At 44.6% G+C, this 71,492-nt stretch overlaps 2 protein-coding genes and 1 long non-coding RNA gene across 4 annotated transcripts; 1 reads left to right on the top strand and 2 right to left on the bottom strand.

Moving 5' to 3' along the window:
- Positions 1 to 13,662: 13,662 nt before the first annotated feature.
- Positions 13,663 to 30,817, bottom strand: LOC307210656 (keratin, type II cytoskeletal cochleal-like). Its single transcript, XM_079966721.1, has 9 exons — positions 30,118 to 30,817; positions 28,432 to 28,646; positions 25,386 to 25,446; positions 24,731 to 24,826; positions 21,604 to 21,768; positions 19,709 to 19,834; positions 17,614 to 17,834; positions 16,567 to 16,598; positions 13,663 to 14,932 (listed from the first exon to the last, which is right to left on the bottom strand). Exons 1-9 carry the CDS (start codon positions 30,700 to 30,702, stop codon positions 14,595 to 14,597), a joined length of 1,839 nt encoding a protein of 612 aa, XP_079822847.1. The 5' UTR covers positions 30,703 to 30,817; the 3' UTR covers positions 13,663 to 14,594.
- Positions 30,818 to 35,285: 4,468 nt separating this feature from the next.
- LOC307210818 lies at positions 35,286 to 47,889 on the top strand. Of its 2 annotated transcripts, XR_013836149.1 has the most exons (4): positions 35,286 to 35,638; positions 35,722 to 35,788; positions 41,943 to 42,069; positions 47,777 to 47,889. It is a non-coding gene; the product is annotated as an uncharacterized lncRNA (long non-coding RNA). The 2 variants fall into 2 exon arrangements; XR_013836150.1 differs by having other exon boundaries at positions 35,286 to 35,788.
- Positions 37,628 to 54,123, bottom strand: LOC307210663 (keratin, type II cytoskeletal 5-like). Its single transcript, XM_079966735.1, has 8 exons — positions 53,075 to 54,123; positions 50,312 to 50,532; positions 43,255 to 43,315; positions 41,963 to 42,058; positions 41,348 to 41,512; positions 40,437 to 40,562; positions 39,504 to 39,724; positions 37,628 to 37,817 (listed from the first exon to the last, which is right to left on the bottom strand). The coding sequence occupies exons 1-8, from the start codon at positions 53,714 to 53,716 to the stop codon at positions 37,730 to 37,732; spliced, it is 1,620 nt and encodes a 539-aa protein (XP_079822861.1). The 5' UTR covers positions 53,717 to 54,123; the 3' UTR covers positions 37,628 to 37,729.
- Between the last annotated feature and the right edge of the window lie 17,369 nt (positions 54,124 to 71,492).

Below are 71,492 nucleotides of genomic sequence, written 5' to 3'. Positions count from 1 at the left end.
TTTGCGTGGACGCGGGCAGCCCCTAGATCTGGAGCGGCTCCAACAGCATAGGCTTGGCTTTGCCTTCCCTCAGGTGGGATACCTGGAGGTCTCCGCCTACCTCAGTCAGTTGTCCAATCCCACCTGGGGGAAGCATTGCCAAGGAGACCAGGCCAGGTAGGGGAGGGATTACCTGCCCACACAATAGAGGGAGGATCTTACCTGGGAATCCTCACTACAGGCTCCTTCTCCCTCAGCCCTCCGAAGAGTAATTAAAGTTGCACTGAGTTTGGCCTTGAAATGATACCTCTTATCTAATGTTTTTGCGTACTTTTTGTAACTGTTCCCTGATTAACAGTAAGGGAGCATTCTTTTTTCTTAATTGGCATATTCTCAATCCATTGAAATTTACAGCCAAGTAAGCTTAGCTCTAGTCCTTAGTCTCTTTGTCTCTAGACACAGGGCAAACTGTACATATAACCTTGGTTGCTTGACTTCTTTTTATCCTTAATCCTTAAAAGGTTTCTACTTTTACATCTGGATTCTAGGCAATCTGGAAACTGAAATACCTAAAGAACAGATAATTCAGGATATATTTAGAGGGTGGGTCTTCTTTTAGCTTGCATCTACCGCTCTACATCTTCCCACCCTATTCGGGAAAGAGGTGATTCATGCCAAAATCTGTTTATACAAGCTGTCTCTCAGACGCATACCACAGTGCAATCCCCATTGTTCAAATATCTGAGTGTCTGCAGGTTGCAAGAATGGGATGGCGTAATGTTGAGGGTGATTTCTTATGTTCCTTTGTCTGCTGTTGCCTGAAGACTTTGGCCTAACCCTTTAGCCTTCCTCATCCCCAGCTGAAACAAAGCCTAGGTACCTGTGATTCTTCTCATATCCATCTGCTTGTTAGCCTTCCCTCTGCTGCTGTCTCTTAATTGTGAGCTCACCAGGAACCCCTTTTTTCCTGTACGCAGTGTGTGGAATGAACTTTTTTTGGTTTAATCAAGTTTACTGCACTAGTTCAAAAGTCTGAACCACACTGAAAACAAGTCCCATAATTGCTGGGTGAACTGAACATGAATTAAGTTTGTTATGCAGTAGGGACTTTGAACAATTTCTAGTTCATCATCAAATCCATTCTCTTAAATGTATGTGTGTTGGGGATTCCCCCCCCCCATTTTTCTGACAACAGTGCTGAGCTCAAAGAAGCTCAGAATAAGAGCAATTATGTTCAGTGCCATTTTTCTAGAAAAAGAGATGCTGGAACAGAGTTCTGGTGAGTTCTGGCTGAAAAAAAGCTCTGATTATGTTAAAAATTAGCAAACGTTAGCAAAATTAGCAAGCATCACGATAACTGTAATCATACCAAAAGCACAATTGCATAGGAGGAAATTCAACAACCAGTTAATGCAATTCAAGACAAACTCATAGTGACTCAAAATAACCAAGATGGCTGCACCACCCCTGTATCAGTGGGCATGATCTCTCTGCTAAGGGGCTTCCTCACTTAGCACAGCACCAGAAGACTCATAGGCAAAAAGATTACCCCAAGTTGCTTGTCTTGAGAGTTCTTCTGCATCTCAAAGAGAGAGAGAAAGGTGATCATTTCTATGTTGCATTTGGAGGGATGGGGCACAGGTTTTATAGAAGATCCATATGACATCTTTTCTCCATGTGGATAAGATAATTCCTTTTCACGGTCCCTTTGCGGGAGTGCAATGGCCTCTTTCTCTCTCAGCGTGCGCAGAGACATGAACCCCAGAACAAGGAGCTTTTGCCCTTTGGCTCATGCCTCTGGCAAGGCATGAGCTTTTGAAGCTACCTGGAAGGAAAGAGAACATACAGCCCCCCAGGTACTTAAAAGCCCCCCAGGTGGAAACACACCTCTGCAAGCCCCCAACAATCTCCTTTGTAATTGTTGAAGAAAAGAATCTACATTCCACTCTGTGTGTGCTTCAATACTTTCTTAAGTGTATTTCATAAGTGTTTTTCATACTTCAGCACAGCAGCTTATAACATTCTGAATTCGGCTAGGGGTATTGTTGAGGATCGTTCGGATGAACTTGAATTGTGAAGTAGGGTTGGCTCAAGACATTTTGCTGCCTGAGGCGAAGGGCAAGATGGTGCCCTCGCCCAAGGAACACACAGAAGCCAACTGGATTGGTAGCTGAATCTTACTCCACTTCTGGTGAAAGGACAATGTCTTTCACTGCACTTGAGGGCAGCAGGTTGCGTGTTGAGTCCCACAGTGCCACCCACCAAATAATTCACACTTCACACTTCAATTTTTGTTTAAGGTTTTTGGCATAATTTTTGGCCACAACTTTATTCAAATACAAATTTTGTGAGTGGTTGCTTAGGCATTGGTTATGACTATCTGTCCTTGCCCCCCAAGGACAGAGCTGGTCCCTTCCGGACACCACCGGAAGCCAGCGTGGGAAACAAGTATTGGGTAAGAAAATGAAGCTGGGACACAGACCCTCACCTCTCACCCTCATGTTCCGGTGGGGCTTGCACGGCCCGAGTCCAGCTCCACGGACAAGGACAAAAGAATGGCAAGCCCCTGGATTCCTTTAACGGAATTCCCTTTCCACATCATTTGGAGGGGTAGGCACTTACCCCTCCAAGCACCAATTAACCAATGCCTAACCGCCAACCTTACAAGTTGTGACGATTTGCTACGCAGTAGGCAAAAACCAAATGGCACCAGCCAATCAGCCAAATGGCAAAATTCCTACCAGGCCCCCGCTCCAAGGCGAACGACCCCATGACAGGCATAGCAAGGTCAACTAAGCAAGACCACCCTAATTAAAGGGAGGGAGGGCGGGTGATCCGGTCCAAAACAGCCAAGAGGCCGTCCCTTCGTCTGTCCCCTATATTTAAAGCCTCTGACCCCTCCTCCAAATTAGCAACATCAAAAAATCCCCAGCAACCCGGTTAACCTCTTAAAGGCTGGGTTCTACCAAATTTGCCTAATTATGCCAGGGTGGCCTGTTCCCCCAACCGCAACACGTGCTCTCTGTTAGGGAGAACACGCTTTAACGTAAGGGGCACAGAGAAGTCCACATGGTACTCATAGCTCTGCCGCTTGAGGCAGCTGCCTCATTCTGCCTCATTGCAGGGCTGGGCCTGCTGTGAACTGAGCTCATTCATTTTGTAAAGGGGTAGATGCAATGCAAAATAAGTTACTTTAGGGACATGTTGAACATAAACTAGTTTCCCTTTAAAATGTACTTTCCAAGCTCTGGGATGTAGTGGAATACCCTGGCAGAGACTGACTGACTGGCACTGGATTGGAACATCTGACAGTGTACACTTTTGCCACAGGGGCCATTTGTCAATGCACTATTGCAAAAATCTCCTGTTCACACCAAAATTGTCTGGCCTTATTACTCAAAAGTATCACTTGGCTCAATAATAAGGGAGTAAAATTTGAGAAACTACAGAAACTGATTCTAAAAAATATTATAGGATTAAAAAACCACAACCCAGGAACTCTTAAAAATGGACTTTTTAATATTATGTGCAGGTCAGAAATTCTTATTATAAGCATGAAATATTGAATATGTGTGTATATATATATATATATATATATATATATATATATCTGCAAGCTATAAATGTGATAATGAAGAAACTATAGTGAAGAATTTGTTTTTGAAGAAAGAAAGCAGACTCTTCATTCCGCACTTCACGGAGGGCGGGCAGGCGGGCATGTAGCAGGTCTTATTCATCAGAAAGGAAAATGTCATGACACAAGGCAAAACTATGTATAAGGAGATGTACTTACAGGTTTGGGAGTGACTGATGATGAGAGCAGAGCTCCCACCCTCAATTTCCTTTTAGAGACAATTGAGTTCTTAACACTATGCCCTTTTGCTGTATAAACACAGCTGTGTGTGTGTGTGTGTTTGGGTGGTCAGATTCACTAGGCACCATAAGCAGTGATCAACACCTGCTGGTACCCTCACAGCTCCTCAGCAGTTTTGCATTAAATCCTAAAAAGAGAACATAATTCAACTCCCTTACGTTCTGCCATTGTGCATGGTATTTGTGACTAATGTTTCGCCTAGTGGTTTAGGCTAGTATTTGCAGTTGATGGACTCAGAATTTTACACTCGCATACTCATGGAAGTCTCTCTCATCCCAACCTGCCCTGCCACAATTCCCTCATGAACTTCCTAGGATTTGGAAGTTTCTGATGGCTGCTGGGACTTCTGAAGAGCCTACCTGAGTAACTTTTGAATCATAATGAAACCATGCAGGTAAGGCTGCACTTAGCAGTTCTGCAGAGATCAGACTGCTGGAGAAACTTGGGTTCAAATCCCCCAATCAGCCACGAGACTTATGGGGACAGGAGCTGCCACCTCTCAGCCTAACCTACCCCTGTCAGAGGTGCCAGGTTGCCCCCCAAGATTGATGGGCCCCAGTGTGACATGATACATGGGTGTCATCATAAGCATCATGTGTGCAATGCCGTGTTGTCTGGAGGAGGCCAAGAGCTTTGGAGGAGCCAGCCAGTGAAACTGCACCACTTGCTTCACCACAACACTGAGAGGGCCTGGCCCCCTTCCAATGAAGGTTGGAGTTGGCACACCTGCTGCCTGTCATTGGCTCTTGTGCCACCTACTGTTGGCCTCCTTGCTTGCTTCGCTATCAGTTCCAATGGGCACCAACCACCATGATTCTCTTAGTCCTGAAAACTTGTCTCTGAGAGAGAGGCTATTGGGCTGCTAACCCTCTCAGCATGCTTGCTAACTCCAGGTACCACCTGGTACTTGGAATTTGAATCCCTGCAAAGGTCCGTATAGTTAAAGATATGATTTTCCCAGTAGTAATGTATGGAAGTGAGAGGTGGACCATAAAGAAGGCTGATCGCCGAAGAATTGATGCTTTTGAATTATGGTGCTGGAGGAGACTCTTGAGAGTCCCATGGACTGCAAGAAGAACAAACCTCTCCATTCTGAAGGAAATCAGCCCTGAATGCTCACTGGAAGGACAGATCCTGAAGCTGAGGCTCCAATACTTTGGCCACCTCATGAGAAGAGAAGACTCCCTGGAAAAGGCCCTGATGTTGGGAAAGATTGAGGGCACAAGGAGAAGGGGACGACAGAGGATGAGATGGTTGGACGGTGTTCTCGAAGCTACCAGCCTGAGTTTGACCAAACTGCGGGAGGCAGTGGAAGACAAGAGTGCCTGGCGTGCTCTGGTCCATGGGGTCACAAAGAGTCGGACACGACTAAACGACTAAAGAACAACAACAAGGGCCATATAACTTTCATCTCATGAAATAGCCCATCACTGATAACCAAGCTCAGTATGTCACAATAAACCAAGCTAATGTCTTTTATGTTCCCACACCGTTTCTCATGTTCTGCTGCGCTTCTGCAAATATGCCCCTCTCTGACACATTTCCTATTGCTTTCCCAGGACCTGGGCGGTGAAGAAGATCTTGTTAGCCTGGGGGCCTGTCAGTCACAGTCACAGTCACAGTCACAGTCACACACACACACACACACACACACACACACACACGTGCTTTGAACTGAAGGTGAGACTAGCTGGGCTGCTCAGAAAACAACCACAGGCAGCTCTCTGTTGTCAGTCTGAACTGTCTGCACTGACAGCTGCCCTTTGTGGCACTTGTAATTTTTAAATCTTGTTTCATTATCACATTACTTCCACCACCACCAAGTCAACTCTTCCTTTGAACTCGTGAAGGAGTGGCCCTAATGCTCTCATTAACCTTTCCATGTCAGATTAAACTGTCTGGTTCCCTTAAGGCTGTGAAATGCAAATGGGATGCCATTCTGTGTCTCAAGAGATTTCAATAACATTTCAGTGCCTGCAACTGAAGCTCCAGGTCCCTCTGCAAAAAGATACGTCACTCCTTTCAGGCAGCTACAAGTTATCAAGGTTATTATGGGGTTTCCTGGACCCAAAACCTCTTTCAGAGTGAGTTCTTTGACTTGTTCCAAGAAAGACAGCTGTAAGGTTATCTTGTTTTTAAGTTGTATTTATTCAACTTGTTTTTATTATTGGTTGTTAGCCACCATGAGCCCGGCCTTGGCTGGGGAGGGCGGGGTATAAATAAAAAAATATTATTATTATTATTATTATTATTATTATTATTATTATTATTATTATTTATTATTATTATTATTATTATTATTATTATTATTATTATTATTATTATTCTGACTAGTTCCTTTATTTCAGGTGGACAGCCATAACATGCTGCGACAGAAGCATTCAAGGAAGGGGAGATGATATAAACTGAGAACTCAGGAAGGCCCCCATAAACATTAAACCATTATTGCCTTTTTCTCCTCAATAGTGGTTATTGATAAAGACTACTGCTGCATATTCCAACAGGGGAGGGTTGTTGCACTGAGGTTCTGCTTGTTGGTTTCTCACAGGCATCTGGTTGGCCACTGATATTATCTTACAATATCACAAATTATTAGGGCTCTATGCAATGAGTTACCGTATTTTTCGCTCTATAAAACGCACCTAGTTTTTGGAGGAGGCACCTAGTTTTTGGAGGAGGAAAACAAGAAAAAAAATATTCTGAATCTCAGAAGCCAGAAGAGCAAGAGGGATCACTGCACAGTGAAAGCAGCAATCCCTCTTGCTGTTCTGGCTTCTGGGATAGCTGCGCAGCCTGCATTCGCTCCATAAGACGCACACACATTTCCCCTTACTTTTTAGGAGGAAAAAAGTGAGTCTTATAGAGCAAAAAATACGGTATATGTGGTTATACTAGGTGTGAGGAACCTTTGGCCATCCAGTTGTTGCTGAACTACAACTCCCATCACCCCCAGCAAGCTGGTCCTGTCAGGCTTTGGGGAAGCGGCTTCTTCCATCCCTTTGGCCATGGATAAGCAGAACAAAGTGAAAAGAGTCTCTTACCATTTAAAGAGATTTTAATCATCACTGCAGCAGAACAAGGAGTCCATCCTCAGAGTAAAGGTGCTACGAATTAAGGTTTCCACCCATTTCCCCATGAATCACTCTTGTCACTTCCTTGTCTTGCAACCTGATCTCACAACCACTGGGCCTTCTGTACAGCCACCTTATCTAATCTCTTTGACCTTGGACTGAGCAGCTGGACACTTTCCAGAGAAAAGGAGTTTGTTAACTCTCTCTCTCTTGGTTCTTCTCCTCCTAGCTGTTCCCCACTCAACTCTACCCAGCTTTTGTCTTCCGAACTATGTCCTTCTGCAAACCACTGCTCCAAATCTACACTGCTCCACTGCTCCTGGGAAGCGTCAGGATCCTGGTCTGGGGCAGGAGGAGAGGGAGAGGGAGAGGGAGAGGGAGGCTCCCACCATTCGTCATCAGAGCAGCACTCCTCAGCTCTGACAGGTCCAGATTTTCCTTATTCAAATTCTCCCCTCATGTTCTAAGCATCATATGGACAATAGAGAAGTAACAGAAATACAGGAAGCTTAAACAATGGAACCTTCAGCATTCTGTGTGCACTATTCCATGTTCCCAAAAGTGCTGGGGTATGAGTAGCAAGCTTTGTGATTGGGTACATTTTGTGATTTAGGTACATTTTGTTTAAAAAAAGATACCCTCTCCCAAAACTGTGCCACTAACCGGCACCCGTGCCACTCTCCTTTTTAACTATCGAACACTGAGTAAATTTCTGTTTATAGAAGACAACATTACAGGGGTATAATGCTATCTAAATACTGTTTTTGAAATAGATAAAGTTCAACTTTTCCACTGTCTCGGGACTATTTTGGGAATGTGTGCCACTTGCCCTGCAAATGCTATCACCTATATACAATGGAACCAATGTGCAGCAACTGTGGTAGTCCTGTGTTGCTCAGCCATGGCAGAGTTGAGTGACGGGCAAGGCCAGCCAAGTCTCAGGGGGGTACTTGCCTGAGTAAACCTAAACATTAGGAAGAACTTCCTGACAGTAAGAGCTGTTCGACAGTGGAATTTGCTGCCAAGGAGTGTGGTGGAGTCTCCTTCTTTGGAGGTCTTTAAGCAGAGGCTTGACAACCATATGTCAGGAGTGCTCTGATGGTGTTTCCTGCTTGGCAGGGGGTTGGACTTGATGGCCCTTGTGGTCTCTTCCAACTCTGTGATTCTATGATTCTATGAGGGCAGAGTCCAAATGCAAGGTTCAGTCCAGTCAGACGGTCCAGGGGTCAAGAAAGCCGAGTCCAAGGTCATGGAAAGCAAGAAGCAGCAAGGTCTGGCGAGGAATGACAAATGTTGTTCCAGCAACTGACTGAGGCTGGAACCCCTGCATAAAAAAGCTGGAGCCAGCTGGTTCTCGTCAGGAGAAAGAAGGCTGATCAGCAGCAGAATGGAGTCACTTCTCCTTCTGCTCCTCCAGGCTGCTGCTCAGCAGGTGAAGCTGACTCCTGACTCCACCCCCATTGTTCTGCCCGGAAACTGAGGTCCAGCGCCAAGGGCCTTCTGGCGGTTCCCTCACTGCGAGAAGCCAAGTTACAGGGAACCAGGCAGAGGGCCTTCTTGGTAGTGCCACCCGCCCTGTGGAACACCCTCCCACCAGATGTCAAAGAGAACAACTACTATCAGACGTTTAGAAGACATCTGAAGGCAGCCCTGTTTAGGGAAGCTTTTAATGTTTAACAGAGAACTGTATTTTAATACTTTGTTGGAAGCCGCCCAGAGTGGCTAGAGAAACCCAGCCAGATGGGCGGGGTATAAATAAAAAAATATGTTTTATGATGATGATGATGATGATGATGATGATGATGATGATGACAGTGGCAGACCTTGGGGTCTCAGGTTTCAGCTGTACTCTGTGTGATGCCAAAATCCGGCACGCTCCCGCCTCTTTCCTTGCATTCTGCATCATAGTTGTGGCGCCCCCTGCAGTGCCCCCAAGGCTCAACAATTTAATTTAACAATTTAACAGAGTTGCACTCCCCTTAATCCACCTCTGTAATGTGCTTGAACAGGTGTGTGCTTCCGCACCTGTATGGTTTTGCAAAGCAGGTTAATTTCTCAAATGCTCAAGCTGTCTTTTCAGTCACATTGCTATGAAAATAGTTTTCTTTCTTCCTCATAAAAACCAACACTTTTGCCTCCAAAGGTTTCTTGGTTTGTTTTCCTTGTTAGTGAACAGTCAGATTGGCTTTCATATTTTCCCCCTCACCTTTTCTCGAAGCTTATCCGAATAATCTGGGCCCTCAAAGTGTCAAGCAGGATGTACATGTGGGAGTGAGAGAGATGATGGGAGAGGTCTATAAACTCTCTTTAGCCATGCTTTTGTGGTTCAGCTCCATTTGTTCTGTAAAGTCTGTCATCGTTTGGTAAAATAGGGCAGTTTTTATGCCTGTATCACTGGTGTGGACCTGAGACAGGGAGAGAACAGTAGCCATCTAGTGGAGTTCATGGGATGTAACTTAATCATTAAAATCCTCTTCATGATTCTCTCGTTTCACCCCAAGGGACAAAGTGTATGATTATATATGCAGAGGCTTGACAACCATATGTCAGGAGTGCTCTGATGGTGTTTCCTGCTTGGCAGGGGGTTGGACTCGATGGCCCTTGTGGTCTCTTCCAACTCTATGATTCTATGATTCTATGCCACTGTATTCTGCTCTGGTCAGACCTCACCTGGAGTACTGTGTCCAGTTCTGGGCACCACAGTTCAAGAAGGACACTGACAAACTGGAACGTGTCCAGAGGAGGGCAACCAAAATGGTCAAAGGCCTGGAAACAATGCCTTATGAGGAACGACTAAGGGAGCTGGGCATGTTTAGCCTGGAGAAGAGGAGGTTAAGGGGTGATATGATAGCCATGTTCAAATATATAAAAGGATGTCACACAGAGGAGGGAGAAAGGTTGTTTTCTGCTGCTCCAGAGAAGCGGACACGGAGCAATGGCTCCAAACTACAAGAAAGAAGATTCCACCTAAACGTTAGGAAGAACTTCCTGACAGTAAGAGCTGTTTGACAGTGGAATTTGCTGCCAAGGAGTGTGGTGGAGTCTCCTTCTTTGGAGGTCTTTAAGCAGAGGCTTGACAACCATATGTCAGGAGTGCTCTGATGGTGTTTCCTGCTTGGCAGGGGGTTGAACTCGATGGCCCTTGTGGTCTCTTCCAACTCTATGATTCTATTCTATGATTCTATGATTCTATGATATGATGTAGCCACTGTGATCCATGCAACGGTCACCTCCAGACTGGATTATTGTAACTCACTCTATGTGGGGCTGCCCTTGAGACTGACCCAGAAACTCCAGCGGGTGCAGAATGCTGCAGCGAGACTCCTTACAGGGTCCTCCCTGCGAGATCACATTCACCCAGTGCTATACCAGCTGCACTGGCTTCCCGGTGGAGTACAGGATCAGGTTTAAGGTACTGGTTTTAACCTTTAAAGCCTTATAGGGCTGAGGACCCTTGTACCTACGGGACTGCCTCTCCTGGTATGTCCCACGGAGGACCTTATGGTCTTTAAATAAAAACATCTTGGACGTCCCAGGCCACAGGGAGGTTAGGCTGGCCTCAACCAGAGCCAGGGCTTTTTCGGCCGTGGCTCCAATCTGGTGGAACGCCCTGTCACAAGAGACCAGGGACCTGCGGGACTTGACATCTTTCTGCAGGGCCTGCAAGACAGAGCTGTTCCACCTGGCCTTTGGCCAAGGCACAGCCTGACCCCCTCCTTTGGTAATCCTTACAGAACTCTAGCCCAATGGTTGCCATTAATTTGATTTTGAATTGATTTTAGAATGAATTGATTTTAGAATGCTGTATTTTACTGGTATTAGCTGCTCTGAGCCCGGCTTCGGCTGGGGAGGGCGGGATCTAAATAAAATTTTATTATTATTATTAAAAACAACTGTTTTGCCTGAAGTTGTGGAATGGCTTCAAGTAGAGCAGAGTCTTGGCTCTTTATGAAGCCATGGTTTGACTAGTCTGCATGGTCATACTAAGGTATTAAAATGTGGTGACAGTGTTAAAAGGTAAAGGTACCCCTGCCCGTATGGGTCAGTCGTGTCCGACTCTGGGGTTGTGCGCCCATCTCGCTTAAGAGGCCAGGGGCCAGCGCTGTCCGGAGACACTTCCGGGTCACGTGGCCAGCATGACAAGCTGCATCTGGCGAGCCAGCGCAGCACACGGAAACGCCGTTTACCTTCCCGCTAGTAAGCGGTCCCTATTTATCTACTTGCACTTTGACGTGCTTTCGAACTGCTAGGTTGGCAGGCGCTGGGACCGAGCAACGGGAGCGCACCCCACCACGGGGATTCGAACCGCCGACCTTCTGATCGGCAAGTCCTAGGCACTGAGGTTTTACCCACAGCGCCACCTGAGTCCCGGTGACAGTGTTACCTTGGTGTAAAAACACACATTGAATGGATAGTATTCAAGAAAGTTTTACTCAGAGTGCAGCCTTTGGGATCACTTTTAGTCCCATCCATTAGTTTCTGTGGGTCTATTCTGAGTATTGGATATGACCGAAGCTCTCTGAAATCCTACATTACAAACAAGGTGGAAATGAAGGGTCTTCTCAGTAGTGGTGCCCTCCCTGTGGAAGCCCTCCCATCAGATGTCAAGGAAATAAACAACGATCTGACTTTTAGAAGACATCTGAAGGCAGCCCTGTTTAGGGAAGTTTGTAATGGCTGAAGTTTTATTTTGTTTTTAGTGTTCTGTTGGGAGCCGCTCAGAGTGGCTGGAGAAACCTAGCCAGTGGGTGGGGTATAAATAATAAAATTATTATTATTATTATTATTATTATTATTATTATTATTATTATTATTTTATCAGATCCCTCTCTGTGGAAGGTGGTAACCAAATGGGAGAAGGAAACAAAGATTTCCAGGAGAGGTGATGTGGCTACAATTTTATACCTCATAATAACTAAAGCAAGGTCATCAACATGGTGCAGTTACTCTTCTAAAAACCAAATCAAAGAGTGTTTGCATTTTGCTATGAACACCTCATATGTAAGTTCCATTATACTCTACAGTGATGCACATGGCAATGTGTATTGGTGCTTTCAAAAAATAATTACAGTGGTACCTCGGGTTAAGAACTTAATTTGTTCTGGAGGTCTGTTCTTAACCTGAAGCACCACTTTAGCTAATGGGGCCTCCTGCTGCCACTGTGCTGCCGGCGTGCAATTTCTGTTCTCATCCTGAAGCAAAGTTCTTAACCTGAGGTACTATTTCTGGGTTAGTGGAGTCTGTAACCTGATGCATATGTAACCCGAAGTACCACTGTACATGTGGTCTGAAGTCACTTTTTTAAAAGAGCATGGCTTTCCCCAAGTAATCTTGGAGAGTGTAGTTTAGCCTCCACACAGTTACAATTCCAAGCACCCTTAATAAACTACGGTTCCCATGTTTTTTTTGGGGAAAGCTGTGTGCCTTAAATATGTATTGAATGCACTTTAAATGTATGGTGTGGTCCTGAGACATGAAGACGAGAGGTGAGATGCTCCCTTTGCTACCCTTAAATTATACCGGTGGCTCCATGACTGAGCATCTTAGATTAAACCCACAGTTATGTAGGGAGGACGAAGCACATGCTTTTCATGCAGAAGGCCTTAGGTTCACTCACTGGCATTTCCAACTAGAAGCCACCTGCTTCTCAAGACTCCAGAGAGCTGCTGCCAGCCAGAGCTGACAAAGCGTGTTCTCCATTAAATGAGAGCGCAGGTTGCGGTGGGGGCCGCCGGGCCAGCCCTGTGTTGCCAGGCAGGTTAATGGCTATTTGCCTGGTGCTATTTGCCTGGCTGACCGGGTTGCTGGGGCAAATTGCATGTAGCAAATTGGTGGGGGGGACCATAGTCTTTAAATATTGGGGCACTCTGGCTTTTGGTTTCTCTTTAGCAGAGTGCATCGGATCACCCACCCGCCCACCCTGAGTTCCGGTTGACCTTGCTTTGCCTGTCATGGGGTCGTCTGCCTTGGTGCAGGGGCCTAGTAGGAATTTTGCCATTTGGCTGATTGGCTGGTGCCATTTGGTTTTTGCCTACTACTTAGCAATTCGTCACAACTTGTAAGGTTGCAGTTAGGCATTGGTTATAAAAAGCTGGTGGTGGAGGGGTCAGAATAGGCTGTGCCTGCCCCTCCAATGGTGCTGAAAGGAATTCTGTTAAAGGAATCCTGGGGCTTGGCATGATTTCGTCCAATCCCTGAAATGGGACCAGGGCTGGCAAGCCTTGGGGAGCTGGTTGGGTGAGCTGTGAGGGACTGACGCTCAGCTCAACTGATCCCCAGCATTGACTTTCTCTTCAACTGGCTTCCGATTGGAGCTCGGAATGTCAGTTCTGTCCCAGGCGGCGGCGGGGGGGGGGGGCAGATAGTCATAACCAATGTCTAAACAACCACTCACAGATTTTGTATTTTAACAAAGTTATGGCCAAAATAGTGCCCAAAAACCTAAAACTAAAATTACGTGTGATGTGTGAGTTATTTTGAGGGGTGGCTTGGGGACCTACACATGCAATACTATGCTGGATGCTCCAATGGTCTAATTAAGAACAAGGCAACTTCATATGCTCCAGCCCTCATCCAGCCTGGGGACTAGTGACATGTCTCAAAAAGACTGAACAACGATGTCTGAATTCCAGGGAAAGACCAGTGTGAATTGTGGAAGCAGTTTTAGCAGATTGGCAATGCACATATAACCTGTGGGGGGTTTTTTTGGAGGAAAAGAAGACAAGGAGAACCGCAGGCTTAAAAATGACAGTTGCTCTTTATTTGTCATGCAGCCTTGCATGGGTCCATAGCCGTTAGAATCAAGCATTAGAATTCAGTGTTACAGTTCATAAAACAGCAGCAGTAGAATAAGCAATCACCTTTTCCAATTTTGCTTTCACTTCAAAGAAGGAATCAAATACGATTTTGCTGTTAAAAAATAAGCTCCGTGCATGTTACAACAGAAGGGTGAGAGCAAGATCTTATCACTGGTGTCTCAAAACTATTTCCTTTTGGCAAGATCTGATGACTTTACGGGTCTACAGCTTTACACTGTCTCCATTCGAAATTACAAAGAACATGCTTGAACAGGAGAGAGATTTCAGAAAGTTTGTGTGCAGGTGGATTCGTGCTGCCTGTCTACCTGGAAGTTCCCATAAGCTTTGATGTTAGCTGTCTATTAAGCATAGCACTGAAAGCTGTTAATTCAACCAAGAACTTAACTGTAAGTGCAAGCTTAAATCCGATTGCCATCCAAAGGACCTAAGGGTGTATTTAAGGTTAACCATCTACTACATGAACTTTTCTAAAATGGGACTCTCTTTTTTACACACACCTAGGAGCAATCATGCAATCACTGAACAGTGAGACCCTGTAGCTTAGTAGATAATTTTGAGACCTTTGTTTATAGAGCTCTATGGATGGCTCACAATTTGTCAGCACAGGAGCTCACTGCGCACTGGCTGCAGCTGATCCCGGTGCAAAAACCTGCGATCCGAGTCAGCAGTGCTGGATCAGGGTGCAAAGGTCTGATCCATATGGCAGGCAAACTCAAATGGAAAAGGTGACAGTATCAGAGGGGAAGAGCTTTGCTGAGCTATTTACACAGTGGGCTGAAGAGTTTCGATTTGCAGGTGGCAACGCTCATTGCTATTTCAGAAGTGGTGGTGGTAGTGGCGAGTTAACCCTTTTTAATAGACACTTTTCTTGCTCGAAGTGGTTTTTGATACAATTTTCACACTGGAGCTTCCTCCTCCTCCACTTGAGGAGACACGGCCCCCGCCAGAACTGTAACTGCTACCACCTCCCATACTGACTCCGCCGCCGTAGCCACTGCCGCCGCCGAAACCACTGCCGCCGCCGAAGCCGCCGCCGCTGCCGCCGCCGAAGCCGCTTCCACCACCTCCAACTGCATAGCCACCACCTCCTCCGAGTCCGAAACCTCCTCCCATGCCGCCACCGTGTCCTCCTCCTAACGCAAGGCCACTTCCGCCAGCATAGCCAGAGGTGGTGGTGCTGCTGACCACAGCTGGAAAATATTAACAACGGAAAGTTAAGTTCCTTGTGTCTCTTGGAAAGAGCCATGATTTCAACAGAATCTCTTTGAACCAATGTTTCTCAAACTTGGGTCCCCATCATCCCTAGCTAGTAGGACCAGTGGCCAGGGATGATGGGAGTTGTGGTCCAACAACAGCTTGGGGACCCCAGCTTGAGAAACACTGCCTTAAGCAAACAAAAACCAGCAGCTCACTTTCATTTTCAGAAAGGTAACCAATTTATACTAGCTGCTATTCAAATTTTTCAAGCTAAAGTGTCGTCCCAGCTACCATTTGGGATCCCAATATGGATACAAGCATATAATAGTGATTTAGATAAGATACACTCAAGTTTCTTGAGACGCATCCTGTTTAGGAAAGTTTTTAATGACTGAAGTTTTAATGTATTTTTAATATTTTGTTGGAAGCCGCCAAGAGTGGCTGGGGAAACCCAGCCAGATAGGTGGGGTATAAATAATAAATTAATTATCATCATTATCATCATCCTGGGGCTCCCAAATTCAATCAAGTATGAGAAGATGGGTGTAGGACTAAGGATATACATGATGGAATATTGGTTGTGGGCTAGCACTATAAAATACTGGCTGCGTTGCTGTTGCCAACCTTTGAGTCTGCTTTCTGACTTATTTAAGAACTCTTAGAAATCCAGATGGTTCCAACTCTTACACAGCAAAATCAGATCTATTGGTATTGACTTGGAACTCTTGTGTAATTCAAGTGAGCAATGTATTTATCACAATATTCAAATCAGATTAAGGGACATTGAAAAACAAAACATCAAGTCAGCTGTAAATAAAATTTGCTCCCCCATGTTCTATGGTTTAAATACAACAGATAACAGGGTCACTTATATTTCAAAATTAAGAATTCCAGTCCAATGCAGGGCCTTTATGTTAGCCCGACTGAACTGTTTTCCCCTCAGCTTTTGTCAAGGGCAGATATTTAAACATCCCCAGAAACGACAGACATTGCAGATGTTCTTTGAACGTGCCAGACACAATAGAACACAGTTTTTTCTACTGTCCATTGTACAACCAGCTACGCAAACATGTGCTATTTTGGGTGTCTAACATCACGGCACAAGGAAAATATCAGATTCTATCTGTCTGATATTAACTCGGAAGAAACTGCAAGGGTGGCTGAGTTTTTATCAATAGTATCTCATAGAGTGGTGAATAGCACTATTTTGCGGGAAGAAACTCCAGTGAAAATCCTCGTTATTACATATTTTTAAAGTGCAAGTAGATAAATAGGTTCCGCTCTGGAGGGAAGGTAAATGGTGTTTCCGTGCGCTGCTCTGGTTTCGCCAGAAGCGGCTTAGTCATGCTGGCCACATGACCCGGAAAAACTGTCTGCGGACAAACGCCGGCTCCCTCAGCCAGTAAAGCCAGATGAGTGCCGCAACCCCAGAGTCGTCCATGACTGGACTTAACTGTCAGGGGTCCTTTACCTTTTTCTTACATGGCTGTTTAGTTGTATATATTTTAAAATTTTTATATATGGATGTTTTATGATGGCCTATATTTTTAATGCCTAATAAAGGTTTGGCGAAGTAAGCGAGTAAACAAAAACAAAAAGCAAATCCAGAAACAGAGATGGTACTTACAGTAGCTCACATTTCCAGGGCCTTCTGACAACCTAGGAAGATGAAAGGAGGACATAATTGGTATAATTAATTCAGTGGATGCCTCAGCTTGTAGTAAACTAGGTCCCACATTTTAATCTAATCAAGGAGCTATTGTGAAGGTAGAACTCTTGAGTTGTCATCTGTTCCTTAGCCAAGTAAAAGCTGCATATTCACACAGCTCTTTAAAAAAAAACCTGCAAAGAAAAGTCAACTTATTCTCCTTTTTTGGTCATAATATTGCTAATTGCTTTAGGAATGCATATGTGCATGATTCTGTATGTTTAATTGATTGATTGATTATGCATTTATTTGCTTTCCCTCTATTCTAAGCAGCTAAAGACAGGTAATTTAAAGCAAGCAATTATCAGGTGTGTGTTTTTTTTTAATAAAGGTAACAATAAAATAGGCAACAGGAGTGTAATCCCCACAATAATCACAGTAAGAGAAAGTCACCTACCAACATTCTCAAAAGACCTTCCCAAAGAGCTACAGTTAAACCAAACAGTGGTTATTGCATATGTAATGATAGGACCAGATGGTCCCTCTGGAAAAGGCAAAGGGAATCTGTGGCTCTTCAGATGTTACTGAACTCCAATTCCCACCCTCCCCAGTTAGCATGATGAATGATCAGGGGCGATGAGAACTACAGTCCAAAAACTTTCAAAGGACCATAGGCTGTTATACTTCCTTGCTATACTGTAGAAGTATTCTTTTCGCATCACATTTCAACAAATGCTGAGGGTAGCCCCATACCTTGGCATCTAAGTGCCTACACAACTGCACAAGAACATGATATTGTGGTTGGATTGCCAGGAACCTTACTGGCACCTCAGGCACATCCATCAATACCGTCTTTTAGCTTCAAGGTGTGATTTTTGCCTGGATTTGAGGTGAGTTTGGAATGTTCTCTTTGGGGGAAATTTAAAACGAATTTTGACGGAATCTATTCAAAGGGGAGATGACCGATTGGTTTAGTAAATCATCAAGGGCATTTTTGCTAGAGTATGGTTGCTGCTGCCGGTCTACCTGATTTCCTCTCCTTCTAGCAGCTTCCTGTAGGTGGCGATTTCAATGTCCAGGGCCAGCTTGACGTTCATCAGCTCCTGGTACTCCTTGAGCTGGCGAGCCAGGTCCTGCTTTGTTCTTTGCAAGGCTTCCTCCAACTCATTCAGTTTATGCCTGGCATCCTTGAGGGCGAGCTCTCCACGGTCCTCAGCCTCAGCAATGGCAGCTTGTAGATTGGCACACTGCACACAAGGAGATTTATTTATTAATGATACTAATAAGAAGTAACTGCAATATCTGGACAGTTTTGGGGACCATCACCAATAAATAATAATTGTGACTTCTGGACATTTTTTTTTTTTTGGGGGGGGGGGGGGTTTATCACTATGGTCCAATCTTCCCCTTTCCCTACACCAGAATAAAAAAAGGTTTCACCCAGTTAGCATCTAAAGTTTTTGTTTCTCCTGCATCAATCGGGACAAAGCAGAAACAGTGGCTCCAGATATTCCAGCCAATAACCAACATTGTCCAAGGATTAAAGCAAAGGATTTGTGCTCTCAAAGAGCTGGATGTTTTCTTTCACCAAATCTGCCAATGGCATTAATGGAATCCATGGAGTGCTTTTCAAATAAAGTTTGACTGCAACTCCTGGAGAGCACTTTTGGAATGGTTGCTGTGGGGAGATGGGACTTCTGCGTGAAAACTGTTACAATGGACATTTTAGGGGAAATGCTCTTTCCATCCCTTAATGATTCATGAGTAATTCCAGGAAAGTCCAATGGACAATGAATTCTGATGCAAGCCCTGAAATGGCCATGCTCACATGCAACAAGATGCTCTGTACAGCTTGTGCTATCTGCAGAGGTAACCCAAGAGGTATGGACACTGCATGCACAATTGTAAGAAGGTGTAGATATAAAACCATAATAAGAACTAGATTGACTCATTGTAGATACATGCTAGGGGTGCATTATCATGCACCCGAGCATGTGTGTGGGTTGTTCATTTTGCCCATTTTCTGCAGTGCTGGAAATAACCTACATTTGATGAGGGCAGATCTGTCCCCAAGCAGTGAGGCTGAGTGCAACTTTTTGCATGTAAAAAATATTATGCTTCAGCAGGGCCTCCACTGTACACTGTATTGATTCCCTGCTCCCCACAGGTATGCCTCCATGTGCATACCTGCAGTAATTCCAAAAGCAATGCTCAGATTGTAAGCATTTTCCAGTGTCTATACCCCATGTCTTCTGCGCATATACCGGTATATAAATTTATATATGGGTTTTTTTGTTTTTGCTTTTTGCTTTGCGGTGCCCATTCCCTAAGAGTGGATTAAAAGGCAAATGATCAATATAAATAATAATTGGATTTGCTTTGCTTGGCTTGGCAATAGGGGAAAGATATCAACACACTCCTATTGTGAACTTTGTAGGGTGTGGACTCTTTCAGTACACTGCCTACCTGTGTGGTACCTAGGGAAATGTGGAGGAGTAGATTCCTCCTCGCCTTTGCAATGCCTGGGAGATACTGTAAAACAACTAATTTATGGTTTGTTCAGCTCTCTTGCATAGACACCCTGTAGCACTTGTGCAAGGAGAGCTGTATTATTATCCATGATATTTATCAGCACCGGGAAATGATCTGATAGTGATGATTAAACCTTTGTTACAAACAGCATCAACAATAGCAACCAAACCATTTCTAAAGCCAGTTTCACAGGAGGAGGAGAAAGAGCCGGGCAAATTAGTGCTCCCAGACCCTATTTCCATGCATCTCCTGCTGCTTCTGTACCCACTTTGCTTGCCTTTCTTGTTTTGCCACTGCTAGTGCAGCAGAAGCATACCTCCCCATCCTTTCCTTCTCAACTGCACTCTGAGGAAGGGAAGGAGCTTCTTTCTCAGAGCAAGGCATTCTGGGAAGAGGTGGCCTGGGACAGTGCCTGCACTGCCACATTGGGCTCACCTTGGCTAGTGACCTGTCTTGTGCTAGCCCTGGTATGACCTTGTTGAGGGAGACTTGGTTTGCCCAAAGTGAGTTAGCAGCTACACAACTACTATTCTATGAAACAGAAGCAGCCACTGGTCTGCCCTGCATGTCAAACATAAAAAGATTGTACCTGCTTCTTTACGGCATCAATTTCACTTCGCAGCCTCTGGATTACCCGGTTAAGCTCAGAAATTTCTGTCTTGGTGTTGCGAAGGTCATCGCCGTGGCGTCCGGCAGAGACCTGTAGCTCTTCATACTAATATTCAGAGGAAAAGGAGGAAGGATTAGAATCTCATCCATTATATATGGTTGTCGCCCCCACAACACAGCTGGGAAATCAGGTGGGAGTGAGAACTAAATGTAGCCCCAAAGGAGCACCAGATTGAGGGAGGCTGGGACACTGAATTTCAGATGATACATAAATAAGAGTTGTAAGGTTTCAGCGTGATCAATTGTCATTGCATATGTCTTTTGCTGGGATGCGTGTGGCCCTGTGGTCTAAACCACAGAGCCTAGGGCTTGCCGATCAGAAGGTCAGCGGTTCGAATCCCTGCGACAGAATGAGCTCCTGTTGTTCGGTCCCTGCTCCTGCCAACCTAGCAGTTCGAAAGCACACAGTGCAAGTGGATAAATAGGTACCACTCCGGCGTGAAGGTAAACGACGTTTCCGTGCACTGCTCTGGTTCGCCAGAAGTGGCTTAGTCATGCTGGCCACATGACCCAGAAGCTGTCTGCAGACAAACGCTGGCTCCCTTGGCCAGTAAAGCGAGATGAGCGCCGCAACCCCAGAGTCGTCCACGACTGGACCTAATGGTCAGGGGTCCCTTTCCCTTTCCCTATGTCTTTTGCTAACCCTTTGAGGCAGCCACAACTGAGACAGGGAATTAGCTAGCAATCTCAGGGTGTTCCATACATCTCTGTCTTGCATCAAATGACTCAGTTTTGAAAAGCAAATCTGAGAAGTGAGGGCTCAGCTTTTGCTGGAGGCCTGCAGGATCACCAGGCCAGGTGTATCTGTCAAGCATTATTTCTGGATGAAGCTGCATCTATGGTAGGGCTGGTAGGTGAACCTCAGCCTGCTCTCTCCAAACAGGAGATCTGCTTGCCATCCAGGAGCAGGGCTGGCCAGAGATATTTTGGATCCTGAAGTGGAAAATCTAAATGGTTCTTCTACTCTTCCAGTTTTTTTTTTTAAAAAAAAATTATAATAAAAGAAGTAACTTGCTCCACTTCAATGACACCCAGAATCTGCTGCCTGAGGCAGCTGCCTATTTAATAGTAGGGCCAGCTCAACCACAGAGGAAGGAAGCTGCCAAGATGTTACGGGCGAGGATTTGCTAAGTTTTATTTGCTAAGCCACTCTTCATTCAGGTCCTCTTTCCATTAATACTTTAGGAATGGAATCTCATTGCCACACCTTTTACTTTGCTCTGCCTAGACAGTCAAGATCAATTCAAGTTCCTATTTGCTTTCCATATCTGTGTTGCCGCAGTTTATAATTCCAGCTATTTACGGTATTTCTAGCATGGCTTGTTGAGCAGCAGGACAGCAAAGGGGGCACATTTCCACCCCAATCTCAGCCGTTTCACTCTCTTAGCTTTTCACACTTCTTTTAAGTGTTGTGAATACAATCCTTATACACTACATATGTTGCAAATCTTAGAGCATCTGACTGATGTATCTTCTGAGGAAGACCCTTCATATTTGCTTCAAATTTGACTTTAAGTTGAACCCAAGAGTATCTCTGAGTATTTCAAGCCTGCCTGGTCTACACATGTCAATGAGTTAGGAGGTAAAATCTGGCTGAGGTCACCAGTGTGGTGTCCTCCAGATGTTCTGGTCTCCAACTCCCACCATCCCTGATCATTGACCATGCCACTGAGGCTGGTGAGAGTCCAGCAACAGCAACATTGACTATCCCTCTACTGCTTTAGGTTGCAGGTGGATGATGCCATTTTGGAATGTTCCCTTACGAAAAACTTTCTTAGCTTAGAGGTAACTCCTAGGCCTTGAGCTGCCACTCACCTTGCTTTGATACCAGCTTTCAGCCTCGGTTCTGCTCCTGTTGGCAATGTCTTCGTACTGCGCCTTGACTTCAGCAATGATGCTGTTCAGGTCCAGGCTTCTGTTGTTGTCCATTGACAGCACAACAGAGGTATCTGATACCTGCTGCTGCATATTAGCTAGTTCCTGCAAAGAATTTAAATAAATGTGTCTGATTGTATGAAGCAATGGCACATGGCAGTTTTGAATGTAGAAAATAAAAAACCTTCTGTAAATTCTCCAAGCCTGACTTTTTTTTTTTTGCAAACATGTTCATTTATATTCTGATTTGAATAGCTTCTACTTTTCACCCTCCAATGTTCCCTATGATGGATTTTGTTGCATTCTGGAATGCATTGAAAGAAGGCAATATAAATGTATTTAGGGAGTTGCTTACTTAACATGGTTGTTATCTAGGTAGTTGTACTGACTGAGCAAGGAGATCCCCACGTGGAACTCATTTTTTATGTGGATAGCCAGTGCAGATATATATATATATGCATCTTCAACCCCTTTCACATTGTGATGCTCATCAAAGCCCAATGAACTAACTGCTTTTTGACCAGGATCCCTAGCTGGTACCATCAATGCTTAAACATAACTTATTGTCTGTGATTCAAACTGTATCAGGGCCAAAACATTATCACATTATTTCAGACACGGGTGCAAACCGAACAGGACAATGTGCCAGTTCTACTAACACAGTATTATGAAAACACCCAGGATTCTTTGGTTTTGGCCTCCAAAAAGGAAGCTGTTGATTTGATGATGACCAAAGTGCACATGAAAAACTGGAAACTCTGGAGGATTATTTTTCCCAATGGCATAGTCAGCGCAGGGACAGATATCTGGGGTCCCACTCATCAGAATGTGCAAGAGGACCCCAAACACAGCAAGACAATCTTACACATCACTATCTAGAAGACTCGCTCCCAAGAACACCATTCAGTCCAGAAAGTCTAAAATTACCAAACTGCATCACTTTGCTTGAATTTTGACACTTTGAACTGCAGCATGAATTAAATAACTGCGCAGTTAACAAATCTTCCCCTTTTGAGACATAAACCTCACATATATGTTTTGAAAATTGTAGTCTGATCCTCAGCTCAGCTATACATTGACACACACAGAATAGGCAAGATAAGCCAAAGTCCTATTTTTGTTTGCTCTTTCTAAAGGCTAAGAACATAAGAAGAGCCCTGCTGGATCAGGCCCAATTTAAAGGCCCACCTAGTCCAGCATCCTGTTCTTACAGTGGCCAACCAGATGCCTGTAGGAAGCCTGCAAAAAGCCCCCGAGTACAACATCACACTTACCACCCATAATTCCCAGAAATTAGTAATAAATAATAATACTGGGGGCAGGGGCATTGCTTTTGTTTGTTACCGTGCTGTGTATTTTTGTGTTTGGCGCTGTGGGTTAAGCCACAGAGCCTAGGACTTGCCGATCAGAAGGTCAGCGGTTCGAATCCCGCAACGGGGTGAGCTCCTATTGCTCAGTCCCTGCTCCTGCCAACCTAGCAGTTCGAAAGCATGTCAAAGTGCAAGTAGATAAATAGGTACCGCTCTAGCGGGAAGGTAAATGGTGTTTCTGTGCGCTGCTCTGGTTCGCCAGAAGCGGCTTAGTCCTGCTGGCCACATGACCCAGAAGCTGTACACTGGCTCCCTCGGCCAATAAAGCGAGATGAGCGCCGCAACCCCAGAGTTGGACACGACTGGACCTAATGGTCAGGGGTCCCTTTACCTTTACCTTTATATTGTAAACTGTGATTCTGAGATGAAGGGCAGTATGGAAACTTAATAAAGAAGAATAAAAAGAATGCTGTCCAGAGGCATGCAACTTCTGACAGTGGAGGTTAAACGGGGGTAGAAAAAACTTGTGGTTTTGTATCACCACTGCTGAATTCTAATGTGTGGCTTCACTTATTAGCTTATTATAACCGCCATTATCATTGTCATCTTTCTTCCCAACTGCTGGGAGCTAAACTCAAATTGCATTGAATAAGCTTCAGTTACAAAAAAAAAAAAAAAAAAATGTTTCCTAATCAAAGTGATTAATATGACTTGGATCCTGAGCCAAGAGCGGAGGTGGATTTTCCAAGGCTTGTAAGCATCAAGCCCAGACTAGACACTTTCCCCAAGGGAGAAGCGTTATTCAAATACAGCTCCCTGTCTTCTTCCAGTAATAGCTGGAGGAAAGTATTCATACATTGCACAAGATGTGATAATTGATGCCAGTAAGTCTCTGCTCACTTTAAAATCTATTCAAATGCATCAGCAAAGGTAGGTGGGGACAGAAATAATAATCCCCAAAACCTCCTTGAGAAATGTAACGTTCCCAGCGGAAAATGCAACATGAAATTTTCCACAGTGGAGTATCTAAATGAGTGATGCATTTATACATGCTTCAACAAACCCATGTGATTTGCATGTCTCAGGAGTTCCTCCCATACCCTCCTTTTGCTTTTCCATTAGCTTTTTGCTTTTTAGATGGCCCTCTTTATGTTCTGTAAAGAGGTAATGTTAACTTAGAATGGTTTTTTGCTGTTGTTGAAAGGGAAATGTATTATCAAGATGAAGGTCCAAATCGGAATTCATTTTCCCTCTAAAATGTTCTGCTGCCACTAGTGGAACAGCTTCCTAGCCCTATGATCTTATATATATATATACCTTCGTTTGCCTGAACTACAATAAAACATGCCTCTACACACACACACACACACACACACACACACACACACACACACTTTGAAAATGTGTATGTTTCCAGAGAACTTTCCTGTAATTCCAGCTTTCCAATATAGTTCCTGCCTACTTGAGGATGCATACAAATTAGAGAAGCCAGAATTCTGCTGTAAGTTCCCAGCACCTACTGGGCTCAGTGCTTCTATGTTTTCTGGAGGGAGGATAGCACATGTCTTGCATGCAGAAGGTCCCCAGTTCAGTTCCTGGTATCTCCAACTGGCAGGGCTTGGAAAGGCACCTGGCAGAGATAATGCCAGTTGCAGTAGCAAGTATGCTGCAAAGATGCTGCAATGGCTTGGACTGGCTAGGAAGTTCATTTCAATTCTAGAAGTGAAATTTTCAGGTGCCTAAGGGAGGACGCTTACCATCTCAAACAGGTTTTTCAGGAACAGAATTTCATCATTCAGAGAATCTGCTTTGCTACCGAGCTCAATCTTGTTCATATAGGCACCATCAACATCCTGCAAAAAACATGAGAAACGTCAGTAAATTTTGAGGGGTGGGGAGAATTAGAGGTATTTAGAAGGACCATCTTTTGAAACAATGCAGCAAATCAGGCAGGTTTTGTTTAATCTCATGAAGAATCCAATATTGCAGACATTGAATGTCGCCCTTCCATTTTTTTAAAAAAAATAAGTTTGGCAGGACAACATGGGCATTGAGCAGTTGTTAAAGGCCACAGCAGAATAGCATTATTAAATGTAGAAACTGTCCAAGATCTGTCACCATCAACCTCTGCAGCTGAAGACTCTTTGGTACTATGCTATATCAAAGATCTGTCAACCAAGCCTGGTAGTTGTGTGCTAGAAGAGAACCAATGCTTTGACTCAGCACAGAGCAGCTGGTCATTATTCAGGACCAGGGATGGTGAACTTGTGGCCCTCCAGATGTTGTTGGAATCCAACTCCCTCCAGTTCCAGCCAATGGCCAAGGATGTTGACTACAACATTTGGAGAACCATAGGTTTCCTGTCCTTCCACCATGTTACTTAAGATATTGTAATGATAAAATAAAATGTACCTTCTTCAGCACCACAAATTCATTCTCTGCACCGGTACGCTTGTTGATTTCATCTTCATATCTGTTGGGACAACAGAGAGCAAAGGTAGCACCAGTACTTTTCAGGATGAGAACCTAGCATAGTTAGCAGAAATAAAGCATGAGGAGGTCAAGAGCAACCCATTCTATTCAGAGTACACACTTAGCCAAGGCATTTGGGTCAAAGTGACTGGCTGCCAAATTATCTCCTTGAAGCTCAACACAGCCAGGTTATTAACTCTTGCAGAAGCACCATCTGCACAGTGCATGGACTTCTCCTTGGAGGGCTTTCAGAGCATGTTGATAGATTACCAGGATCATGCTTTTAATGGCCAGCTGTGATTGTCTCCTGATGGCCTCTCTCATGCTTTTCTTATTGTGCTCTTATCTACTGCAGAGAGCTAGTAGAAGAAATGTGTGTCTGCAATGGATGTGTTAATTCAGGCTTTCAGAATCCACCCTCCTTCTTTAACTGCTAGATACACATTGACCTTTCTTGCTGGATGGATTAGCAACAGTGTTTAAATGTCAATCCAAATATGAAAACAGAAAATTCTGCATGCATTTTAAGGGAAAGCATGTGCTATAGATTTAAGTTGGTTTAGCAATCCTCCCACAGGGAAACCTGGGAACTGTAGTTCAAAGTGCAGGAGTAGACAAGAATGACAGTACGCAACTCTCTGAGCAATTTCAACCCGCAATATTATACAGGAGAAGCCATTATTGGTAGACTAGCATGAAATAGATGTTTTTGCAGCATAGGTAAGCCGTCTTGCTACTTGTCCCGCACAGAGGGGTGGATGAATTAGTCAAATTCTGTTCTAAAGGTTCCTCATGTTTCCAATCTTAAATACAGTATTCCATATCTTCCACAGCAATTTGCATTAAAAAGAATCGTCATGAAAATTTGTATGCACTTTAAAGCACATTTTAACGAACACATTTTTGTATTCAGTTTTAATGTACACCTTTTTGCAAGCAAGTTTCCAGAATATAATGCATCTTTGTATGCTATTTTCATGAATACCTCTGTCATTATGCACATTTCTCCCTAATACATGCATAGTTTGGTAGAAAACTGCATTGTGAAATTCAGAGAAGTGCAAAATTTGACAGACGGCTGTGTTTCAGTTTGCATGTTGGTTCTAGAAGTGTGAATTAAGTAGGTTTCCCATGCAAATACAAGAATGTCTCAACCCTCCCGAGTTTTGGCTTGGCTAGGCTACTTAGGAGATACAAAGCGATTTGTTCTACAAATGCTTTTCTGAGGAGGCACATATTCCCTCCTTAAGCAATACTGAAAGGCTGTTTCATGCACCTTACATGTTTTTGGCATACATCTAATTTTCCCCTTTAAAATGCTTTTAAAAATTGCAATATGTGAATAAAACAGCCACATGTCTAGAAACACGTGTCTCAGATCACTGAGAGCCAGGGATTGGCTGGTGACCCCAGCTGAGCGTATATACTGACTAAAGTAAAGGTAAAGGTACCCCTGCCCGTACGGGCCAGTCTTGACAGACTCTGGGGTTGTGCGCCCATCTCACTTAAGAGGCCAGGGGCCAGCGCTGTCCGGAGACACTTCCGGGTCACGTGGCCAGCGTGACATCGCTGCTCTGGCCAGAGCCAGAGCCAGAGCCAGAGCCGCACACGGAAACGCCGTTTACCTTCCCGCTGGTAAGCGGTCCCTATTTATCTACTTGCACCCGGAGGTGCTTTTGAACTGCTAGGTTGGCAGGTGCTGGGACCGAGCAGCGGGAGCGCACCCCGCCGCAGGGATTCGAACCGCCGACCTTTCGATCAGCAAGCCCTAGGCGCTGAGGCTTTAACCCACAGCGCCACCTGCGTCCCTATACTGACTAGCTCCCATTAAATTTGTAAAATGGCTCTGAAAGGCAGTAGATGCCCCTGCTGTTAAGAAAAGACCTTTGTGACATGGCATCAATGATGTAATGCTAATTCACTGTACAGTTTAATGGAATCTCTGATTGCTTAACTAGGTGTGGCCAGAGAAACTGTGGTTATGTGTTAGAGGCATCCCTTTTATGAAACTTCATGACTTAGGGCCAAGTGAACCCTTTTGCTGGGCAGGGTGGAGCTGACTTCAACAAAAGAAAGGCAGGAAGGATTTGCATCTCGCAGGTTCATCCTTAGAAAGCTCTGCTGACAGATCTTTGGTAATTTAGTTTGCCTTCCAGCAAAAGGATTTCAAAGAGGGGAAATTCTTTTTTTTTTTTTTTTTTTTTTTTTTTTTTTTTTTGGATAGATAGAGAAATTATTCTTACCACCATTTCATCTATCTCCTTTTTGCCTTGTCAGTCATTTTGAGCAATTTGATGGAGCAGCACTGCCAACAGAGTATTAGGCAGCAATCCTAGCCATGTTTACTCAGAAGTAATTCCTACTGAATTCAGTGGACTTATGGCTAGGTAAATGGGAGTTGAGAATGCAGCCTTAGCTTCACCCATGAATTCTGCCAAGCCTTAGCCAACAAAAGTTTATACAGATTCAAGAACAGTTGTTTCGTTAAACAAAAGGAAGCATGCGAAAATAGCTTACAGAGCCATATAATACTCAATCAACCTGAATAAACATGTTCATGATGTACAGTAAGCACGCCCTGGCACTTCTATTTGGATCAGTTCAAGGAAGGTAAAGTTTAGTTCTCCGAGACTCCCAGAAAGAAAAGAAGTGACATTGTTTGCCACAAAACAGGTTACTCCAGATCAAAGGACGCAGTGGACGTGCACAGGGATTTTCATCAGTGTATTTTGATTGTTAGATATTTTGGGACCAATAGAAGGTGCTAGCCTATACGAGCATTCAGATTCTTACCATATCTAAGGCTGCAGCCCTATCCACACTTACTTGGGAGTTAGACCCATTGAACTTAATGGGATCAACTTCAGGGTTAACAAATGCCTATGCCTGGGCCAAACCCCTAGCAGTAAATGTTACCCTTATCTTTCTGTATGGAGGTTAGACGGAGTATTCCTATTTATGTGAATTGGAACAGACAGGTTCTTACTTGTTCTTGTAGTCTTCCACCATGTCTTGCATGTTCCTCAGTTCTGAGTCCAGTCTTCCCCGTTCATTCAAAATAGAATCAAGCTGCCTCCTGAGGTTGTTGATATAAGTCTCAAACATGGGTTCAATTCTGTTTTGTCGAACAGTTGTCCCCTGCTGTTGTAAGAGGTCCCATTTGGTTTCAAGGACTTTATTTTGCTGTTCCAGGAATCGGACCTGCAAGATGGAATGGCAAAGGCATTGGTGGTGCTGTATATAGGCAATCCACAAATCTGCTGGACAGAAAGGGATGAGTTGTCCAGTGAGACAGATGGAGATAATAAGTGAAGACCCACCCTTGTTCAATGAAGATGTTGCCTTAACCCCTTAGTCCTTGTCCCCCAGCTGAAATGGAACCTAAATGCATCTTCTCACATCTGTCCCTTCTTGTCCTCTCCTCTCCCCATTTGTCTCTTTCATCTCAGTGTTTAAGTTTAGACGGTAAGCTCCTTTGGCCAGGGAGCTATCTTTTGCTTATGTTGCTCCCTAATGTGCCAGAATGGTACAACAGAGAACAGAAGGAATTATGAGGGATAAAAAAGAGAAAGAGCAAGGAAAGGAAAAGGGGTCAAGAAAATCAGGTAAGAATGGTGAAAACTTCAGGAATGACTGGCAACCTCTGCTTAGACACTTTGCTGCTACTACTACCAGATCCTCAGCAAGCACACACTAATATCAACCAACCAATCAAGAGTCACTCCAAAGAACATAGACCTAGAATCATAAGGGAGGAGTTGATGTTCTGAGTAATGTTAAAAATTGTGTACTTTTTATATGTATATTTATTGGCACGCCTAATAATAATAATAATAATAATAATAATAATAATAATAGGGTGTTAGATTTCCTTTATTACATTTAGATCTTGTTATACACCCAAGAAACTCTGACCAGCTGCACTTTAACATCAATGATACCATACTGCCATCTTGCAAAAGAGATTTGTCACTTTGTTCTAAGTATTAACAGAACCATGCATGGAGATCATGCTCAGCTCCAACAACTGAGGAGCTGACTGTGAAACAGATGCCAAAAGCGAGCCTCTGTGACAGATGGTTCAGAAGCAATCAAAGGCTTCCAGAGTTAGACTACTTCACCCATGCTGCATTTTCCCTCTACTGGTTTTGGAGACTAGAGATGCCCAGCTCCTCCATGACTGGGGACCTCTCTATTTTCCTTGGAGAGGGTTTTTTTCACTCAGCCAGCCTCCGCACAGACAGTATGCCAGGAAATGACGTGGCCATCCCGGCCATTAACAATGAATCTACTCAACAATTGCATGCACACAATGTCTCTAGAAATTGGAATGCTTAATCACTCTTAAACATACTCCTACTTATAACACAGCCTCATGGAACAGCAACCTTTTTTTTTTCTTTTGTAGGTTTTAGATCTGAGACAAGGAATCAGTAGCCCTTTGTTTTGCTGTTAGACTGCCACTTCCATCAACCCTGGCCATTGGCCATTCTGGCTGAGGCTAATGGGATTTGGAGTCCAACAAAGCCTAGAGGCTAACACATTGACTACCCTTGGTCTAGACCATCTTAAAGAGCCATTGTGGTGTTGGCCTGATTTGGTGACAAGTCACCTGCAACTTAGTGCCTTGGTGGTTAAGAATGATCACGAAGGTATTAATTCTGGTACTTACCTTGTCAATAAAGGAGGCAAACTTGTTGTTGAGTGTCTTGATCTGTTCCCTCTCATGTGTGCGGACTCTTTGGATCTCTGGGTCAATCTCAAGGTTGAGGGGTTGTAGGAGGTGCTGGTTGACGGTCACCTCTTGGATGCCACCAGGAGGGCAAACTGGAAACCCTGGGCCACCTCTTCCACCAAACCCTGGAGAACCTACCATAAAGCCACCGGGACCTCCCATCCCAGGTCCGCCAAAACCAAAGCCACCACCGCCACCGGCACCAAGAGCATAACCAAACCCAGCTCCTCCACCAGCGCCATATCCAGCACTAACGAAACCGGGTTGGAAGCCCCCCATGCCAGCACCGTAAGAGATGCGCTTGCTTCCACCCATGTTGTACAGGCTTCGGCTGCCGAATCCACCGACTCCAATGCCGCCACCACCTCCTCCAGCTCTTGCTCCTCCAACCCGAGCAACAGAATAGGAGCTGAAACTCGATCTTCCACCACCGCCACCACCACCGCCACCAACTATTGCGGAGCCAGAGCTGAAGCCTCTTCTTGCCCCTCCGGAGGATGATCGAAAGGATGTGAAACTCATGATGGTTTCTTTCAGAGAGAAAATGTGAGGAAAGGGTTTTGACTAGAAGCGGAGCTGCAGGGAAAGAGCAGAGGATGGAGAAGACGGAACCCCTCTGATATAGAGGAGCCAGAGACCTCCCCTTTTATCTGCTTGGGAAATAACCTGGCACGGGATCTCAGGCAACCTGATCTACTCATCATCTTGATATGCCTTGCAGCAACTTGTCTCATTAAAACACACCTACTTGAGGCAGTAGTATGGAATTGGGAGGAGGCATTTGTTTGCAATGAAGCGATAGATGTTTCCCCCTTTTTATTTTTAGTTAGGCGTCTCGTTAAAAGAAAAAAGAAAAGAAGAGGGAAATAGGAATAATTGTGGAAATTACCAACCACAATTGCCACCCGCCTCCTTCTCCAACAAAGCCTGTTTACACAAGGGCAGATAAAGACCATGCTGTAAGATACAGATCTCCACAAAGTGTAACCATGTGAATTTCATGACTCCATCAGGAGTCGTCTTATGGTTTCCAGTGAGATGGGAGCAAACTTTAAGAAACTGTCTGCCTGCAAAGGTGGTCTCCTGTTCCCTCTTCTGGCTTTTTTTGGAGGTGGAGGTGTTGATGTGCATAAATGATTTGTCATTTGCAACAACATTGTACTGACAACTGAGCTTTGATGTTCCTATGTAGTTTTTCTGCACCGTGAACTCTGTGAAGTAGATGGCAGCTGCCTGACAATTGAATTACAGCTGTGGTTTGTTTAGCCCAATCCTGACTTCTCTGACTGGCACCCTCTCTCTGGAGTCTTCCCCAACCCTGCCGAATGAGATCCTTTCCTAGAGATCCAAGGACTAAACTAGATATGACCTGCAGGCAATGCATATGCCCTGCCAGTGAGCTTCGCTCCTTAGACAAAGATAAACTACCCAAACGTCAAGGCTAAGCAGATGCTTGAATGAGGCTATCCTTTCTCTGAAGCCATCTCTGATTGCCCCTTGTTTAACAGAGCAATTCTATGCATGGTCACATAGAAGTAAGTCCCTTGTGAGTATATTTAGGATTGCAGCCTTAAAGCCTCAACCGTTGGACTATAACGGCAGAGGAACTTTCACATGCGGCTATAGATCTATGCATTATAATTCAAAAATGTTTGTAAGCTGAGCAGCTCCTTATCGCTGGTCTGGAAGATTTCTGGAGAGCAGAAAACCAAGAGGGTCAAGTGAATTCTAACATTGCTTTTTGCTCAGGAATACAGCATTTTAAGACAGGAAGGGGACTTAAGAGCAGAGTCAGTGGAAACCGTTTGTGTAAGGCTGGATTGTCTACAGAGTTCCCCTCCCTGGCATTAGACTACCACCGAGACAACACCCCATCACTGGAGGCAGCAACCAAGATATGCTGATACAAATGGATCCTACTATTCTGTCTTTCCTCTTGTTAAAGCATTAGTTCTTCACTGACTTTAGGTGGGGAAGCAAGCAGAGAGGGAGGGGAGGAATTAAAAGCAAAATGAGACCACCAACATCTGCTTTCCCAAAGTGCCTTACTTTATGTCATTATGGTTTATTGTATTTTGTAACATTTCTATATCTTATTTTTCCTCCAAGGAGCTCAAGGTGGCATATGTAGCTCTCACAGATTCTCCATTTCATCCCCACCACACTTGTCTCTAGGTTAGGCAGAGAAACAGTGACTTGCCCAAAGTCATGCAGTGAGCTTCGCGGCTGTGTGGCGATTTGAAACCTGGTTTCCCAGGTCCTAATCCAACACTCTAACCACTATCCAACACTGTCTCTTATTTTTTAGAAGAAAGGCAGCTCTTATTAACAACAACAACAAAACGATCTGCACAAAAATGTTCAGTTTGAAACTTCCCACCCCCAATTTCAGGTCAACATTACGCATTAAATACAGTTGTATTTGTTATTCCATTTTCTTGCATTTTAGAAATTATGGTTCCAAAATATTTGTAACGGTTTGAGGTCAGTAGAAAATCTTAATTTTATTTTTAAGTATGTTTTCAGAATTAAGCATCAGAGCAAATGGTGGGGTTGGGTTCTTAAATCTATAACTATACATGTAGTTCTTAAACCAATTACTCCAAAGTCACCTTAGGGGCAAGGTTTCAGAATCAGTGGTTAGGAAATTGCAGTGTAGAGGTCACCAAGTGCAAGCTATGAACTGCGAGAAAGCACTTCATGTGCATCCTTGCTCAAGGGGAATTTTTGACCTTGGCTTTCTCATCCTTTAAGAGAGTAGAATATTTGAAAGTGGGGAAAATCCACTTATGGATGTATACCAATAACCGAGCAATCTGACAGCTTGATCCTGTGTTGGTTGAACTTAATGCTTCCTTTTTTATTCTCTTCAACTGGGCTTCATTGTGGTTTATGTGGCCACAAGAATGCTAAGCAAGTCTCTACCTGGTCAGCATCTGAATGGGGAACCACCATGGAGCCCAATGGAAGCAATTCTGCTTTATCCAAGAGGCAGAGCAGCTTGTAACACACAGGATCAGCATGTTTCTCTCAAGCAGACAATCCTTGCTCTCATTGTCGCTACATACAGAGCTGACGACTGCACAGCATGACTAGGATTGGCAAAGTCACAGCATGAGAGTAGGAGTTTGCACAGTCAGACCTGTAAGCTACAAGCCCAGAGATCGTATCCAGACTGAATGGCTGAAGGGCACCAGCATTGTCCCATTGCTGGAAACTTTTCCAAGATAAGGGTGGTGTTTTCAGTTCAGTTCCTCCCCGCCTCCTTTTCTTTTTTCCAGACTATCAAGAGACTTGATGGAACCTGAATCAAGGGCCAATTCCATTTCGCACAGCAATCAGAAAAATCTGGTGTTTGCACAATTCGTTCTGTTTCCAGGCATTCCTGTCCCTGCACACCACCAATAACGTGAGTCATTCACACCCGAGGCTCATTGAAGGAGGATATGTTTGATTGCTGTTTGTATTATTTAGCATAAATCTGCTTCAGCTGCATGGGCAAGCCTGTACTGTAATCCTGAAAGTGTACAAGTTTGGCAGAGCATTACTCCTTGGGTGATCCTGGCGCACTCCCACCCCTCTGAGCCATTCCTTAGTCCTTGTGGAAGATGTCAACGCAAAAGTTGAAAACATTATTTAAAGTTGGATTCATTTTTGACCCATGCATGCATTCACTGTACATTTGAATCTGCTTTTTTATTATTAAAAAAAACTACATTTTGGCAGGTCCAATTTGTTCCTCCCCACTACCCTGAAAGAGAGAGAGAATACATTGATATTTGATAAGTTGTTTTATTGTTTCCAAGTGTTATTCCTGTTTCTGATTTTCATGGCATCAGAATAGGTTTAGACGAATCCCTTTGCAATTTTGATACATTGCCATAGCTGAAAACTTCAGGCACATACATTCATTTGCATTCACGAGGACCCAGACATGTACAGTGTTTGTTACAGTGCAAGTTCCCTAACATTAGACATTTTTTCAAATACATGCATCTGAACTTTTAAACAACATTCTGCATATTTATTCTTCTTATATAACAGTTTAGCTCAAAATGGAACTTCTGGGCAAGTTTGTGTGAGTTGGGGTGGTGGTGGATCAGATTCAGGGCTGCTCTTTTAGAACAATTCATTCGTGGTGATTGGTGAGACTTACACCAATGCTGGCAGGAAAAGGGGGGGGGGAAGGAAAGTGGTACCTTGGTTTGCAACCGTCTTGGATTACAACCATTTTGGATTACAACCACGTCAAACCTGTCAAAACCTTTTTTTTTTTTTATTACAACCCAATTTTTTTTTGGAGGGCCCATTGGCAAAAGCGCGCCTTGGGTTACAACCTGATTTGGTTTACAACTAGACCTCCAGAACGGATTGTGGTTGTAAACCAAGGTACCACTGCATGTGTTCATTTTCTTGTCTTGCTCAGGTTGTTGGGGATTCTTTAGCCTTTAGCTCTTGATGCTCTTTTGACTGGTGGAAGTTTTAGATATAATTTTCACACCAGAGCTGCTTCCTCCCCCAGAGCCTTTTCCACTCCCAGAGCTGAAATTGCCCCCTCCTGAGCTGAACCCACTGCTGCTGCCTCCGCCGCCGCCTCCTCCAAAGCCAAGACCACCAAATCCCCCTCCTCCTCCTCCAAGACCAAGGCCAAGACCACCAAATCCGCCGCCGCCTCCTCCTCCAAAACCAAGACCACCAAATCCGCCGCCTCCTCCTCCAAGACCAAGACCGCCAAATCCACCGCCGCCACCTCCGAGACCAAGACCGCCAAATCCTCCTCCTAGGCCGCCACCTCCTCCACCGCCGCCGCCGCCTGCACTGGAGCTCACAACAGCTGTGGGGGAAAAGGGGAAAGTTTATTAGGTGCCCATGGGGTTGAGAAACTAGACAATTTCATCTCCCCGCCCCAGTTATTTGTGTTTCTAATATTAAGTTCAATTTCCACAGCAGTTTGCATATACAGTCGTACCTCGGAAGTCAAACAGAATCCATTCTGGAAGCCTGTTTGACTTCCAAAATGTTCAGAAACCAACTCCTGCAGCCAATCAGAAGCCACGATGGACATTTGGGTTCCAAAGAAGGTTTGCAAACCGGAACAATCACTTCCAGGTTTGCAGCGTTCGGGAGCCAAAACATTCGACTCGCAAGGCGTTCGACTTCCGAGGTACGACTATTTTTAAAAGTTCTGAAAATTTACCAGCATTTTAGTGCGCTTTATACACATTTTTGCAAACAGTTTCCATATGCATTTTGGTATGTAATTCTCCCTCATTGCATTTAAATGGAAGTTTCCCCCTAACATACGTATTTGCACATTGTTTTTGGATGGAGAACTTAGTTCCAAAATTCAGTGTGAATTTTGAAGGATGGCTGTGTTTCAAGCTTGCACATTGTTTCAGGAAATTATATTGGTTCACATCAAATTGAGAACAGAACCAACTTTCTTCTCCATTCCTAGGTACCAGGTATAATCATCAACTCATAGTCGGGGGAGGGGGGAGAGATTTGCCAAAATTTACTGGTTTTCTTTTACTATTTTAGCCCCACTGGTCTTCACCACTGATGGATGCAACTATGGATCAGTGAAGGAGGACATGTAAAAAATAAGGTGAAGGACCCCTGGATGGTTAGGTCCATTCAAAGGTGTCTATGGGGTTGAGGTGCTCATCTTGCTTTCAGGCCAAGGGAGCCGGCATTTGTCCACAGACTGGTCATGTGGCCAGCATGACTAAACTACTTCTGGTGCAATGGGACACCGTGATGGAAGCCAGAGCGCATGGAAATGGAGTATGTATGGATAGACAGCAGGAGTTGAGCGCATGATCAAATGGTGGGTAGGAGTGAATGGGGGATTCCCACAGCAACAGTGCTCATCACTCTCATGAGCTACCTGACTGGGATTTTGATCTGGACATCTCACCATAGGTGGAAGGCCAGAAAAGGGGAAAGATACTCCATCCTACTTGAAAGCAAGAAAAGAGCTGGTTTGCTGGTGATAAAAGGAGAGGGCACTGCTGAGGAAGAAGCCCCTTGGAGGAGACTGGTTGGAGGAGGAGGAGGAAGATTGGGCTGAAGCAGCAGGCTTTCCTCCTGTGTTATGGGACTTAGGGGGGGGGGATGGTGCAGTCCTGTGATCCTTGGCAGAGTGGATGCCCACTGGACAAACCAACTTGCTGCTTTTATGCCACCCCTCCTGGTCCTAGACAGTCTATGGGAACTTGACACTAAGAGCCTTGCTTGCTTACAACACTGTGCAGCTCCCTTCCCATGGTGACTGTGGGAATCTCCCTGGGAAAAAGGGACCAGCCTTTTCCTTGGAACAGCCCCAGCTGTGTGCTATTGTTCCCAGCTGGTAGCGCTGGAAGAAGCTGCTGCCTGGAATGCAATACCAAGGAAGGAATCCGATCAGGTGCCTAACTGGGATGGCAGCCCTTCAAGATCTTCTTCAGGGTTTCCAAAACATTTGGCAGCTGGGGCATAGCCTCTCCCCAGATTAAAACTGCAAGCTCCTTCCACTCTCACACACCAAGAGATGCGTCTCCCGCCTTGCAACTCTGGGACAGCCTGTTTAATCTTGTCTCCTGGCATCCCTCTCTCCTGTCCGTTTGCCCAGTCATTTGGGCCTCAGGTATGGGATGCTGCCGTCTGAATTATAGGGACTCCCCCACACCTATGCCTATAATCTGTAGTGCAGGAATTCCCTGTGCATCATTACTCCTTTGCAATGATGCCAGTGTCCAAATATTGGCAGAGGGAGAGAGAGAGAAAGAACAATGATCAATGCTTTGTGGAAAGAGTTGTGGAAATGTCTAACATGGCAGCTTAGTTCATCAAGGCACACCAGCTAGGGCCGGAGATCTGAAATATTCAGTTTCTCCCAGCTTCTAAATTTTCCAGTGTTAAGTTCAGTCCACATTAGTTTGGGTGGAATTCAACATGGTGCTAAGTGGGGTGTGCATGTGTTGAATGAGGTCTACTTGCATAGCAGGACTGTCCTCTCTCCTCCCGCTCTGTACCCCATGTGCCCCCTAGAACTGTTCTGGGGATTTAGGGGGTACAGGGAAATGGGGGGGTGGGTAGAAGGGGGAAAGTACCATTGCATGAAAAGACCTCATTCCATGCATGCAACAACTTAGCTAAATCTGGCCTTTGTTGTTGTCATTCTGCATGGAAATATGTATGTGTTTTGTGCATGCTTATTCTAAAATAAGCATTTTTATCTGCAAATGTTCTCTTTTGCATGTAATTTTTATATTGTAATATATTATATTTGCTAATGTTTGCAATTCCATGCACATTTCCCTCTAATAATGGGCTTTTTATATCCAGCTCTTGGCTGGATATATAACTGCTTTGAAAAATGTGGAGGTGCAAATTTGGAAGTATAGTTGTGTTTCAGTAGGCATATCAGTTTTAATGGATGCACTGGTTCAAGAAACGCAAATTGCTGAATGAATTTCTTCACCATTCCTAACACTTGCCCTTCTTGTGGTGCACAGTGTACTCCATGCACCATTTGGGAATAAATAAACTAATCATCATCACATTATTAATAACTTATTCTGGGCCAGGCAAATAAAATAAAATGTTCATGATACTTACAGATGCTTACAGGATTGACTCCTTCTCCAGTTAGCCTGTTGAAGAAGAAATAGCAAAATGAAAAATGGCTCATATATTACAATGAATATGGTCTGTTGTATATATAAGGGACAGGACGCAGGTGGCGCTGTGGGTTAAAGCCTCAGCGCCTAGGGCTTGCCGATCGAAAGGTTGGCGGTTCGAATCCCTGCGGCGGGGTGCGCTCCCGCTGCTCGGTCCCAGCGCCTGCCAACCTAGCAGTTCGAAAGCACCTCCGGGTGCAAGTAGATAAATAGGGACCGCTTACCAGCGGGAAGGTAAACGGCGTTTCCGTGTGCGGCTCTGGCTCGCCAGATGCAGCTTTGTCACGCTGGCCACGTGACCCGGAAGTGTCTCCGGACAGCGCTGGCCCCTGGCCTCTTAAGTGAGATGGGCGCACAACCCCAGAGTCTGTCAAGACTGGCCCGTATGGGCAGGGGTACCTTTACCTTTACCTTATATATAAGGGACAATGTTATCTGTTAAATAGAGTTTCCAACAGCTACAACAATATCCCGCATTTTTCGCCCTATAGGACGCACTTTTCCCCCTCCAAAAATGAAGGGGAAATGTGTGTGCATCCTATGGGGCGAATGCAGGCTCCCCAGGCTTGCGGATAGCAGCCTGCATCCCGAAGCCTGGGCCCGCTGAGCAGCGCACCCCAGGCTTCGGGCAGCTCTCCGCAAGCCTGGGGAGCCCGGCGGGAGTTCCCACCGGGCTCCCTAGGCTTGCGGATACAGCCTGTTCTGGGGGCTGGGGTCGGGGGAAGCTCGGGCTTCCCCCACCCCAGCCCCGCGCCTGGGGGGGAAATAATTTTTTTTCTTTACCCCCCCCCCAAAAAAACTAGGTGTGCCCTATGGGCCAGTGCGCCCTATAGGGCAAAAAATACGGTATTTCCCTACTTGGCTTCCTGTGTGATATATACAGTATCAACAAAAAATCTACTGAGGTTGTACTTAAGATCTGCAAGAATTTGGAAAAATAATTGATGCACAATGGAAGCAAAGATATTGATGCTTAAGATCTGAGCTGTAAATTTAGAGCAATACCTCAAATACTCTCAAAGTCCATGGCACCACAAGGAGCACTGCTTTTCCTACTGCAACAAACACTCCATCACAATTCACGAGATTAGCGAAATGATTTGTGTACTAAAACATTTTATTTTGTCTTTGAAGAAGATAATCAAATGTTGCATTACTTATTCTTGCAATTTATAATAATAATAATTTGATTATTTATACCCTGCCCATCTGGCTGGGTTTCCCCAGTCACTCTGGGCAGCTTACAACATATCTAAAAATATAATAAAATAGTTGTTTATTTCCTTGACATCTGGTGGGAGGGCGTTCCACAAGGAAGGCACCACTACTGAGAAGGCCCTCTGCCTGGTTCCATATAACGTCACTTCTCACAGTGAGAGAACCGCCAGAAGGCCCTTGGAGCTGGACCTCAGTGTCCGGGCTGAGTGATGGGGTTAGAGACTTTAGGTATACTGGACCGAGGCTGTTTAGGGCTTTAGAGGTCAGCACCAACACTTTGAATTGTGCTCGGAAACGTACTGGGAGCCAGACAAAGCAAACTTAACAGGCATCCGTTGACAGAGTTGTGCCATTGCAGATATTGTTTCATCTCCACATAGAGTACCCTGCAAAAAGAAATTGAAGCAGCTCATAAAGTTATGATCACTTTATCCAGCTCACCTGTTCTCCTCCCCTTCCAGCAGCTTCCTGTAGGTGGCAATTTCAATATCCAGTGCCAGTTTGACATTCATGAGCTCCTGGTACTCCCGCAGTAGGCGGGTCATTTCTTCCTTAGCTTTCTGTAGAGCATCTTCCAAGTCAATGAGTTTGGCTCTGGCATCTTTGAGAGCTAATTCACCTCGCTCCTCAGAATCCGCAATAGCTGTCTGCAGATTTGCACACTGTAAGGAGGAAGGTGTTGTTAAATTCCTTGTCCTCTTTAGTCATTAGTATTTGTACATTCATTATTATTGCTATTATTGCTATCATGATTACAGTGGTACCTCGGGTTACATACGCTTCAGGTTACATACGCTTCAGGTTACAGACTCCGCTAACCCAGAAATAGTGCTTCTGGTTAAGAACTTTGCTTCAGGATGAGAACAGAAATTGTGCTCCGGCAGCACGGCGGCAGCGGGAGGCCCCATTAGCTAAAGTGGTGCTTCAGGTTAAGAACAGTTTCAGGTTAAGTATGGACCTCCGGAATGAATTAAGTACTTAACCTGAGGTACAACTGTATTAGTGTAAATACTGCTGCTATCATCATGCATTCATTTATTTCTTAGTCCTTGAATAAATGAGGCTGCAATTCTATTTTGTAAGGCGTGAACTTGGTTTTAGGTCAATGTACACAGGGCTGCTCATTTTGGGATATAAATTTTATTTCCGTCCTTCCCAGATTCTATTGTCAGCTTTCATTTTGATAAATTCCCACACTTTACAAAGTTCCAGCCAAAAACAGGACTTCCTCTCCCTGCCACCCCACAAAGTAGTGGCAAGGCTATCCAATGCAGATGGCCTCTGTCATGTGACCCTTAACCAACACTTGCCTTTTAAAACATTGCTACGTTGCCTACGGAGAGAGAACTTTGCATCGATTACAGATTTTCTTACCTGGTTCCTGGCGTTTTCAATTTCTGACCGTATCCTTTGAATCATCCGGTTGAGCTCTGAAATTTCTCCTTTAGTATTACGCAGATCATCGCCATGCTTCCCTGCACTGGCTTGGAGCTCCTCAAACTATAACAGCAGGAAAGGGAAGGGAAGGCAGAGATGGGTTGAAGGAAAGACACAATTACGCAGCCCTGGTCAGCAATGAATCCACTGTTTTTCCTCACTGACTGGTATTAAAAAGCAATGATGCCTCTCATCCTTTAGGCAGCTAACTGGTTAATGACCAGTTAATTTAGGGACTGCCAATTGCTGGCACCTAACACTCAGTTCAGTCACATCTCAGCTGAAAGAACATGCCACATGGATGAACTTTGCAAATTTGATATCTGAATTAGTCTCTCATGTTCCGAATGTATTTTGGCTCAAGATATTAGACTACTTAGAAAGTTAGAGTACCCATGTGGACTTTCTCTATTTCTCATCAGGAAGCAGGATTCAAACTGTTGTGCAAGTGGATTTCTGGGACTATCCTGGCCACAATCCAATATGGAGATAAGATTTATAACAGGAATCTTGAGACTAGATTGTGACATCTTGTAGACCAAACTAGATGTGACATGTTAAATGCACCCTTGCATTTCATAGACACATTCTTTAAAATGGAAATAGCAGCCACAGTGGCAGAGGAGAGATTGATAATTACTGGGATCACAGCAGTTGGGGAGCTGGCATTTAATTCTTTCCTTCCTGCTTAACTATGACTGCCCCCCCCCCATTGCTCCATATTTACTCCATTTCAACCTCCCCACCAAGCTTAAAAGATCTTAAGCATCTCCAGACCCATGTTTTATCGGAAGGGTCCCTTGGATGTACCGGGGCCCAAGGCCACCTTCCATGCTAGAACTGCTCACCTTAGTTTGGTACCATGCCTCTGCTTCAGCTCGGCTCCTGTTGGCAATGTCTTCATATTGTGCTTTCACCTCAGAAACAATGCCATTCAGGTCCAAGTCTCGATTGTTATCCATCGAGAGGATGACAGCAGTATCAGACATGGAGGCCTGCAACTGAGCTAGCTCCTGAAAAACATAGAAGACAAAATTTGGTTAGAAAACATTTCATGTTTTGGGGGTTATTGGGGTGGGACAGGATCAGATTGGTAGGTGACACACATCTGTAAAATGGTCAGCCTTCTAGGGAACAGGGTCACATGGGGGAGACCTTGACATTCATGCCAAACAACAACCATAATAACAACTGAAGATTCCGAATCTTCAGTGGCAGATGAATTTTGGATCTCTAATATGAAACATCAAATCTTTCTTCTATACATCATTAAGAGCATCTAAAATTAGGACCAGTGTTTGTGAGAAATCACATTAGGACAACGTAAATCCAAATATTTAGGGGGGGGAGCAAAATGTAAAAGAAAGGATGGTATTTAGAAATGTCATGCTTCTTCACATTCTTAACATTTATCAGGCTGACTTTTAGGTCTATGTTTTGAAGGTAAGAGGAAGACTGAATACCGATTCATAGAGGGCCCTCAGGAAGTTGAGTTCATCGGTCAGGGAATCCACCTTGGCCTCCAGCTCCACCTTGTTCATGTAGGCAGCATCCACATCCTAAAAAGACAGCAAGAAACCATTTTTTTGTGGTTTTATATTCTGATTTTGTTCCGTGAACTTCCCTGAGACCTTCGGGTATATGGCAGTATATCAGTTCAATACATAAATAAACTTTGCTTAGATTTCATTGGAGAGAAAACAGTGAATGGGCACAATAAAAAAAGATGCAAATGTCCACTCTTAAGGAGATTCATTATGGAGTTATAAAGGCAATGTTCTTTAGAAGCTTTTGTTATTATTTTTCGCTCCCTTTTTATCTCAGAAAGAGCAATCTTTGTCAGCACAGTCCATTTAGCTGCTTATTTCTTTGCTCAGCAACTAGTCTTCCTGGAGGGTGATTTGTGGGATAGTGGATGGTGCCGTAGTCCAGAAAATGGCCTAAGAGCAAATTTAGGGTTTCAGGGAATAGTATTAGAAACAGAAATGGGAGCAGAAATAGACACAATTTGCATACTCACCTAAGATCAGGAACCCAAACCACACAAGCAGATGTGAGTAGTATCCACTATACTTGCTTTTTTTAAAATCCACAAATGTTATATTAACAGTTACATTATTTTCTGCATTTTTAAAAATGTTTCCCTTCCATTGAAATGTATTGAAGTTAATTACATAATTAATTACATATTTAATTGCATTAGTTTTGGCCATAGTGGATAGCAAGATGCATAATGTAGGTCATAGCAGAAGTTGAAGTGCAGTGGAATAGAAGCAGGGCTGATTGTGTTGAACACAGGATAGGATGGAAATCACTGCCTCCTGACACTCATAGAACAAATTCACCTCCTCCTGACGCCAGTTTCTCAACTCTTTTGCCCCTAAGTTTGTAAGTGGGAGGCTAGTAGAAAATTTAGCTCCAAATGCTGATCCTTTGCTTACTTCAAAAGTCACTCATAATATAGAACCAGTGAGATGCTTGCTACAGATGGTCCTGGAGAATAATCACATGTGGAGAGGGAGAGCTACCACCTTCCTTAAATAGTGTCCCTGCATAATCGCTTTTAAAGCTGGCTCAGAATTCATGCCTTATGCACACATTTCCCTCCAGCTTAGTACAAAATGCACCAAGAGAAGTCATACCAAGCCAACAAGTCCTTTTCTTGATGCATGAAACATAATTTTGGTCAGATATAATATTGGGTCCCTCTTAATTAACCCATCTGGTCATCAACCTTCAGAGCACGAAGCCTCACCTTCTTGAGCATGACAAACTCATTTTCGGCAGATGTGCGCCGGTTGATTTCCTCTTCATATCTATCAGTACAAGAAGCAAAAAGTTTCAGTTTGTAACTATTACATCTATTCAATGTGCCTTTAGGCATTTTAAAATGAACCACAATGATAGCACATAATGCACTTATTGCCATAAATCACCTCTGAAAACTTATCTCCTTCCAGTGTGTTCCCAGTGTGTAGATATGATGTTAGGATAAGGGCCCTGATTGCAGAGCCTTTGACATTGAACTCTGCTCATCCTATATATCTGCAGAAAAATACCCCCCAAATTAGGGTGTTTTTAAGAGTGTGCCTGCAGAACATGGATCCCCAGATTTTTTTGTATGTGCCCTGAGTGTTTCTGATTGGTACATGAATTCAGGGGGAAATGAATGGGTGTGTTTGTGATTTGATTTACTCACTAAGCTATTGGTTCGTGGGAATAACCTAAGATGGTTTTATATAGTGATGTTTTTGGTATAATGAATGGGGTTAATTGAAAGGGAACCTGATTTAGTATGGAGTGGTATCTTTGAGAAATCAACTGAAGTACAAATTAATTTAAGAACTTATCTGGGATATCATTTGGATGGAAAATTAGTTGGCTCAGCTTCTGTGACATTTAAATTCAACAGTCGCACCCGTATAACAAAGTAGCATATGAAAATATTATGCAAACATACGTCTGTGAGCCGTTGGCCTGAATTTCCTCCAAATTTCAAAAACATTCTCAAAATATTCAATTACCATTGAAGCTGCCATTAGTCAACTGGTTAGTACCCCTTATAGCCATTTCCTTTATGGATGGAGGAAATCTCTGTGCTGGATGGAGGTGATCTCAAATGACCTAGCTGTACAGTCCACAGGTGATCATTAGATATCAGCAGATCATTAGATATTAGCAAACAAACCAAAACAAAACCTGAGAAAATTTATCTTTGGCAATTTGCTTCCCAAATTCTTTGGCTGCATCACTCAAGGTGTATCCACACCCCCCCCCCCGAGGCATCATTTGGTTTCAGTTGCAGGGACCACCAGCTCTCACAGGAATCGGTCTGTCAAAAGTCCTTCTTGGGGAGCCTTCATCATGGAAGGTGAGGTGCATGGCAACTTGGAAAAGGGACTTTCCTGTGTTGGCACCCCAACTCAAAAATGCTTTCCTCCAACCTGCTCACTTTGCTTGCTGAGTTTTATGTAGCAGGCCATGGCTTTTTTTCTTTTTCAGGCTTCTAATGTTTCATTATAGGGACGCGGGTGGCGTTGTGAGTTAAATCACAGAGCCTAGGACTTGCTGATCAGAAGGACGGCGGTTCGAATCCCCGCAACGGGGTGAGCTCCCATTGCTCGGTCCCTGCTCCTGCCAACCTAGCAGTTCGAAAACACCTCAGAGTGCAAGTAGATAGGTACCGCTCCGGCGGGAAGGTAAACAGCGTTTCCGTGCACTGCTCTGGTTCACCAGAAGCGGCTTAGTCATGCTGGCCACATGCCCCGGAAGCTGCATGCCGGCTCCCTCGGCCAATAAAGCGAGATGAGCGCCGCAACCCCAGAGTCGGACACAACTGGACCTAATGGTCAGGGGCCCCTTTACCTTTACCTTTAATGTTTCATTGAGTTGTGCTGTTTTACATGCCTTTCTTGCTGCTTTGTAATTAATGGGTGTGCTTTTGGAATTGCTATTTTAATAGTTTTGTTTTTAAACTCTGGAAGCCACCTCAATTAAAATAATTGTAATTGCAAACTATTAAAGTAAACTATTGGGTGTCAGTTTTCCCTATCAGGAGTTAAGAAAGCATGTAAAGCTGAACCCAAAAATTCCAACTTCCATCTGTTAACATTAACAGTCAAGGAAGATGCTATGGGACTTGGCTGGAGAGGTTGTGGCACTCCTTTCACCCACTGTGACAGTGTCCATTAGTTTTCAGGCTTGGAGCTGAATGACATCCTGAGTACAGTGGTGCCCCGCAAGACGAATGCCTCGCAAGACAAAAAACCCGCTAGACGAAAGGGTTTTCCGTTTTTGAGGCGCTTCGCAAGACGAATTTCCCTATGGGCTTGCTTCGCAAGACGAAAACGTCTTGCGAGTCTTGCGATTTTTTTTCGCTTTCCCCCCACTTTTTCTAAGCCGCTAAGCCGTTAATAGCTGCTAAGCCGCTAATAGCCGCTAAGCCGCTAATAGCGCTAATCCGCTAAGCAGCTAATAGGGTTGCTTCGCAAGACGAAAAAACCGCTAGACGAAGAGACTCGCGGAACGGATTCTTTTCGTCTTGCGAGGCACCACTGTAATTGAATTAGGGCTCTAGAGGTATTCCTCTTTCTCTTGATTTCTCTGCTCCAGAACAAATGGCTGTTTAATCTTGGGGTGGGGGGCTGCCTGAGGAATTGTACATGCCAATGAAAAATAAAGTCATACAATAAATAATGTTCATGTTAGTAGCATAGCTGTCAACTTTTCCCTTTTCTTGCGAGGAATCCTATTCAGAATAAGGGAATTTCCCTTAAAAAATGGGAAACATTGACAGCTATGTAGCATAGCACAAAACCAGTAGCCCATACCTAGCAGCCTGCACATTGCAGAGGTGCATAGAAGAACAGATGCGCTTGCAAAGCAAATTCCCTCCATGGATGACTCAAGCAGGTGAGGCAATCCACAAGCTCCAGACGAAAGCAATTAAATCCCCAATTCTCATTAGCCAATCTGATCTGGAGGCAAACTCTCACATTAATTCCACCTTTGACTGGCAGGTCTCATTGTGTCATCGTGGTGTGGTCTGAGATAGTAGCCCTCATTGTGTCATCTGGGTTTTGGGAGTTTCCCCTGCGCAAACAGGTTTCATGCCAATTGAAACCTTTACAGGTTACTTTATCTTTGCACTAGCTATGAAAACCAGGACTGGCCCTACCATTAAGCAGTGAGGCCACCTGGGAAGAAATCTAGTTTTATTTGCATCTTGATGAGAAACAAACTAATTCACACTTGTCAAACCAATACGCAAACCAAAATTGTCCTTGAAAGTTCTCTGCAATTTGATGCAGTTCTCCAGCCAGTGTGTTAAAATATGCATATGCTAAGGCAAAGTGTGCAACAGAATGCATACAGCAGTAAAAGTAACATGCAAGATAATAGAATATACAGTCACAGAATGCATTATATTAGGGGAAATTGCTTGCAGAAATCAGTTTATTAGTAAAACTGCATCCAAAATAAGTGTATTAGGAGTAATTCAAATTAAATCCTGTTTTTTTAAAAAATCTAATTGTTATGGAAATGTGGAGAACTGAATTTAATATTTTAAAAAATGAGAAAGTGAGAGAGACCAAAATTGACAGATTTGACCACTCCTAACCTCTGCTGACAGATTTTGACACATACACACCCCGTTTTTCTAGAGCATTAAACCCTTCCGTTCAGATCATTTCAGTCCCCAGGGTTAAAGAGTAATAATCATAGTAACATCAAGAGGGTAATCAAAGTGGGCATATCTGGCCTGCCTAGTCCAACCAAGTCTTGGTGGTACATTGCCAATTGGTACCCTAATCCAGGCCATTGTTTTAGCATGCACCAACTTGGCACTCAACCTCAATGCCTTAACACCCAATAGGAACCAGCATAGCTTCTTTATGGCTGAGGCAAATTCCAGAACATGCTTAACCCAGGTGTGAGGGACAGTTGACCTGTCATCAGTCCCATCCTTCATGGCCAATTGCTGGTGAGGCTGTAGTTAAGCAACATCAGGAGGGCCAAAGGCTCCTCACACCTGGCCTAACCCTTCGTTTCCTCTATATGCCTGCCTCTCTCCCTTCACCACTTCTGCCCATGCCTATCCTACATGCAAATCCCCTTCCTTAAGCTCTATGGGACAAAGAAAAGAAAAACAAAGAAATCAAATATATCTGAACCAAGAAAAGAACCGTCAAGCAAAATAGTCCTCAAAGCCTAACTAATGGCTCACTTCAATTGTCAGGACTAGCAGGTAAAGGACCCCTGACAGTTAAGTCCAGTTGCGAACGACTCTGGGGTTGCAGCGCACATCTCGCTTTACTGGCCGAGGGAGCCAACGTTTGTCCTCAGACAGTTTTTCCAGGTCATGTGACCAGCATGACTAAGCCGCTTCTGGCGAAACCAGAGCAGCGCACGGGAAATGCTGTTTATCTTCCTGTTTATCTACGTACCTATTTATCTACTTGCACTTTGACATGCTTTCGAACTACTAGGTTGGCAGGAGCAGGGACCGAGTAACGGGAGCTCATCCCATTGCAGGGATTTGAACCACCAACTTTCCAATCAATTTACACCACAGCGCCACCCGCGTCCCTTTAGCAGATGTTACAACCCCCCTTAACTGGATCTTCGCTCCCTCTCACTGAGGCCTAGTCAGTGTAAATTCGTCTCATATGGTAGGTTTACCATCTTGCTCTTACAGGAGGAGCAACAAAACAAAGTCCCAGTGATACAGAGAAGACCAGCTACCAGAGAGTAATGCTCCTGTCCTTATTCCGCAGGGTGTAACCTGCCTTGGAGTATCTCTGGTGTTTAGGTGGACCTGCTGCACAGATATGTGTGATCATGGCAGACCAAGAGAAGAATCTCTAAGTGAAGGGAGTCTGGCTGTCAGCTAATTCAGCTTCTATGTGTTCATATGTGTATGTCCCACAAGCAGCTTTTCCATATTAATGTCTTCCCAGTTACTTAAAAAGTTGGCCTTTTTCAGCCAGTAGCTTAAAGAGGGCTGAACCAACCCTCGAGGCAAAATGTCCAGATTCTGATTCACCATATCCTGGTTTGACTCACTTTGAAAAGATTTGCCACTCTGCAGTCTGAGCTATTGTTGTGGCATTTGCAAAGTTGGCCCAACATGCTAAGAAGCTCCCAAAAGGCCCATTTCTCTTGATTTCAACCGCATCAAAAATGAATGACTGAATGATTCAGTATTGAGTCAGTAGCCAGTTTCCACTGCTCCCTGGTATTATTAGTAATTGCTTCTATAAAATGTTTTATCAGCATACACTGATATTAGTCAGGTTGCCTTTGACATTTATTTATTTGCCATCTTGTTGCAGTTATGGAAGGGGTAAGAGAGTGGCATATTTTCATATATTGGAGATATTCAAGAAACGTCCTATTTATATAACTTGTCTGAGACAATATAACTCTACATTTGGATCGAGAGAAAAGCGTTGATCTATCACGACTGCAAAGTGATTTTTCAGAAATGCCAGTATGAATCCAATATACACAACAGGAACAATTTTATACCACTAATATACTCTTTTAACATCTAGGGAAATGTGATTAATATAATGTCATCAATGTATATGACACAGTGCAATATAAACAAAACATTTCCATTTCATTTTGTATCAGGGAGTTTTTAATCTTTGACATTAAGTTTAAATTGTTAAGTTTGATGTTTTATTATGTTTTTATATGTGCTGGAAGCTGCCCAGAGTGGCTGGGGGAACCCCGCCGTGTGGGCAGGGTATAAATAATAAAATTATTTACTTATTACAAAATGTATTATGTGTATACAGGAGTACATAGTGCATATAGGAATGGATGCTTGCATATGTCTATGACAATTGCATTTGACACTATATATAGTATGCATCCCATTGTATGTAGAGTTTACACACCAGAGGGAATCTGAACAGCCTCTGTGGGTATTATCACAGCTACTCTGCTACTTTCTATCTCTGCCTTTGAAGATGGTTCGAAAACCTCAGCTAGTACAGAATTCGGCAGCCAGGTTAATCACCAGGGCAAGATGGTTTGAGCATATTACACTGACCCTGGCCCAACAATACTGGCTACCAGTTAGTTTCCAGGCCCAATTCAAAGTGCTGGTTTTGACCTATAAAGTCTTAAACATTTCAGGACCACAATAACTCAAGGACCATCTCTCTCCATATGAACCTAGCTGGACAATGAGATCATCCTGAGACCCTTCTTTGTGTGCCTCCTCCACATGAGGTCCAGAATGTGTCAACACAAGAACCGGGCTTTTCTGCAGAGGCTCCGTTTGAGAGATGCCTCAGGGAGGCTCACCTGACGCCTTCATTATACACCTTTATGCACCAGGTAAAAATGTTTCTCTTCTCCCAAGCCTTTGGCTGATTAACATTCTATGTCCTTTTAAATGTGTTTTGTGGGATGGTGAGGCTATTGGTGAAGGACAGATCGTGAAGCTGAGGCTCCAATACTTTGGCCACCTCATGAGAAGAGAAGACTCCCTGGAAAAGACCCTGATGTTGGGAAAGATGGAGGGCACAAGGAGAAGGGGACAACAGAGAACGAGATGGTGGGACAGTGTTCTCGAAGCTACAAACATGAGTCTGACCAAACTGCGGGAGGCAGTGGAAGACAGGAGTGCCTGGTGTGCTCTGGTCCATGGGGTCACGAAGAGTCAGACACGACTAAACGACTAAACAACAAAGAGGCTATTGGTTGCTTTTGTTTTTATTTTGTTGTGTTGTGTTTTTATCTTGGTTTTTTTAAGGTAAGGTAAAGGACCCCTGGACAGTTAAGTCCACTCAAAGGCCACTATGGGGTTGTAGCACTCATTTCGCTTTCAGGCCAAGGGAGCTGACATTTGTCCACAGACAGCTTTCCAGGTCATGTGGCCAGCATGACTAAACCACTTATGGCACCACGGGGCACCGTGATAGAAACCAAAGCGCATGGAAATGCCGTTTACTTTCCCACTGCAGCGGTACCTATTTATCTACTCGCACTGATGTGCTTTCAAACTGCTAGGTTGGCAGGAGCTGGGACAGAGTGATGGGAGCTCACCCTGTCGCGGGGATTTGAACCGCCGACCTTCTGATTGGCAAGCCCAAGAAGCTCAGTGGTTTAGACCACAGCACCACCTGCATCCCTTTAACCCTGAGATCTATGGATGAAGGGCGGGATACAAAATAATAATAATAATAATAATAATAATAATAATAATAATAATAGTAATACTTTCTAACTCTGCACTCTCAAGTCTGCTGGAATAGCAGATAAATATCTGCCCCCCCCATCAGATATTCACTTACTTGGTCTTGAAGTCTTCAACAAGATCCTGCATGCTCTTCAGCTCCCCATCCAGCCGCCCCCTCTCATTCATCAGGCTTCCCAGCTGTTTCCTTAGGTTATTAATGTAAGCCTCAAAGAATGGATCAAGGTTGCTCTTGCTGGCACCAGATTTCAAGCCTTGATCCTGCAAGAGGGTCCACTTGGTCTCCAGAACCTTGTTCTGTTGCTCCAGGAAACGGACCTGAAACAAAGGAACACATGAAGCTCTTTCTACTGAATCAGAATCCCAGTTCAACTAGGCCAGTATTAAGAAGAGACCCTCTGGATCAGGCCTAAAGCCCATCTAGTCCAGAAACTTCTTCTCACAGTGGCCAACCTGTGGGAAGTTCGAAAGCAGGACCTGAATGCAACAACACTCTCACCACCTGTGATTCACAGCAACCGGTATTCAGAAGCATGCCACCTCCAACAGAAAATTGTTTTCATGGCTAGTAGCCATTGATCTTTCTCAACATTGCTATAATAATAAATTTTTATTTATACCCCGCCCTCCCTAGCCAAGACCAGGCTCAGGGCGGCTAACAACCAATAATAAAAACAAGTTGATTAAAATACAATTAAAAAGATTAAGATATAACATTAAAACAATTAGGGAGCAAATAGGAGGAGAAAGGAAAAAGAAAAAGGGGGAGGGAATCAAACTGATTCTGAGCCAAAGGCCAGGTGGAACAACTCTGTCTTACAGGTCCTGCGGAAAGAAATCAGATCCTGCAGGGCCCTGGTCTCATGACGCAGAGCGTTCCACCAGGCCGGAGCCAGTGTTGAGAAGGCCCTGGCTCTGGTTGAGGCTAATCTAACTTCCTTAGGCCCCGGGACCTCTAGGGTGTTGCTATATATGGATCTTAAGGTCCTCCATGGGGCGTACCAGGAGAGGCGATCCCGTAGGTATGAGGGTCCTAAGCCGCACAGGGCTTTAAAAGTCAAAACCAGCACCTTAAATCTGACCCTGTACTCCACCGGGAGCCAGTGCAGCTGGAAAAGCACTGGGTGAATGTGCTCCCATGGCAGAGACCCCGTGAGGAGCCTGGCTGCAGCATTCTGTACCCGCTGGAGTTTCTGGGACAACTTCAAGGGCAGCCCCGAGTAGAGCGAATTACAGTAGTCAAGCCTGGAGGTGACCATCGCATGGATCACTGTGGCCAGGTGGGGGCCACATATGAGATCCTCTTAACTGGAGGTGCCAGAGGTAGACCTACTGCAAGCTGACTACCACTGAGCTACGGCCCCTTCACAGTTGAAACAGCTTGTGTGGGTTTCTTTTGTCCCGGCAACACTCGTGAAAAATGCAGATAACTTGATTTACAATAACATGTGGCTTTGACATCCCAGCTTAGCCTCGCTATTTTATATGGTTCTTACTGTGCGGTTTTATGTATTTTGCTGTAAACTGCTTTGATATTTTAAAATGAAATAGCAGTATATAAACATTTTTATAAATAAAAGCAGTAAACTGGGCGGTGTGATTGCCTCATCGCATCTTCAAACTGAAACGCATCAGACCCTGAAGAAAATCTTGCAAAGGTGCAAGCAGAGATTTGGGGAGTTGTGGGCTGGAGAGAGGCATGTTGGAGCAGACCTCACAGGCAACAGAACACAGGAAGTTGTATTAAACCTGATCAGGGTATTTGTAAATTTACCCTAATATTGATTACTCTGACTGGCAGTAACTCTCCAGGGATTCAGGGAGATCGTTACCATCACCTGAAATCCTTTTAGATGCAGATGCCAGAAACTAAAACTGAGGGCTTCATTAGGCAGAACATGCTAAGATAAAGGTAAAGGGACCCCTGACCATCAGGTCCAGTCAGGACCGACTCTGGGGTTGCGGCGCTCATCTCGCTTTATTGGCCGAGGGAGCCGGCGTACAGCTTTCAGGTCATGTGGCCGCTTCTGGCAAACCAGAGCAGCGCACGGAAATGCTGTTTACCTTTCCGCTGGAGAGGTACCTATTTATCTACTTGCACTTTGACGTGCTTTCAAACTGCTAGGTTGGCAGGAGCAGGGACCGAGCAATGGGAGCTCACCCCGTTGTGGGGATTCAAACCGCCAACCTTCTGATCAGCAAGTCCTAGGCTCTGTGGTTTAACCCACAGTGCCACCCGTGTCCCGTAGAACATGCTAAGCTAAGTAGTAAAGGGGGTAGAAATTGTGCAATTATTCAGTTAAATGGTAGCTCCATGAAAAATATTCTAAATCCTTGTTTTCCTTTCCCAGATAAAAGGAACAGAACCAAAATGAATTTTGAGTGAACAGAAAGCTCAACCAAATCCTCCCCTAGTTTAAATTTGCTCATAAAAATATTGAATTTATATTCTCCCACTCGAGTCCTTCCTCCACAATATTTCCAGTTATGGTTGATGGGTTTTAGATTAGAATGAAGAAACAAGACTTTTAACTATTCAGTTAGACTACTTTTTGATGGGGGGGGGGGGAGAGAGGAAATATCCTAACCCTTGAACTTAGAAAGTGAAATTCAAATTCATATTCTGATGATTCGACAAACACTCCGAATGGGGTTTTTTGTGTATGTCTAGTAAGATTGTTATAACACACATGCACCTGAATTCATAAGCCAGCCAGCCACCCAAACTCAACTTGTCTCTATGCTTACATGTTAAGACATATGCATTTGTCTTGAGTCTACCTCCTTATCCTCACATAAAGCATAAACATGGTTTTCTGCTCTTCCTGTACTATCCTACAACAGCTGAATGAAGTCTCACCTTGTCAATGAAAGAAGCAAACTTGTTGTTCAGAGTCTTGATCTGCTCCTTCTCCTCTTTCCGCACCTCTTGGATGGAAGGATCAATTTCCAAATTGAGCGGTGACAGGAGACTTTGGTTAATGGTTACTTCTTGGATGGTGCCACCAGCTCCAGGTCCACCACCACCAAAGCCCAAGGAACTTTTGGGTCCGCCAAGTCCGCCACCAAAACCAAATCCACCACCACCACCACCACCCAATCCAAAACCACCACCTCCAGCTCCCCCGCCAAAGCCATACCCACCACCAGATCCACCACCCAAACCAAATCCACTGCCGGACCCTCCACCAAAACCTAGTCCGCCGCCGCCACCAAATCCACTGCGGAGGTTGCTTGCTCTGCTGCTGGAAATTCTCCTATTGCCACCAAGATTATAAAGACTCCTGCTGCCAAAGCCACCGCCACCGCCACCAATACTGATCCTTCCAAAACTGCTGCCGCCACCGCCACCACCGAAGCCAACTCCACCAGCTCTGGCAAGAGAAAGTGAGCTGAAACCAGATCTATTGCTACTTGGGACAATGGCAGAGGTGGCGGTGAAAGCCCTGCCGCCACCGCCGCCTCCTCCTCCAGCCCTGATACTATAGGACTGCCGGTTCATCTTTGTGGATTGCCTCTGAGAGATGTTGCTATGGAGGAGGAAGCCTAAAGAGTGGTGCTCTGGTGGGAGAGCCCTTGAACATGGCTTCTTTTATCCTCCGGGTGCCCTGGGTTTGGCCGCTTTGGAAGTCAGGAGATCAATTTAGCGCATTCATGATTTTGACACACCTGGAACGCAGGTGTCCAATTGGACTTGTTCAATGCTAATTGAAGAGAACACACACACACACCTATGTAGTGATAGGTGCTTACATCGCCTGAGGCCTTATGATCAAATTACCATGTATTCAGAAACCAACCATGTGTTAAGGGTTAATCTAGCCAGAAGTTGTCAAATATTTAAAGGAAATTCTGCTTGCTTGCTTGCCTTCTTTTTGAAGAAAATGCTGCACAGCATCATAAATTTTATGCAACTGAAACATTGAGTTTGAAAGGGGATCGATCAGCTTTGGTTGTCAACATTAATTTGTGTGCGTTATGTTTTGTCATTTCATAATACATGATCTTGTAATGTGTTGGTTCAGCAACTTCGTGTGCCTTGCTGAGATTATGCTAATCCAGGCACATCTCGTTTTATTGCACTTTGCGCTTCACAGGTATTGCTCTTTGTGAGGAAGCAAGTGCAGCTGCAGGCAGCCTGGCCGCTTTCAGGGGACGGAAGACCCTGCTCCCCTCTCTTCGGGCCCTGAAAGTGGAGCTGGCTAGGGCTGGAGATGGTTTTTTGCCTTCCTGCCCCTGCAGTGGCGGCAGGGGTTGCAGGGCAGAGCTGGATTAATAGGCTGCAGTGTAGGGTAAGCATAACTTTTATGTGCACTGGGAAACAACATAAATGGTGTGGCTTGCTTATTGCAATACAGTGGTGCCCCGCAAGACGAACGCCTCGCAAGACGAAAAACCCGCTAGACGAAAGGGTTTTCCGTTTTGGAGGTGCTTCGCAAAACGAATTTCCCTATGGGCTTGCTTCACAAGACGAAAATGTCTTGCGAGTTTTTCTGACTTTCCCCCCTTCCCCTCCTTTTTCTAAGCCGCTAAGCTGCTTATCCGCTTATCCGCTAAGCCGCTAAGCCACTAAAAGCCGCTAAGCCGCTAATGGGCTTGCTTCGCAAGACGAAAAAACCGCTAGACGAAGAGACTCGCGGAATAGATTCTTTTCGTCTTGCGAGGAACCACTGTAATTCACATTATTGCAGTGGTCTGGAACCGAACCTGCAATACAGTGGTACCTCGGGTTACAGACGCTTCAGGTTACATACACTTCAGGTTACAGACTCCGCTGACCCAGAAATAGTACCTCGGGTTAAGAACTTTGCTTCAGGATGAGAACAGAAATCGTGCAGCGGCAGCACAGTGGCAGAGGGAGGCCCCATTAGCTAAAGTGGTGCTTCAGGTTGAGAACAGTTTCAGTTTAAGAACGGACCTACAGAACGAATTAAGTTCTTAACCCGAGGTACCACTGTATCTCTGAGGTTTGCCTGTACGTCCATATTACAGAGCTGCAATATGTAAAGCAAAAGGCACTCCCACATTGTTGGGTTACCAGGCACATACCACACATACCGTTTAATCATAACTGAATCATAAACCTGGAAAAGCCACTACTTTTAAGCATGCTTTCTTTAAAGTTAATTCCCTTACCACCAACAGGAGTTCAAAGAAGCATGTTTAAGGTGGCAGTGTTGAAATAGAATGTTACCCCTCCCATCAGGTATGTACTTTGATCATTCTGTGCCAATCCCCTCCTTTTTTCTTTCTAGTGCCACCATTGCAACTGAGATGTTCAGGAGTTGGATCCCTTTCTCTATCAGCATAGACTAAAGTGTTTGAGATGTTTGAGATTGCAGGTAGTGGTGGGAACCACGATTAAGGAGTGAGCATGCTAGAGGTTCATAAAATTATGAATTATGAACTGTGGGGGGGGGGGAATGGATACAGAGTAAATTACATACATAGGAAGACTTCAGGTTGCCATTTTAGCTAATTTGTGGGAGGTTCAAGAGACAAACACTCACAAAAGTTTGACCCTTCTTGTCCTCTCTCTTCATACATTTCTGACCACATCAAATGCCAAAATATTAACAAGTGTCTTTTCAACTTGTAAAAGGTAAAGGTAAAGGTACCCCTGCCCGTATGGGCCAGTCTTGACAGACTCTGGGGTTGTGCGCCCATCTCACTTAAGAGGCCAGGGGCCAGCGCTGTCCGGAGACACTTCCGGGTCACGTGGCCAGCGTGACATCGCTGCTCTGGCAAGCCAGAGCCGCACACGGAAACGCTGTTTACCTTCCCGCTGGTAAGCGGTCCCTATTTATCTACTTGCACCCGGGGGTGCTTTCGAACTGCTAGGTTGGCAGGCGCTGGGACCGAGCAGCGGGAGCGCACCCCGCCGCAGGGATTCGAACCGCCGACCTTTCGATCGGCAAGCCCTAGGCGCTGAGGCTTTAACCCACAGCGCCACCTGCGTCCCATCCTTTTTCAACTTGAGCCCTTGACAAATGTCCCTCCTTCCTGCCACCACCCTCAATTGGCCCTGCAGGTGATTGGTTATATTATGCTGTTTTTTGCTCATGCTGTTATGTTTTACTTAATTAGTCTTGTGATATGTATCACACATTATGTATCGTGTTGCTTTTTTCTTTCTAACCTTGGCCTTTGGGAGATGTAGTTATTCAACAAATTTAAAATCTAATTCGCCCATGCCAAAGTAGCTTAGATTTACTGTTGCTTCAGTTCAATTCAATTCAATTCAAAATCCTTTATTAGGCATAACACACCAACAAACAAACAAACATCATATACAACCTGTGTGAAATACGGGTACAGCAAACACAATTTATCCCAGTCCTATTCTTAACTCTCAGAAAGTAAACGATGTACATAAATAATACGTTATAATATAGTATAATAATACAACGCAGCAACATCTCCTACCATTAAAAACCACTAAGTCTCTTTATCATGGCCCATTCTTTCTTCAGTAAGAAAAGAAAGTTGTTGTAGTCAATACTATTGGTTCAAGGAAAGTCCTCAAGCTACACAGTTTAAATGCACAATTTAAACACCGAAAAAAATTATCTCTAATTATCGGTATGCTAGCCATAGATAAGGTTTTACTCATTTCCATTCATTTTATTCCAGAACAGTAGGCATGCGTGATTCATCATACACATCAGTTAGTGGCTATGAATGGCAATGCATATTTCTTAATAAAAATATTCCGTGGTCCAGACAAGCATCAGAATGCAGGTGAAATCTACATATGTATCCACTCATCAGCTGCAAAGGAAATGTTTTGAGTATTCAGATATCCCTTCCTGGATGTTTGTTTGTGTGCGTGCCAAACTGGGGGACATCAGAATTTTCAGTTGCAAATAAATACTTGTAAATAAATAGACTGCAGGAAAGTAACTGTTGGTTAAATAAATTCCAGAAGTGCATTAATAAGCAGCTGTTTGAAAAGAGAAGGGTGGCTGCACATTGGTTTGACTTGACTTCATGTAATCAGATCGGTTTAGGAGCAAAAGAGCTGGCAGGCAGAGCATGTCAGCTTCCAAGTTTTGATGGTTGATTTCTCAACCCTTTCTTGTAGTGCAGAGGAGGAGCCATTTCAAGTCCATCAAACTTCCTGTGCACTGAGGGGGAACCTCCTTGGGCCTACTGAAAGGTCTGCTTGGGTTTTGAGGGGAAGGTGATACAAGCTAGAGGAGGAGTAAATGGAGATGACTTTTGTAGGAATTTTGTAGCAAACGTGGTACGTTTGAATTCTTAGCTAAATGTTTTAAAATTGTGTTGGTTGACATTTACATTTTTTTAAATCAGTTTCATAAGCTTCCTCAGATATCCTGGTGCCCTCCAAATATTTTGAACTCCCTGATTCCCATTAGCCCTAACAAGCATGGCCAGTGGTCAGAGGTTATAGGCACTGCAGTCCAACAGCATATGGAGGGCACCAAACTTGGGAAGGTTACTCTCGTGCTATTGGACTCATCTAAATAGTAAGCATCAACCAGGCAGAGGGCCTTCTCGGTAGTGGTGCCCACCCTGTGGAATGCCCTCCCATCAGATGTCAAGGAAATAAACAGCTATCCAACTTTGAGAAGACGTCTGAAGGCAGCCCTATTTAGGGGAGTTTTTAATGTTTGATGTTTTGTCGCATTTATAACATTCTATTGGGAGCCGCCCAGAGTGGCTGGGGAAACCAAGCCAGATGGGTGAGGTATAATAATAATAATAATAATAATAATAATAATAATAATATCATCATCATCAAAGGGCATTCATTGGCTTAGCTCTACATCACATGTATACCCTCCAACATTCTTTCTGAGTCTTTCTGAGTAAAGTAACAAAAAGTTTACTCACATTTCAGCTCACGATTTGATCCCTGCGATTTTAACTACTAAGTAAAGGCAGACTTTACTTAGTAGTTAGACAAAGAAAGAGTGAGTTCATCTCATATGGAGACTGAACTCATGTGCCGCTGGCTGAGGGCCAGCAGACAGCAAAATTACATTTAGACAACAAAATGGCTGCAGGAGAGCAGCATGGCAGCAAGAGATAGAACAAGAGAACAGAAAGATCAAACAGGCTGAGAAAATGGCTGCATGACTTGGCTCTTTTGTGGAGTCAGCCCATCTCCCAGGTCACATGTAGGGGGAGGAAACTCCAGACCAGTGGAAGAGGAAATTACTCTGACTGGATGTCCCCCTGCCTGTGCCCACTCTAGGGAAACAAGGAATGTTGCATTTGACTGCACCAATGGCTCACACCCAACATACAGTGTGTTGTCGTTGTCGTTAATTGCATTTATTTCTGACCTTTTTCTCCAAGGAGCTCAAAGGTGGCATACATGGCTCTCCGCTCCATTTAGTCCCCCACATTCTCCCCTGTGAGATAAGTTAGGTCGAGAGGCAGTGAGCCATAGCTGAGTGAGCATTTGAACCCTGACCTCCCACGTCCTAACCTGGCACTCTGAACACGACACCACACTGGTACATTTGGCACTGCCCTTAGGATTGACATTGTGTTCTGCATGCAGCTCTAGCTAAACAATGGAGCGCAAGCTTTGCGGATCCAGGTTAAGTCATTGGCATCTGTTTTTAAAAGGATTTCCGGTTTCAGAGCTGGGGGAAAACCTTCGATTAGAGAGGCTTCACAAGTCTTTCCTGGAGAGCTGTAGGCTGTGATGGGTGAGACAGATCAGTTTTCAAACACTTCCTAACCTCCCAGGAAAGAGAAAATATTGCAGAGTGGATGTATGTGATCTCACTGCATCTCAAACATGAGGAAGATAATGAGATTAAGGGTGTGTCAGGGTCCAACAAAACGGTGGAAATTCTGCCTTCAGGCTTTCAAACTGCAGCTCGCTGTGTTTAAGGTATTTGTGCAATGTGAAGGCTAGGAAGCTTGAAAAATTTCCCCAGCTGACTCTCTTCCAGGGCTGGCTCAGCTTCAGTTGTGGGAAGCAAGATTATGGTTCATTTTTAGAACAACAAAGGCTGCAGTTAAGCTCAGGGTTTAAGTCGATGCAGGTCTCAGCTAGAATGGCATGGGGCAGGTTTGGATGTGGAAAACCCTGGATCAAAACCCTGCTCAGTCTTGAAGCTCACTGTCTGGCTTTGGGTTAGTATCTCTCTCTCTCTCCTTATCCTGCTGCACTACTAAAAGATGAGATGAGACGTTCCTTAGTGTAATGGTTAGAGTGTTGGACTAGGATCTGGGAGACCAGGATTCAAATCCCCGCTCAGCTATGAAGCCACAAAGACTGACTTTGGGCCAGTCACTGGTGGAATCTAGACACATATAAAAAATGTTGTAAAAATACTTTTTTGAAAAACATTTTGAAATATATATAGAATTTACCATAGCTCACCATTGACCATCTAGTGATACGTTTGTATAATGCACTTTTTAAAGGTAAAGGTAAAGGACCCTGACAGTTAAGTCCAGTCGCGAATGACTCTGGGGTTGTGTGCTCATCTCACTCTACTGGCCGAGGGAGCCAACGTTTGTCCGCAGATAGTTTTTCCGGGTCATGTGGCCAGCATGACTAAGCCACTTCTGGCAAAACCAGAGCAGCACATGGAAACACCGTTTACCTTCCTGCTGCAGTGGTGCCTATTTATCTACTTGCACTGGTGTACTTTTGAACTGCTAGGTGGGCAGGGGCTGTGACCGAACAACAGGAGTTCACCCCGTCGCGGGGATTCGAACCACTGACCTTCCGATCAGCAAGCCCTAGGCTCAGTGGTTTAGACCACAGTGCCATCCATGTCTTTACAACACACTTAAAGCGTTTTATTTGCAGCTGTATACCTGAGTCCACTGTCTCCCAGCCTAACCTACCTCACAGGGTTGTTGTGAGGAGAAAGTGGGGTGGGCAAACCATGTGTGGCACCTTGGGCTCCTTGGAATATAGAAGGGATATAAATGCCATGTGTGGATGAATAAAACTGCCAAGTGCCACCTTTCCCAGAAGTGAAGTGGGTGACAGTGCAGCAAAGGAACGCTCCTTTTCAGCTGTGACACCCTGCCTTTTAAAAAACCTCCCCAAGGTGGTTTACTTTGAAGCAATATTGCACACTTTCAGATGCCAGGCAGAAAAACCTCTTTTGCCAGGCTTTTAGACTTGCTAATGTATTCTTTTAGCTGCCAGCTGATTTATTTGTTAAAATTATTCTTATGTATAGGATTTATTAAAAAAAAATTAAAAAATGCAAACTACTCTGGAGTGAAGGATAGTATAAACAGGTTGTGTGCGCAGAGGTATATACACACACATTCATTTATCCATGAACACACACACACACACTGACAATGATGATGATCCTTTAAAAGCGGTTTAAACCGATTCATGGAATAGAGGTCTATTGGTGGCTACTGGCCATGATGTCTTTGCTCTGCCTCCACAGCTGGGGGGCAGTTATATTTCTGAAGTGAAAACAGGATGCTGGTTTGCATGGGCCATTGGACACATCCAGCAGGCTCTCATCATGTTTTTATGACGACGAGAAATATAATAATAACTATATTAATTAATACTATATGCACCATTCCTGAGGAGGCAGAGTGAGGCACAAATGTATTAAATAAAAATAAAGTACAACAAAATGTGCTTTCCCCCCATGACAGTTTATTGGCTATAATACAGAAAACTACAGCGATGAGCAAAGACAGAAAGCATACAGGTACATATACAGGTCTTTTACAGAAAACAGTACTGGTGCTTGAACTTTCCAATCCCTTGTTGCCTTTCAAAGTACACACATTTCAACATGATATTACACCAGCCTTCCTCCCAGAAGTTTGGAACTATGGCTCCCATCAGCCCAGATGGGCCTGGTGGGAGTTGTAGTTCAAAGCATCTGGTGGGCAACAGGCTGGCGAAGCCTGTATTAGGCACACTGACTCAGGCCCAACAGAGAACACACAGAGAGGAAAAGCAGAGCTGTGCACACACAGTCTGCTAAACAAAGCTGTCATCTCACTAACCAGATGTCTGTTGGAGAAAGGAAGGATGGGAGACTGAATCCAGGCTCTCCAGCTCCACCTTTCAACAGCTGATTTTGAGATTCGATCTTTGATTACTGGGCTATCTGTGTGCAGCCCCAGCTGTGGTGCATGTGATTCCCTATCCAGCTGCTACCTGGAGCAGGGAAACTGTCTACTACATCACAATGCCCTAAAAAGCTACTTTTATGAGGTAGTGGCATATATTCCTCCTCTACAGAGCTGATTCAGATATTGAGGCTTGGAGGATTTGGTTTTCATAAGCTATTAATTGTTGTGTTGGTTTATTTTAATGCACCAGACTTAATCTGGGTTGTACCTGTTTGGCAGCCATTGGTTTCCCCACACCTTATCAGCAAAAGCACCCTCCTTTCTATTACACTCTGAGGATAAACACATTAACTTGGAAACAGAAACAGGCAATACTACATTGTTCTGCTCTGGAGAAAACTCTGGAGACGCATTTCTCAACCCCCCAGCCCACTCCCACCACAACATAATGTTCCAGAATCTCTCTGGGACTCTAGAAACTCAGTTTCAGTGGATGAATGTCCACTGTCCACTGTCCACTTTCTGTAGTTCTGTTCAGGGGAATCAATTACGTGTTCTACCCATGTGTGAATTGGGGAGTAGGGCTGCACCGACAAGCTCTGCCCTCAACATGGCGTCCTCACACCTCGCACAGATATCTGTATGGGTACAGCTGTATACATGAAGATTCTCTCATTGCAGCTATCCAGGCTCTATGTGTGGATGCCTAGGGGTGGAGTAAACCAGAGGACATGATCCTGGGGGCAAGATGAGCCATTTTGATCCTAATTCTCTGCTAACAGGAAAGCAGTGGGTCTCACTGCTTATGTGCAGGGATTGGGCCACATTGTTATCAACCTTAGCACATGGATGGCATGATGTCCTCATTGGCAGAGGAGGTCTCTGCGCGTGCATAGTGAGGCTCATTGTATTCCGAACCTTTCAGACATGTGACTAGGGAATGAAGGATCTATCAATTTTAATCCTCTCAGTTTCACATTTTTACAATCTTGAGTTCAGTTCTCCACATTTCTGCAGCAATTTGTGAATGTTTTAATCATCCCCAAAATTTCACAGAATTTTATGGTGAATTTCTCCCCCCCCCCTTTTGTATGCAGTTTTGACCAACATTCACATTTTTGCAAGCAGTTCCTTCTAATAATACATGTATGTAACTGTCACTGATATGTTCATTTCTATGCACAGTTTCCCCCATAATATATGCATTTTTGTACATTGGTTGGAAAACTGCATTGCAAAATTCAGATAAGTGGGAATTTTGAAGGATGGCTGGGTTTCAGTTCTCATATTATTTTGGAAAATCCAAATTTGATAGATTCAGCCATAAATAAGAACTGAATCAAAATTCTCCCCCATACTTTACATGTGACAGATTGTTCTGTTTCTGTTTCATGCCTGTGAGCCCCCACTATGATGTGACTTACTCTGTCGGAAGCAGAACAGCCAAATTCTTGGAATTGGTATTTTCTTGGAATCCAGTAGCTTCCCTTCTTGTTGCTGCATAATGTGCACAGTGCCCCTGAGTATCTGTAGCCCAACCCTTGTTGCTTTAGCCAGCTCAACCCACATCACCAAGAACCTAGATATGTAAGCTTCCCCTTCCTGCTATTTGAGAAATGGCGGATGGAATCATTGACGTTAAACCTGTCCATATTCTTAGTGAAGTCTTACTTAGCCTTTGCTCTGCTTGACCTTTGGTAGCCAGTGGAGTGCCTTCCCCTTTGATGCCTGTTCTGGTTGCTTCTGAAAGCAGACACCGCAACTCTTAAGCTTTCGGATCCACAAGCATCGACCTCCTTTGGACAGCAGTCACCTCCTGGTTTTGCAACATTTTGGGAAGAGCATGGGGCATTGGCTACAGCTGGAAAGGAAACACATGGAATGGTTATTGCCAAAACTTCTTTGGGGTACCAAACATGGATTCTGATCTGCAAAGAACAGGAGAAAAGAACAAGGAAGACTACTTACATACGCTGACTGAGTTTGCACAATCTTTGGACATCCTGTGTGGGCAAGGATAAAAGAATATAGTACGTTCTCTTCCGACTACAGTCACATAACCCCCAAATCCCATCTTCAGATGTTTATTACCTAGATCAAGTTTGGGGGACCCAGCACAATTTAAAGTGTTGGTGCTGACCTTTAAAGGCCTAAACAGCCTCAGCCCAGTATACCTGAAGGAGTGTCTCCACCCCCATTGTTCAACCCATTGAGGTCCAGCTCCGAGGGCCTCCTGGCGGTTCCCTCCCTGTGAGAAGTGACGTTACAGGAAACCAGGCAGAGGGCCTTCTCAGTAGTGGCCTGCCCTGTGGAATACCCTCCCATCGAATGTCAAAGAAATACAACTATCTGACATTTAGGAGACATCTGAAGGCAGCCCTGTTTAGGGACGTTTTTAATGTTTGAAGCTTTATTGTGTTTTTAATAGCCTGTTGGAAGCCGCCCAGAGTGGCTGTGGAGGCCCGGCCAGGTGGGCGGGATATAAGTAATAAATTATTATTATTATTATTATTATTATTATTATTATTATTATTACAAAGGGTACATTCCCCTTCTGGAGGTGGGGTGTATACCAGTGGTGGGCTGTGCCAGATGGAAAAGAGGACAGAGCAATTCAGTAAAGTAAGTTACATTCCAAGGGATGCAGGTGGCGCTGTGGGTTAAAGCCTCAGCGCCTAGGACTTGCCGATCGAAAGGTTGGCGGTTCGAATCCCTGCGGCGGGGTGCGCTCCCGCTGCTCAGTCCCAGCGCCTGCCAACCTAGCAGTTCGAAAGCACCTCCGGGTGCAAGTAGATAAATAGGGACCGCTTACCAGCGGGAAGGTAAACGGCGTTTCCGTGTGCGGCTCTGGCTCGCCAGATGCAGCTTTGTCACGCTGGCCACGTGACCCGGAAGTGTCTCCGGACAGCGCTGGCCCCTGGCCTCTTAAGTGAGATGGGCGCACAACCCCAGAGTCTGTCAAGACTGGCCCGTACGGGCAGGGGTACCTTTACCTTTAAGTTACATTCCAGTCATGCAGAAGTCAGAGGTTTCTGTGCAGACACACACACACAGCCCTCCATCCAGGTGTGGAAGAGGCATTGTCATGCTTCAAGACACATCCCAGCACTCAGAGATGGTGGGACCTCTGGGAGGTCATGGCCTTGGGAGAGTCCCGAGAACCAGTTTGAGGGCCCTCATTTTATGAACTCCATTTGCAGCCAGGATTCTCTGTATGCAACCAAAACTCTGTACTCCGAATGACTCCAAATATTACACCCATTTACTGCTTTGAGATCCCTAAGTGCATATTAACCCTTAGTTAAAGGTAAAGGTAAAGGGACCCCTGACCATTAGGTCCAGTCGTGACCGACTCTGGGGTTGCGGTGCTCATCTCGCTTTACTGGCCGAGGGAGCCGGTGTACAGCTTCTGGGTCATGTGGCCAGCAGGACTAAGCCGCTTCTGGCAAACCAGAGCAGCGCACAGAAATGCTGTTTACCTTCCCGCTGGAGCGGTACCTATTTATCTACTTGCACTTTGACGTGGTTTTGAACTGCTAGGTTGGCAGAAGCAGGGACTGAGCAACAGGAGCTCACCCCGTCGTGGGGATTCAAACCACCGACCTTCTGATTGGCAAGCCCTAGGCTTCGTAGATTAGACCACAGCACCACCCGCGTTAACGCTTAGTTAACTTTCTGTTAACATAACTTTTCATCGTGATTCCACTGCCATTGCTCTCCCAACAGTTTGCAGGCTCACCTCTCCTCTTCCCCTTCCAGCAGGCTTTTGTAGGCTGCAATCTCAATATCTAGGGCAAGCTTTGTGTTCAGTAGCTCCTGGTAGTCACACACCAGGCATGCCAGTTCGTCCTTGCCATTCTGAAGGGCCTCCACCAACTCAGCATATTTCTCCTGAGCATCTTTCAGGGCACAGTCGCCACCGTCCGTCCCATCACAGATGGCCTTCTGCAGCTCATCGTTCTGCAGCGATTACAGAAGTTGGTCAGGTTAGCCTCCATTTCCTTGTGCTGGATAAGCAGATCACAAAACCCTTCAGTGTACAGATTTGAGGTGGTTGTGCAGTGGTTTAATTTCTCCATCAGAAATTTGGACTGGTCCCTGCTTAGGATGGTGGAGAAATTTGATTCATTTCTCATTTTGAATTTTATTGTTATTCATGTTTTTATACTGTATTTTATGCTGCGTTTACAATTAAGTGTTTTAAATTTGTTGTTAGCCGCCCTGAGCCCGGCTTTTGAACCAGGAAGGGCGGGGTATAAATAAATTATTATTATTATTATTATTATTATTATTATTATTATTATTATTAGGCAAAACTACCCAATGGGCAATTCCTGAAACAATATGCAGGCTGAAACGCAGCCAAAAAATGTGCGCAAAAATGTGTATATTCAGGGAAGGTGTAGATAAAAGAGCACACCTTAGTGAAAATAACAGAGAGAAGTGCATTAAATTAGTCAAAACTGCATGCAACGACGTGTCTATAAGGAGAAATGCAAACTAAGAACCAATAAATTTATAGCTGTTTGCTCAAAGAGAAAAGATTCCAGTTGTTGGAAGTGGTCTTGTTGTGATCTCTGCTTGGTCTAATTCCCAGTCTGCCTATATTCACCAAGCTACTCACAGCTGCTACTCTCAACCTCTCATGCCTTTGTCTTCCCAGCATCCTTGTCCAAAAATTCAGATTGTACAATATAAACAATTAAGAAATAATAAACTACTTTATACAAAACTGTATTGCATGTGTGGTCTTATGTGGATTCGTTGTTGTTGTTGCAGAATTTGGATTTTTGAAATCTGGTTGCCTGACCTGTCCACCACCAAACTTACCTCCTTTTGCACACTCTGAATTTCACACTGAATCTTCTCGATCCTCCTTGTAAGTTCTGAAATCTGCTGCTTGTATTTCTTCAGGTCTCCCTTGAAGCAGCATCTCTTGCTTTGAGCTTCTTCGTACTAAGGGCATAAACAAGGGTATGATGGCTATTTACCAAGGGCAGCTATAATGAGAGAGATCAGATGCAAAGAGCATAGGACCAGGTCAGGCAGAGTGAGACAGCTACCTCATTTAGCAGATTCTGGGAGGGTGGCAATGATAGCCCCCCGCCCTTCCTTCTGAGTCCCTGCCGCACCCCAGCCACACTCATCCACTTGAACTGGTGTCCTGGCAGTTTATATAGCTTTATGCAGCTACAAGTCAATGGACAAAATAAAGAACCCCAGTCTTACAATGCTGCAAATTGAGAAGATATCAAAAGCAGCCAGAGAAATATTTGTGAAGAAAGATGAGGGCAACCTGAAATATTTCAGCAAATGAGTACCCGCTATCATGATTGCATAGTACTTTTGTCATTAAGCCTTTTTTTTCTTTAATAGACCACTTTTTGAGTTTGTGACATTTTGTTTAAGCTTCAACGCCTACCTTGTTTCAGCACCTACCTTGTTTTGGTAGAAGGCATCTGCCTCAGCTTTGCTCCTCTGGACAATTTCTTTGTACTCTTCCCTGAGGATGGCAATAATGCTGTCCATGTCTAAACATCTGCTGTTGTCCATTTTCACAACCACATCCAAATCTCCGGTGTGATGGTTCAGTTGAGCTTCCTCCTAAGGATATTGACCCAAATGCATCATCATTTGTCCTTAACCCCTTATCTCAAATACTTCTTCTCTCTGCCAACTTTGCTAGAGTTGTAATAAGGCAAATCTGTAAAGCAGGTAGAAATGCTAACAGCTGGTTCACATGGGCAAGCACATTGCTTGAGCTATCATTACTTCCTTGCTCAGCTGTTTGTGGTGACTCTTAGCTGAACATTCCACCTAAACATTAGGAAGAACTTCCTGACAGTAAGAGCTGTTCGACAGTGGAATTTGCTGCCAAGGAGTGTGGTGGAGTCTCCTTCTTTGGAGGTCTTTAAGCAGAGGCTTGACAACCATATGTCAGGAGTGCTCTGATGGTGTTTCCTGCTTGGCAGGGGGTTGGACTCGATGGCCCTTGTGGTCTCTTCCAACTCTATGATTCTATGATTCTATGAACATGTGAATTGGCATCAGTGCATAGCATTGCATCTGAGTTTGAGTTTGGGTTAATTAATCTGTAGTTACTCATTCACACATGTGTGAATGAACTTAAAAATGGAAAGCGTAATGCTGGTGGTCAACAAAAGAGGTTTAAAGACTGACAGCTGGGAAACACTGGCCTGCTAGCGCTCCAATTGGAGAACAGCCTTTACCAAAGGTGTCATGGGCTTTGAAGACACTCGAACACAGGACGCAAGGGAGAAACGTGCTAAGAGGAAGGCACGCTTGGCAAATCCACACCGTGATCAACTCCCACCCGGAAACCAATGTCCCCACTGTGAAAAGATGTGTGGATCCAGAACTGGCCTCCACAGTCACTTACGGACTCATTGTTAAAACTGTGTTTATGGAAGACAATCTTACTCGGCTACGAGGGATCGCCAAAGAAGAAGGAGAAGAATGTCGTAAGTCACTGGGAGACTTCTTTTTTTGCATAGCAAGAGACTTAACAATTTTAATATCTCATAATAACACTGCTCAGAAATCTTCATTGTAACCTGAAAGTAGGCCTAATTCACTTGCAAATCCAGGCTAGTTAGACAAAGATGCCCACTACATGTCAACCAACCACTGGAATTTACAGAGCTGGCCCTATCATTAGGCAGAATGAGGCAGCAACCTCAGGCAAATAATTTTGGGTGTCATTATGGCAATAAGTTATTAGTGATCTAAATGATGATGACTCACTGCCAGCGAGGGAGGGAGGTACTTAAGGGTTTTATTTTATTTTTTGCCTTAAGTTTAACGATGACTAGACTTGGATACTCTTCACCTTTACTTGTGAGGGTGGGGACCACTGTTTGCAGCTCTGCTCCATTCAGACCAGCTTTAAGAATTTGCTAATCAGATTCAGGAAGCTTTTCCCTCCATGTCCATTACTTCTTCTGTACTTACCAGGATTCGAATGGCACCTTGAGATGTATAGGCTAAGTGGAGATAATATGGAGTGTCTCTGCAAGGAATGTCTCCTTACCTACCTTCAGATATATGCATCTCAGGAACTCGATCTCTTGGGAGAGGAGACTGACTTGTATCTCCAGCTCTGCATTGTTCAAAGCGACACAGTCTCTATCCTGCAAGGATGAAATTTCCCTGTTATTTATATTCTACTGTTTAGATATGGTTTCAAAGGAAAGGGGGGGGGGGGGAAACAGTGGCGTAGCGTGGATTGTCAGCACCCGGGGCAAGGCAAGTAATTTGCTCCCCCTAACCCATAGATTTGCGCCCCCTAACCCGTGGATTTGCGCCCCCTAACCCTAACCCCCAGATGTTGCGCCTGGTGCTGCCGGCCCCCCCTGCACCCCCACGCTACGCCACTGGGGGGAAACATCTAGAGTTTGCTTACATGAACAGACTTATGAGACATTTTATAGATGGCAAATCCATTTCATAGAATCATAGGACTGTAGAGTTGGAAAGGACCACAAGAGTCATCTAGTCCAGCCCTCTGCAATGCAGGAAACTTATATTCAACATGAGGCTTGAACCCACAGCCTTGAGAATGAGTCTCATGCTCTACTGACTGAGCTATTTCTATTAACAATCTTACATAGGTCCTTGGTCTAATTTCACAACTCCTTTTTATTTACTTGATGCATTTATGTCTGACCTATTTCTCCAAGGAGCTCAAGAACTGTAGCCAACACTGTTTTACTCAGAGTAAGGTAAAGGTAAAGGTACCCCTGCCCGTACGGGCCAGTCTTGCCAGACTCTAGGGTTGTGCGCTCATCTCACTCTATGGGCCTGGAGCCAGCGCTGTCCTCAGGCACTTCTGGGTCACGTGGCATCTGGCGAGCCAGTGCAGCACACGGAACGCCGTTTACCTTCCAGCTAGTAAGCGGTCCCTATTTATCTACTTGCACCCGGGGGTGCTTTCGAACTGCTAGGTTGGCAGGCGCTGGGACCGAGCGACGGGAGCGCACCCCGCCGCAGGGATTCGAACCGCCGACTTTTCGATCGGCAAGTCCTAGGCGCTGAGGCTTTTACCCACAGCACCACCCACGTCCCCTTTAAAAGATAAATAGGTACCGCTCCGGTGGGAAGGTAAACGGCATTTCTGTGCGCTGCTCTGGTTTGCCAGAAGCAACTTAGTCATGCTGGCCACATGACCTGGAAGGATTTAAGTTAGTTGTGTCCATTCATTTCAATGAGTTTATTCTCAGTATGGCTAACATGGAAAGCGTGACAGCACAGAAATGCATGGACAGAGTCTTTGAGGCCCAGTGCTACCACATTATTGCTGTCCAAATGGGTTACAATGTAATAAAAGACAGAATTAAAGCAGAATGTTTGCATTCTAAAAAGTTATGGAATTTTGCCAAGCGATTTCAGGGTATGCATTGATCGGAAATGAAACAGTTTGACTACCCTAAAACCCTTGCAGGTACATAGAGTATTTTGCAAACACAATCACAGATGACTGTCCCAATAGTATCACGACTACAAATAATCATGAATGCATAATAAAAAGGATGCCTGATAGGACCCCAATAATCCATTAAAAAAAATGAAATGGGGAGGTTTCTCATTTTTAAAACATAGATATTTCTGAAATGAGGAGAAAGCCTCATTATTTTTAATTGAAATGTTTCAGCAGGCTATACCTGTTTTATTGCATTTTTAATATTTTATTGGAAGGTGCCCAGAGTGGCTGGGGAAAACCAGCCAGATGGGCAGGGTATAAATAAAAAAATTATTATTATTATTATTATTATTATTATTATTATTATACTAATGGCTTCTTCCTCTTACCTTCTTCAGTTCTGCAAATTTGTTCTCTGCAGCACAGCGTTGGTTCACTTTCTCCTCATACCTGTAAGGTAGGAATTAAAATGAAACTACAAAGGGGTGGTGATCAGTTCAGTATTTCACTCACTACTAAGAACAGAAGAACATATTATGAGCCCAGCTGAATTAGGGCAAAGGCCCAGCGAGTCCAGAATCCAGTTCCCACAGCAGCCAACCAGATGTCTCTGGACTCCCACAAGTAGGATATGAACACAATTAGCATTCCCTCACTGCTGCTACCCAGCAACCACTGCTCAGAGTCATATGCCACGCTGACAATCTGATGTTCCCACTGCTGCATCTGCCACTGCACTGAGCTCGCCACTGCCTGGCCCCTTTCTATTGGTAACTGGCAGTGATGTGGCATTAAGAAGCCAGGTGACCACTGCCCACCACACCAGCCACTACTGGGTACTAACTACAGAGGATTTCCCCATTTATCAGGGATAAGTGGATTTCCTGGATGGTGTTTCCATTGCAATCCAATGACATCTGAAAGCACCACAATATTTACCGCTGTGGTGGGCAATATTGGGCTAGAAGTATTGGACTAACTCTTTATAAGAACACTCTGAATGTGGCATATTTCTATGACTCAATTCACCTGTTTGTTCAATCTCACAGTGGACACTTAATAAAAAGTGACTGTGTGTCGCAATTCATTCATTGGAGTTTGCAAAGTGGAACATGCTATCTATGTCAGGGGTAGGCAACTTAAGGCCCATGGGCCACAAGCAGCCCACGGGGGTCATTTAACTGGCCCACGAGCTGCCCCCAAACCGAGCCACCCGCTCGCTGAGTCCCCGCCTGCTGCGCTAAACTGGCACAGCGACTCACTTCCTCCAGGCCAAAAATTGTGTCTGTGCAGACACAGACATCGGAAATAATGTCTGTGCAGACGCAGACACAGGAAATCACAGTCACATGCACGATCCAGCCTATGGAGGGATCTCCCCTGGAGTGAACCAGCCCAGGCGAGGTAAAGCTTGCCGACCCCTGGTCAACGTGAATGATCCTGGATTCAATCCTTGCCATCTTCTGTTAAGGGAATCTAAGGGAGCGGGAAAGACCTGTGCTGGACGTCTTTGAGATACTGAGTTTGACAGACCAATGATCTGACTTAGATAAAGGTAAAGGGACCCCTGACCATTAGGTCCAGTCGTGGCCGACTCTGGGGTTGCGGCACTCATCTTGCTTTATTGGCTGAGGGAGCCGGCGTACAGCTTCCAGGTCATGTGGCCAGCATGACTAAGCTGCTTCTGGCAAACCAGAGCAGCGCACAGAAACGCTGTTTACCTTCCCGCCGGAGCAGTACCTATTTATCTACTTGCACTTTGATGTGCTTTCGAACTGCTAGG

The sequence above is a fragment of the Podarcis cretensis genome, assembly GCF_951804945.1.
Source record: "Podarcis cretensis genome assembly, chromosome: 2".
In the NCBI taxonomy this organism is placed as follows: domain Eukaryota; kingdom Metazoa; phylum Chordata; class Lepidosauria; order Squamata; family Lacertidae; genus Podarcis; species Podarcis cretensis.
Note: the sequence above shows the minus strand (reverse complement) of the source record. Positions and strands in the feature narration are given on the sequence as shown.

What these genes read in the sequence shown, in the direction of transcription:
- LOC307210663 (XM_079966735.1), bottom strand. Translation starts at nt 53,716, where the DNA reads ATGAACCGGCAGTCCTATAGTATCAGGGCTGGAGGAGGAGGCGGCGGT. An exon ending in AGGCATGGTACCAAACTAAG is followed by an intron (nt 40,563 to 41,347) that starts GTGAGCAGTTCT and finishes CTGCTGTTATAG; the next exon opens with TTTGAGGAGCTCCAAGCCAG. An exon ending in TTGAAAACGCCAGGAACCAG is followed by an intron (nt 39,725 to 40,436) that starts GTAAGAAAATCT and finishes TCCTCCTTACAG; the next exon opens with TGTGCAAATCTGCAGACAGC.
- LOC307210656 (XM_079966721.1), bottom strand. Translation starts at nt 30,702, where the DNA reads ATGAGTTTCACATCCTTTCGATCATCCTCCGGAGGGGCAAGAAGAGGC. An exon ending in AAAGCTGGTATCAAAGCAAG is followed by an intron (nt 19,835 to 21,603) that starts GTGAGTGGCAGC and finishes TCTGAATATTAG; the next exon opens with TATGAAGAGCTACAGGTCTC. An exon ending in TTGATGCCGTAAAGAAGCAG is followed by an intron (nt 17,835 to 19,708) that starts GTACAATCTTTT and finishes CCTTGTGTGCAG; the next exon opens with TGTGCCAATCTACAAGCTGC.